The sequence below is a fragment of the Tasmannia lanceolata genome, unplaced genomic scaffold (genome assembly GCF_043159265.1).
Source record: "Tasmannia lanceolata isolate RefF3 unplaced genomic scaffold, GAP_Taslan_0.1 ptg000013l, whole genome shotgun sequence".
NCBI lineage: Eukaryota > Viridiplantae > Streptophyta > Magnoliopsida > Canellales > Winteraceae > Tasmannia > Tasmannia lanceolata.
The window spans coordinates 1,889,629-1,961,717 of NW_027518690.1; the positions used below are offsets into that span (position 1 = coordinate 1,889,629).

The 72,089-nt window shown below is 37.9% G+C and overlaps 4 protein-coding genes and 1 pseudogene across 4 annotated transcripts; all 5 read left to right on the forward strand.

The window, feature by feature from the left end:
• The first annotated feature begins 793 nt into the window (after window positions 1-793).
• Window positions 794-3,949, forward strand: LOC143890678 (Tetratricopeptide repeat (TPR)-like superfamily protein). Its single transcript, XM_077395359.1, has one exon. It carries the CDS (start codon window positions 928-930, stop codon window positions 2,926-2,928), a length of 2,001 nt encoding a protein of 666 aa, XP_077251474.1. The 5' UTR covers window positions 794-927; the 3' UTR covers window positions 2,929-3,949.
• Window positions 3,950-7,688: 3,739 nt separating this feature from the next.
• On the forward strand, window positions 7,689-26,686 carry LOC143889468 (TOM1-like protein 3). Its single transcript, XM_077393686.1, has 10 exons — window positions 7,689-8,041; window positions 8,995-9,127; window positions 10,991-11,069; window positions 11,433-11,531; window positions 11,650-11,763; window positions 13,642-13,790; window positions 18,129-18,210; window positions 20,130-20,215; window positions 20,296-20,496; window positions 25,763-26,686. Exons 2-10 carry the CDS (start codon window positions 9,018-9,020, stop codon window positions 26,382-26,384), a joined length of 1,542 nt encoding a protein of 513 aa, XP_077249801.1. The 5' UTR covers window positions 7,689-8,041; window positions 8,995-9,017; the 3' UTR covers window positions 26,385-26,686.
• A 5,830-nt stretch (window positions 26,687-32,516) lies between these two features.
• On the forward strand, window positions 32,517-52,724 carry LOC143889469 (zinc finger CCCH domain-containing protein 55-like). Its single transcript, XM_077393687.1, has 4 exons — window positions 32,517-32,663; window positions 48,331-48,882; window positions 50,173-52,378; window positions 52,506-52,724. The coding sequence occupies exons 2-4, from the start codon at window positions 48,422-48,424 to the stop codon at window positions 52,533-52,535; spliced, it is 2,697 nt and encodes an 898-aa protein (XP_077249802.1). The 5' UTR covers window positions 32,517-32,663; window positions 48,331-48,421; the 3' UTR covers window positions 52,536-52,724.
• Window positions 40,555-41,526, forward strand: LOC143890566 (uncharacterized). The gene is made up of 3 exons (XM_077395288.1): window positions 40,555-40,578; window positions 40,728-40,779; window positions 40,976-41,526. Exons 1-3 carry the CDS (start codon window positions 40,555-40,557, stop codon window positions 41,524-41,526), a joined length of 627 nt encoding a protein of 208 aa, XP_077251403.1.
• A 13,585-nt stretch (window positions 52,725-66,309) lies between the features above and the next one.
• On the forward strand, window positions 66,310-66,921 carry LOC143890567 (transcription factor HEC2 pseudogene; annotated as a pseudogene).
• The last annotated feature ends 5,168 nt before the right edge of the window (window positions 66,922-72,089 follow it).

The following is a 72,089-nucleotide window of genomic DNA, read 5'->3' on the forward strand; positions in this document are numbered from 1 at the left end:
GGCAAAAAATGGACTAATTTGTGAAGGTTTAAAGACATCCATTTTACCTCCACAAATCGTAGGGTTGGGATGATCCTATAGATCTGATTTTTTGTAGACATCCTATCTATGTGAGGGCCTTTAAAATGGATGGCTTGGATCACCCAAACAATATGGGCCCCCACTGTATTTTAAGCTAGTGTGTAGAGAACTCTCTACACATATGTGTAGGAACCGTATAAAGTACAAGAGCCCCAAGTGCATTTTGTGTCCTGACCAAGACGTAGGCACAAAATTGGATGGATCGTCCATGTTTACCCCTATTCATTGAGAAATTATATGGTGCCCGAGCGTGAAGTCCAGTGTGGCGGTAGCAAACTTGATATTTGATCCAACACCAAACCATTCTTTACAGGCGATTCCTAGACTTCACGGCCGGGCATTATATAAAATCTTCTATTCACGAGGGGTGTTTTCATGCATGGTTTTAAATTTTCAGTTTCGGTAAAATTTCGGTCTTTGCTGAAACCGAAATTTTGGCTGAAATCCCGAAATTTTGGTTTGTTGGGCTGAAATTACCGAAATTAAATTTCTGCCAAAATTCTGTAAAGAGATAAAAAAAAAGGGCAATTTTTTAAAATTTCGGTTTCGGTGCGTTTCGGTTTCGGACTTGAGCCGAAATTTAAAACCATGTTTTCATTTACTTTTCAAAGGAAATCTTTTCTTCAGGCTGACAAGTGGGCCCATACTCCTACTCAATTGTAATTGGCCGTCACATGATGGCGTACTACGAGTGCGTTCCTAAATCCTTTTCCATATTTAAAAACCGAAAGCGAAGACTTCTGAGAGAGAGCAAGAGTTTTTCGTCAAATCCAAAGAAATTTTTTGAAAATCAAATGTAGGGATGGAAGAAAAAGAAGAGAATCATCACATGATGTCCCCCCTACTATGATCATTTGCACCAAAAACACCATAGGAAGAAAATTCTCTCCATACCTGACCTTTGCACAGAACTTGCATTTATCCTTTGCTCAAACCAACTATCACACCTCACAAAACAGCATATCTCTCTACTCCAATCTAATAACACATTGCCTCTCCTTAAACTCTTTAATATCAGCTCAATCCATCCATGCCCAATTGATAAAAGTTGGATTTAACCACCATACCTTTCTGGGTAATCGACTAGTCGAGCTCTACTCCAAAGTTGGCACCATAAAAGATGCTTTCCAAGCATTTGATGAAATACCCAACAAAAATGTCATTTCATGGAACATTTTAGTCATGGGGTTTTTTAAAATAGGCAGTTTTGTTAATGCCCGCCAGTTGTTCGATGAAATGCCTGAACGAGATGTAGTCAGTTGGAATTCGATGATTTCTGGCTATGCTTTGAATGGGTTTTCCGAATGCGCATTGGAAGTTTTTTCGGAGATGAATGAGGTTGGAATGAGAGCTAATGGATTCACATTCTCGATTATTGTTTCTTGTGTTTCCTCTGCTTATCATGGTAAGCAAATTCATGGAAACATTCTTCGAAATGCTATGAATAGTTCAAATCTTGTGGTTGGAAATTCTCTCATTGACATGTATGGAAAGCTAATGCTAATAGATTATGCTTTTGGAGTCTTTCTTACCATGGAGGAATTAGATGTTGTTTCTTGGAACTCCATGATTTGGGCTTGCAATAAATGTAGCTATCGGAAGTGGGCATTGGATCATTTTTGGTCAATGAGAAATGCTGGATTCTCCCCCGATGATTTCACTGTATCGACGGTCATTACTGTTTGTGCTAACTTGCGGGATTTGGAAAAGGGTAAGCACGTTTTTGCTCAGTGCATTAGGATGGGATTTCTTTCTAATTCAATAGTTTCGGGTGCAATTATTGACATGTTTTCCAAATGCAACAGATTAGAGGATTCTATTCAGCTCTTTGAAGAAATGCCCATATGGGATTTGGTTCTATGCAATTGCATGATTGCGGGTTATGCAAGACATGGATTTCCAGCGGAAGCTCTACAACTCTTTGTACTGACTTTGAGGGAGAACTTTAGGCCAACAGAGTTTACTCTTGCTACTGTTCTGAGCTCCACTTCTTTCCTTCTTCTCGCAGAGTTGGGTACTCAAATCCACTCTTTAGTTCTTAAATTGGGTTCAGATTTAGATCATATCGTCGCCAGTTCACTTGTGGACATGTATGCGAAATCCGGGTTAATCGACTATGCTTCGGAAATTTTCTCTAAAATGGGTATCAGAGACTTGGTATCTTGGAACACCATGATCATGGGCTTTGCCCAAAATGGGCGAGGACTTGAAGCTCTACGAGTATTTGAAGAACTATGTAAGAGTGGTCCACCACCGGATCGAATAACTTTAGGTGGTGTGCTATTGGCTTGCGGTCAGGGAGGCTTGATTAATGAAGCGTGGAGCGTATTTTCGTCAATGGAGGAGAAATATGGTGTTACCCGTGGAATTGAACATTATACTTATATGGTGGACATGTTGGGTCGAGCGGGGAAGCTTACAGAGGCGATGGAGATGATAGAAACCATGCCCCATGAGCCGAGTCCTCTTATTTGGGAGGTGCTTCTTGGAGCTTGTAGGATTCATGGAAGTGTAAAGTTTGCTCAAATGGTTGCGGAGAGGTTGATGGAGTTGGAGCCGCGATCATCTCTTGCATACTTGGTGTTGGCTCAGATATATGCAACAAAAGGGAGGTGGGAGAGTGTGGCTAGAGTAAGGAAGGACATGAAAGAGAGAGGCGTTAATAAGGCAATTGGATGTAGTTGGATTGGAATCAAGAACCATATATTCGATTTTAAGGCTAACCAGATACTGCATTGTGGAGGAGAGGCTATGTTCTCATTGCTGAGATTGATGGTTTGGGAGATGCGGAATGAGGGATATGTTTCTCAACAGTACACGGTCGATGGTGATGGAGGAGAAGAGTGAAGAAGAAAAATCAATACCATAAATTTTTTGTATTGGGGATAAATGTCCTCACACGTGGATTCTTGTATTGGAAGTCCTACTTATGTACTGCATTTTATATTAGTGTTTCAAAATTCAGATGTGGGTCAGAACGCGGCCAAAGCAAATCCTAGTGGACTTAGTGTGACATGGTTAAGTTGTCGGTTGACATGGGTGAGTACTCATTTGAAGCGGTCATAACTCGAGAGAGTCGAAGGAGTTTCGATTGACTTTGTAGGGCAAAACACGGACCTGGACAAGAATGCGGTCAAGGTAAAAAGGAGTCTACTCATGGGAGTTCACGATGACTCGGGGGAGTTTTGAAACTATGATTTATATAGGATTCTACCTGCGGGCCATCCATTGATTCAAATGCTCTTTCGTAACATCGGAGAACATGATTATTGGTACTGACACAATCCATGTATTTCTCAATTATTTCCAATTCTCTCTCAACACAGTTATGGTAACAGAAAGGTCAATACTCTCTGGCCAGATTCATCATTATGGGTTGGGACCCTTGTTTGAAGCCTTGTTCCAAATATAATTATCTCATGTAGATCATTTGGTCCCCAAATTGGATACTTTTGATGATTTTTAATGGAAGATCCCTTCAGGAGGAAAAACAGAGGCACTTTCATTGAAGATAAATTGGAACAGTCTCAATATAGAGGGTTTTTTTTTTTTGTTTTTTTTTTTTTTTGGAACAGTAGAAAGAAATATGTATAGAACAAAAAAAGACAGATTAAAGTGGGGCAGAGATTACCTTGCATAAATAAGTCGCTCTACTCACTATGGCGGATATGAGACAAGGAGAAAGAATTAGATATACAGGATTCAGAAATTTCATTTATGATATCCTCTAGATTTGAGGATTTTTAATTAAGCTATCAAAGACCAAATCAAATTTGAGGATGTAATTTTAATTGGCGCCTTTTTTCCTTCTCTTTGTACTACCATTTGTTTAATACAAATTGTATCTTAACAAGAACAAAAATGAAAAATCAACGGTAGAAGAAAATTTTCAGTTTATGTGCTATGTGATGAACAGAGAATGAACATGATATAATTTCAACATACCTAATTAAAATTGTTGCTTCCCATCCTAATTTGCACCCTTCACTCAATTTTTAAACTCTTAAGTGCATCCTTCTCTCATTGTAGGAGAAAATAAAAGTTATTTCTCTCTTTCTATTTCTTATATGGTATTTACCGGGAGAAAGAGGCTAGTGGGAAACTAAAAGTTTAATCCCACATTGGAATGTAAGAAAATTGGCTATTGCTCGTGTTCGATTTGAAGCATAGGACCATGTCGTCTCGAATGGGTGTAATTTGGATCTTTGGATCGCCGTCTGTCGTGTACCAACAATTAAAGGCCGATCGGGTGCTATCTAAGCTACATATTGGCTGTCTTGGGTGTTGCGCTGCATTTCCCGATATGAGATTCCAATGGATTTTGCTCAAAATCCTACCCTCGGGAGAGGATTTTGAGCTAGGGATTTTACCCTCCATCTCAACTAGTTGGAAATCCATGTCATTTTCCATCCAACCTGAAGTGTAGCGACTGGACACCGTGATTTTGCTTTATGGGTGGACTTTTGGCAAACTTGAGTTCTTGAGAAAAGTAATGAAAAGAAATTAACATTTTTCCTTGGAAACCCAATTTCCAGATGTTCACTTGCTTTCTCGAGAAACTGTATTTTAACATGTGGAATTTACAAAAAAAATGATGTGGAAAGTCCACTTTCTATCATAACAGAGAAACCCATTTATGTCTAAAACTAGTTCGTCTTCTCTAAACTCCTCCTACTCTCTGATATGCCACTCCTCCTTATCTTCTTCCTCTCTCTCCGTTAGAATTAATTTTCCTAATTTAGGTTCGTCATCAGAAGAACAATCATTGGAAGCAAAGTTGGAAGTGAAGTTGGATGCAAAGATTGATTTGAGATTTCAAGCTTTCGAAGAGAAAATAATGAAGATGTTTATAGAATTGGTCTCGCAGAATCCCAATCCTCCACCAATGATGGCCACCCGAGAGAGACTTGATCTTATGTCAGAATCTACCATTGTGCACAAGGATCAATTTGAACAAGGCATTACAAACTTCCGTGATCATCGAATCAATGGACGTGATAATCAAGGCGGCGAAACGTATATTGATAGGGACTAAAATTTTCCTCGCATTAAAATCGAGTTTCCATGGTGGGATGGTAGTGATTTGATTGGCTGGGTGTCCCGAGCGGAGCGTTATTTTTGATTCCACCAGACAACGGAGGATCTTAGGGTCGCAATCGCTTTTATCAATCTCGAGGGAGTTGCTACTCAATGGTATGATTAGTTTGAAGCAACTTGTTATAGAATTCCTACTTGAAATGAATTCGTAGAGGGTCTATTAGTTCGTTTTGGACCATCTGGGTATGAGGATGTCCATGGCGAGCTAGCAAACAACAACTGTCTTGGAGTGTCAAGGTCACTTCGAACGACTCTCAAACCTAGCCAGAGACTGGTTGGAACCACAGTTGGTTGGGATGTTTGTCCAAGGACTTCGTCCAGACATTAGGCGGGAAGTCAAGATGTATCGTCCTCGCACGATGACAACGGCTATTTCTTATGTGTGATTGCAAGAGGAAAGACTCAACAAAGATAGTCGATGTTCGTATGAAGGCTTTAATGGCCGACCTCCTGATCTTCTTCAAGAAGGTCCTATTGAATCCACGGGTCGTAACATGCAAGTGAAGCGATTGACGGAAGAGGAACTCAAGGATTGAATGGCTAAGGGTCTATGTTGGCACTATGATGACTGATGCGAAGTGGCATAAGGGTCATCATTGCGGCCAAAAACAGTTGTTAATGATCGAGCCGACTAGCTATTACGACGACGGTGATGAGGATAATCAACCTTGAGGACAAGGTTGAAATTAAGGGTGGGGGAATGTTAGAATTACTTTTTCTAATTTAGGTTGTCTTCTCTATTGAAGTTATTTCCATATTAGAGTAGGAATTCCTTACGGGAGATGATATTTTCACTCCCCCTGCATTACGCATGCGCTCCCCTTACAACGTGATTTGACGTGAAAAGTGGGCAACTTTAACGCTTTTTGACGTCAAATCACATTATAAGGGGGGCGCATGCATAATGCAGGGGGAGTGAAAATATCATCGTCCATTCCTTATTTTCTTTTTTTTATTCTGTTGATTTCTATTTTCATATTTTACTTTCCCTAATTTCTATATTTTGCTTTTGAGGAAGGAATAATCAAATTTAGTGCAGTTTGCATGTTGGAGGTCGAGTTTCCTCGAATTAACTCATTGGAGGCGTAAGTTTTCTCGAAATAACTCATTCTTTCCCTTTTTCTATCATCTTCTTCCCTATTTTCTTTTCTGATATAACGATGTTCTATCACTCTCTCTCCGTCATCTTCTTTGAATCTATCTCCTTTTTCATTTTTTTTTAGTTTTGCTATTTTAGTATTCGAATTCCATCCCTTTCTCTGATTATGTTTTTTTTTATCGGTTTTCATCTCTTTTTTAGGGTTTAGGGTATGAATTTCCTAAAAAATCCTAGCCATGGATTGGGGTTTAAGGTTCAGATTTCATCTCTCTCTGGTTATGTTTTTTTTTTTTTTTCGGATTTCATCTCTTTTTTAGGGTTTAGGGTTCGGATTTCCTCAAAAACCCTAGCTGTGGATTAGCGTTTAGGGTTCAGATTTCATCTCTCTCTCTCTCTCTCTCTCTCTCTCTCTCGTTTGGAATTCATCCCGGGAAAGGATTTTTTTTATTGTAAATTTGTAATAATGTTTGCTGATTTTTTTGGGGGTAAGGGTTCTCTCTCTTTTTTTGGGTTAGGGGTTTTCTTTTGTTCAAATTCATCCTGGCAATGAGAAAATCCTATGTATGCTTGCTAATTTTTTGGGGGTTAGGGTTCTTTCTCTTTCTGCTTTGTATGCTTGCTGATTTTGTTTTTGGAGATTAGAAATTCTGTTTTATGTATGCTTTTATTTGTCATGGCCATGTGTTTTTTCTATGTATTTTGAATTTAATGTGTCTTCAATGGTTGCTTTGTATTGGTTCTTTCTATATATGCTAATTTATGAAGTATCTGTTTAGTTTCTCAGGGTTTCTGTGCAACTGAACAACATAGTTTTTTTCTTTTTGCATAGTTTCTCTAGATTTCTGGGCAACTGAATAACCGTAGAACATATTTTCATCACAATTTCTTTTCCTTTCTTTTCCAATTTGCCACGTCAATTTCTTTTCCTTAACGCGGAAAACAATTGAATGGATAAGGGAATGAGAGTATTTTCCACGCCTTTCGGTTGTCCCTTTCTTAGAGATGAAGTCATTTTTAGGAAAAGACAATGAAAAGGGATGGAAATATCACTTCCCTTAAAATTTATAGAGAAATGATCTCACCACAACCTGTTTTGTTATTTTTGGTGACCCATCTCTTTTGTGTTTAAAAGGCTCTCAAAAGGTTATTACATTTCCCAAAAGCTCTCACGACCCAATTAAAGAAGACATCTGGGTTTGTGCAAATATCAAAATAAAGGTTGTGCTGATAACATTTCCCAGTTTATACGTAGCTTCCCCAATACGTGTGGGTGGGAATACGTGGGAAAGTCTTTGGTCATCGAATACGCGTGTCTGGTAGAAGATGCAATGAAATTTCCCTTTGACAGTACAGAATACATCAAGGGGAGTGATATTTCCACCCCCTTGATGGATATTCTCCCCCCCCCCCCCCGCCGGTAACAGAAATCGTTAACTTTTATGCTTTTGGAGTTAACGGTTTCTTCTCCACGCCTTCATAAAAGTTAACGAAAACTGTTATAGGGGGGTGGGAGAAAAATATCACTGCCCAATCTATCTCTCTCTCGTTAACATAGGAGGAATTTAGAAAGAGATGTGAGAATGACAAGCACAGAAAAATGAAAAACACAAGTCAAAAGCCTCACAATGTTACTTCCTTGAATGGTCGAGAGAATTCTATATTAAAGTCGTCTAACTAACTTTTCTCATCAACAAAACCCTTTACAACAAAACCCATAAACCAAAACCAAAACCATCTCTCTATCCCTCTCCCTTTGTTCTATAGGTAAGCTCCCTTAAACCATCTCTCTAAAACCCTATGTTTTATCATGTTCCTTTGATAAGTACTGTTCTTTTAATTTCTATTCACTTGGGTTTGTTCTTTATGAAAATCTATAATATTTATCTTTGTGTAGAGGCTGGGTATCATAATTAGGACAATTAGAGATATGGGTTCTCCTTTTTTCATGTTGTTTTGTTAGTTTTCTTATCTATTTGTTTGTGGGAGGTAATTTGATTGCTTTGGGTTTTGAATCTGATAAATTCCAATTGATGGGTTTCATGAGTGAAAGTCAAAACCAGGATATGGGTTGTTTTTCTTTTTTGATGCCTTTTCTTGTCCAGTTGCTTATGCGAGTGATTCTTGATGCTGTGATGAACTGTGAATATCTTAAGTCCCCTTTAGGCCTTGTTTGGATTGCAAGAAAAACTTTTCTGGTGGAATTTTTTTTCTTGGAAATTTTTTTCTTTCAATGATTTAGATGGGGATGATATAATAATGGTTAATTTAGAGGGATACCATCATAAATTGAAGGTTTCTCTAAATAAAAATTGAATGGGGTTAGGTCATATTATCTCTTTTCATGTGTAAAAACAGTAAGAGATTTTAGAATTTTTTTCCTTTCCAAGCTTTTCCAAAATAATTCTTGCAATCCAAACAGCGCCTTAATGGAATGGTTTAGTTTTTCCTTTTTATTGGAGAAAGAATTGGATTTGTTTCTCATTCAGAAAATTGCCATATTAGACCTCTATTCAGTCATTGATGTATGATCTTTTATTTAGATGTACTCTTGAGCTAATATCAAACTCATGATCTAACGACTAACCATGATTATGATTTCTTCTTCTTGGACTAATGTTGTCAAACATCTTTTGTTTTTTTACATAATATTGCGAGTAGAGAGAAAATTGATTTTGGAATGAAACTTGAAATATTTGTTTTTCTTTTGTATTGTCTAGAGGTAACTAGTTGAGGGAGTAGTATGGCGGCCAATGCAGCATCATGTGTCGAAAGGGCAACCAGTGACATGCTGATCAGTCCCGACTGGGCAATGAATATTGAGATCTGCGACATTATCAACATGGATCCAGGGTATGATTCTTGTAATCAGTTGTTTTTTTTTTTTTTTCTTTTGGTGCATATTATATAGCTGATGGCTTGGACACTTTTCTATATTTTGTTTCGACGTTCAGTATTGCATGGGGTGGAACTGTTGCCCACGGAAAATGAAATCTGTTTTTAGAAATGTGGATGTCTATTCCAGCCAAGTTAACTGTTATATTACTGTTATATAATAATAAGTTTATTTTGAACAGATAAATTTTTTTAGAAAAGCAAAGAATACAAGAAAAGCAGCCCATAGCAAGGAGCCAAGCTGAACAGAGAAAAAAAGAAGAAAGAATCCTAAAAATCTACAAGTCAAGAATAAGTTGGCTATAAATTATCTTTTTACATGATACCCCAAAATCTGCTCACTTATCTGCCAGAAGATTTCCTTCGCGATGGGTGTGGGATCATAGAAACTTAGGAAATAGATCTAAATGCATCCTCCATCTCTCTAAATGTATTGGGAAAATCCCAAGAACAACCCACGACCTTTTTAATCAAATTAAAATCCTACAAAAAGTCGGTTTCAATCCAAACATTGAAGCTTTCTGTTCTGCCACGGCTTTTTTCTCCCTCCAAAGCACCTACGCCCCATGCATAGACCACGATAACATTACCATTGGAGTCTGAAATTACACTCCCAAAACTGGCTTTACTAATCCCATTAACCATTATATTATCATTGGATGTATAGTGTAGAGAGGAGACTTTTGCCTGGGACCATCCTAATGGCCAATTAACCCATAGGCTACTATATCATAGAAATCAGATTGGTTAGAATGGCCTCTGCATGGATGCCTAGGTTTGTTTAGTGAAGAGGGGATGGAATTTTCATATTTGTAAGTTGATGAAGTGAATTTGGAGCATGTGAATATGCCCAATGGAGTAGTAGGAGATAGGTTGTTATAGTCCAAGCAATCATATCAAGTGTTTTTCTTGAGGTCTCTCTATGCTTCATGTGGTTACAATTGGAATTAGAGAGATAAGCATGTTTAGGATGATTCAGCAGGCAAATGAAGCACTCACAATTTGCTCTTTTGGATGGTTGTCAACTCTTATTTGATTCTTCCATGGGTTCATTAGAGAGGAGAGAGTCGGACCAAGATTTCCTAAAATTGAACCATCGAAGTTCAACTTAAAGAAGCCCGAGTTGGGCAGATCCCATCTAGGGACAGGGCACTAAACCCTAATATGACTTGGTCTAACAGATTCAGCTATCTGTCTAAACAAAGACAGAGATGAACTGGAGTAAAATATTATTATAAGTGAAGATCGATATGATCGCTTGGGCAAAAAGCAAGATGTCTTCCACCTACAATGTGGGAGAAATCGTAAGGAATTATAAATCTATTACCAGTGATCCGATAAAGGGAACCTTTGATCCGATAAAGGGAACCTTGGGCAAGCAGGAATAGGCACCATCATCCGAGATCATAGTGGAAAGTTATTATTGTCGTTTTCAGGGCCGGTCAAAAAATCAGGGATCTTACTCGAAAAATCAGGCCTCAAATTCATCAAAGGCTGCGGTCTGCAAATGACAGAGAGGACAAGTTAGCAAAAAAAGGAAGTCGAATTAGTAAATCAAATCATAGGGGGGGGGGGGGGGGAGATGGGGGAGAGATTATAAAACAAGTATCTTGTACTCGGATTTCAATCAAACGATATGTCTATGCCAGTAAACTACATTTTTGCAGAATATGTTTGCTTTGAGAGGATAGCTTGGAATTTATTTTTGACGTATCATCTCAAACAAGTCTTATTCCTTTATCTTGCTTTGGTTTGTTAGAACTTAGAACAAATTGCCTATATGTTTGCTTTGCATCATTGCTTTTATTTTGTTGAGTGCAGGCAAGCTAAGGATGCCATGAAGATACTTAAGAAGCGCTTAGCAATTAAAAATCCCAAAATACAACTTCTGGCTCTCTTTGTGAGTATTTCACTTCATTCTGCTGCAATAGTAAAGGCGGGTTTTGCATGCTCATTTATATTGTAAATAAATCTGTTTCCAGTTCCAGAAATATAACTGCGTTCTTTGTAATCTTTCTTTTCTTTCCTCTAATGTTAGTTACCTTTTTATAAATAAAAAAAAAAAAAAAAAAAAAAAAAAACTATTTTCATGTTCAAAGTGTCGGTGTGGTGCAGAGTGAATCTGTTACAGTAGGATGATGGTATTAGTTCTGATCTCTATTCATCCTTTATTGTGATAAGTGTAAGAGTTATCTTTAAATGTAAGCATTGTTCTAAGGAGTTCTTTTGCTATAGATATTTGATGTTGGAAATGCTGATCCAGGTGTTAGAGACTCTCAGCAAAAATTGTGGGGACAACGTGCATCTCCAGATCGTTGAACGAGATGTTTTACATGAAATGGTGAAGATAGTGAAGAAAAAGGTCATCTAATCTCTCCTTGCCTTTGTTAATAATTATGTACGATGTAATATCCATTGGCTTTTGGTTTACTGATCCCAGTTTTTCTATACTGATTTCTTCAAATTTTCTCTCTTTTCAGCCAGACTTAAATGTAAGGGAAAAAATATTGATTCTCATAGATACATGGCAAGATGCTTTTGGGGGACCTGGAGGGAAGTATCCCCAGTACTATGCTGCATATCATGACCTGAAGGTGCGCACTTGTAACTTTTATTTGTTCCCACTGGATTGTTTATTTTTTCCTTGGGACTCGCTATCTTGGGACTCACTTTTTCTATACCTGTGTTACCATCTATGTCACAAATATCTCCATATTTTCCAAATATAGCGATTTGATCACAATATTTTGATAAAACGACAAAATCGTGATATAATCCCAAGAATTTAAAAAATATAGTGATATTTTCATTTATTGCGATAATATCACAATATTTTATGATGTTCTTTATTTTATTTTTTTCTTAATTTATATGCTTTTATATGTTTTTAAATAATTTTATTTTATCATTTTTCTCCGATATAAACCCAAAAAAATATAAAAAATTTAATATATCCCGAGACTTTCCCTTCCCGATAAATTCTTGAGAACTATATTTGTGACATAGGTTACCATTGATACTCTTTCTTGCTCATGGTGATTATTCATTAGGCACTGTATTGGTAGTATCGTATATTTAGGAAGGAATTTGGCTTGTTATTAATTTTTCTTTCTTGGACTTAGTGGTTTTTTAATAACATACTTTAGTACTGATCTCTATTCAGATATTTTAATGTAAATGCTTGTTAAATGATGATTTTCATCCCCAATTGTTTTAGCTCTTAGTTGTTGTATATATTTTGGTGTATTTAGTCCACATGGGCAGAAGACTAATTTTCACTTCTATGTCCTTTATACGTAAATGATTATTAGGCTTAGGTAAGGTCGTTGAGTTGAGTACCATTAGTAACCATCAACGTGTGGGGTTATGTATTCAAATTCTCGTCCTTCATCTAGTCAAGTTGCATTTATTATATTTCCTCTTTTCATTAATCTGCTCTAATTACAAAATTGAGCTGGGGATAAACTTTCAGAAAAAATAAAGAATAATTCATGAAATTTCAGCAACAATAAAAACTCCAAATCTCCAATTGAATAGAAAATATTTTTTCTCTAGAATTCCAGCACAAACCAAGAAATCATTTAGTTATAATGCAATCAACCTTTCAGAATTTTAGTGATCAAACCAGGCAATTAACAGAAATCCATCCTAAGCTGTTTGGGAGTTGGGGACATAGGTAATTGGTAAACAAGATTACAATATTAATGTTTGAATGAGGGCAAGAACAATATCACACCATTTATGAAGCCTATTCTTCTTACTATAGGGTAAAGAGAAAATCAAGAATGCTAATCTTATGAGTGGTAGTATGGAATTCAGATCCTTCTTGTGTTGAAATATTCTTGTATGTTCACCAATCTTCTAATAAAATGATCTCCTAGATTCACTGTCTTGCATTAACAACTAAATTTGAGCTCGAGCTCAGATAAGTTTATCTAAGCTTGAGCTCAAAAACACATGTGGCCCCACATTTTTGGGGGCATCCAAAGGATTCATTTGGAAGGCCCTTCCATGGATAGGGTGTGTACCAAAAATCAGATCAATAGGATCATCCTAACCCTGCCATTTGTGGAAGGGAAAATGGACAGACACTGTGTTTCCAAGTTTCTGCCCATTTTTTCACTCCACAAATGGCAGGGTTAGGATGATCCTAAAGGGCTGATTTTTGGTACACACCCTGTCCATGGAAGGGCCTTCCAAATGAATGCTTTGGATGCCCCCAAAACTGTGGGGCCACATGTGTTTTTAAGAGGATTTAGTTTTCTTTCTCTAGATTTTCTGTGATGTGCATGTATTACCTTTTACTTCATGTTCTTGTTGGGTTTTTTTCTCCAGTGATATTATGTTATAAGTCTTCCATGCAAACCTAATTATGCATCGCTTGTTCAATGTTTAACAAGTTGGTTATTTATTTTTTCAAGATCGTCAATCCCTAACTTTAATGGGATCTGTTCTCATTGATAATTTGTCAGTCTTATGGAGTAGAATTCCCTCCCCGCACGGATAACACTGCACCATTGTTTACTCCCCCCCAAACCCAGCCCATAGTACCTCACCATGATTCTTCAGTGTATGAGGATGCTTATCACGCTTCTCTCCAATCCGATTCTCCGCCTCTTAGGTACATTTTTCATCTTTTTCTTTATTCCATTTTATTAATTATAACTTTTTTTCTTCATATTTTTCCTTGCTGTTTTCAAATTTCATTTCAAATTGAGTAGTAGTTATGGTTTGTTGAATCTAATCTGATGAAATTTTTTTTATATGGTTCCGTAACAAGATTATTTGTTTTTGAACTGGATTATTTTTCTCTTTCCTCTCTTTCTCTTACACATTATGCATTTTTTCCGTTATTAATGTTGCCGTGATAGCATATTAGCATCTGCTTTATATTTCGATAACTGATCATCTTAGCAATCTATTACTTTTGAGTGGGTACATTATTTGGTAGATAAATATAATAGCAATGATACATGTTTTAGTTGGGGGTAGGACACTTCAGCTTGGGCTTTTAGTTATGACATTCTTTATCTCACCCACAATCTTCTTTCTCTAATGAAAACCTAGGGTTCACAGTTTTTCTTAGGTAACTTTTTTTTTTTGGAGCAAAAATGACTAATATTCAAATAAAGAGACTGTTCTCAATTCCAAATCAGATTAAATATTCAGAATAATCTCAAGCTTACTAGCGTCGTCACATGCAACATTAGCCTTAAAGATAACACCACGTGGATTAATCCATTCCCATGCAAGACATGCAAATAATTAGTTCCATCACACAGAAAGCAATTTATTGCAGTAGGGCAACGAGTTTGAAAATCTGTCTAAGATCTGAAAATGAAAGAAACACTATACTACTAGGGTCCAAAAGTCACCAAACTGTAGTAAATTGTCTCAAGGAGAAAGCTGGGTAGGTAGAGACTGGTCTAAAAGTACGGAAGCAAAGAAAATCAGATCTGTATGGTCAAGTGAATGTAATAAAATGGATCCCACCCAGTGATGCATATATTGACCTCAAATGTCACTATAAAGGAGGCCAAAGCGGGGGTGAAGTGGCAGAAACCCGATCTGTCCAAGGGTTGTAACAGTCACTGGCGTCGCATACTAAGGAGAAAATTTATGGGAAGCGTCGTTGAAAGTCAACATGAAGCAGGTAAGAAGTCTCACCGGAAGCGAACAAGTACATAAAAAAGTAGGATTGTCGTAGGTTAGAGAGGAAGGTTTAGTATAAGGAAGGATTACAAGTGAAAAGAAGACTTCATAATTAATTAGAATTACAAGTTTTAGGAATTTATATTTTTACATGTTTTATTCATGCATATTTATTGTTAAGTGTAACGACCCGGATCTGGGGCAAATTTTTAGACATAATTTTTTTTTTTTTTCAAAATCCCAAAATCTGAATCGCTACCCCAAAGAGGGAAACAACAACTAAACAATTTTATTACATTAACCGAATGTCTATTACATAATTTATTTTAACTGCTAATATCAAACTATGAACCAAAATAAAATAATAACTGAATCCATGACTAAAACTCAATTCCTAAAATGAATAAAAACAACTAAACTTTCATCAGGCATAATAACAAGTCACCCCAAAAGAAATCCTATGAGTGCTTTCTCTCCCATCCTAAGTGCCACCCAAGGTTTTAAATCTCGGTTTCGGTTTCGGTACGAAATCTTGTAAAAATTTCACCAAAATTTCACCGAAACGAAACGTTTCGGCCGAAATTTAAAACCATGGTGCCACCTAAGACCCATTCATCTGCAAAGGCTCATTCACTTTCCTCACCTATAAAGTTTGGAAAATAATCTAAGTCAAACAGCAAGCTCATATGACTGTCTTGGATAATAAAAGTGACAAGAATGAAAATCTGCGTTATAAAGGTGTTTCTCATGGCATTCACATGTGATAAGGAAAAGCAATTAGAATTATAAGATTTATTGCCAAGGATAAAAAAATATCAATATGCATGTGAGAATGTCAAGGGGATATACTAAAGGTGGCAAATCATGGAATCATATAAGAGAGGCTCAATCATACAAAGTACATATAGAGACAGGTAAACTACGAGAAGTATCATGTCATCTCGACGAGGTATATGGGTCATATCTATCTCCTCATAAGTATATATACGATGAAAATCCTCACAAACCCGTCGGTAAGTGGCCACACGTAGCTCTATAGCTTTCTCGTACTATAGTACTAGGCGTAAACGAAAACACCATGTATATAGAATCATAGATTATGGCCTAAAAATAAAAAGTCCTAACAAAGGAAATTCTACGGGGATAATCAGTTAATTCAATGACATAGGTGCAAAAAGAATGCGAATAATCATAAGAAACAGAAATATGATCACAGAAATCATAATTGTAACTAATATTATAAAAGTCAGTCATCACTTGCCTTTATATTGAAGCCTAGGTGATCGTATGAAATCCTGACACTGATATGAAGATGAGGATTCTGAGGTCCAAATTTAATAATTAGCTTGGTGTCAGTTTCTTCTTTCAATCTTATGTTAAAAGTTATTTAACCTATGCCTATTATTGTCCTATGATATGTCTTTATTTATTTGTTCAACTACTCTCTATGTGGTCCCAAAAATCATATTTTTCATATATATATATATATATATATCTTCATCATAGTACTCTAAAAATCTGCAACTAAATCAACCATAATAACTATAAAAATCTGTGACTAATCACGAAATAAAACTACGAAAATCAGCACTTAATCATGCATTAAAACTATGAAACTCTGCGCTTATTATGCCCTAAAGACTGTTGCAAAATCAACACTATTTGTGTGCTTAGATACTCAAAATCAGTACCTATTTAGGGATATAAAACTGCCAAAATCAGCACTAATTAGGGACATAAAAGAGTCAAAAGGAATGATAAATGTCCATTATATTTAGGTCTCTTTAAATTCTGCAGCACATGTGGCCTACTTACTATTTATAGTTAAGACGGAATTTATTATTTATAGTAAAAACAGAATTTACTATTTATAGTAAAAACATACTACTATTTATAGTAAGTGCAAATCCGATGGTCCGAAAGGCTCCAATCAAAGATCTAAACCATTGATCTTCGAACGGGAGATCTACGGCCAAGTGCAAATCCGATGGTCCGAAAGGCTCCAATCGAAGATCTAAACCATTGATCTTCGATCGGGGGATCTACGGCCAAGATTTAGATAAAATCATTAACTTTCCCGACCCTTGGTGGGGCCGGGTGTTACATTAAGTTTTTGGAAAAGGATCCACATAATTTTCACTTCAAACATAGGATGAGTTTGCAAGTTTTAAATGCACTCTTTTAAATATACTCCTTTAGCATTATCGAAAGGAGAAAATATTCTTTAAAGAAGAAATAATCACTGAAGTAGGCAGTGTACTCTCAATTAAGAGGAAACGCATAGGAAGCTATTGGGAAGCCATTTCCATAAATTTTGGAAGTGAGAAGAACTTAGCTTTCAAAGCGAGTTAATGGGGAAGCGATCCTATTTAACTAGGAAGTTTCCGGTAACTATGGACAACGGTACAAAAATAAAGAGACAACAGCTTATTGCAGGGAGAAGTAAGCTGCTGTTGTGAAAAAAATAATTACGAAGAAGAAGGGGGCTGCCGGACTGGTTCCGCCATAGATGATAGGGAAGGGAGGCGCCGCGCGGGGGGGGGGGGGGGGGGGGGGGGGGGGGGGGGGTGGTGGGTGACTGCAACCGGCCTACTGAATTGGGAAGGGTGGACTCGAGAGTGGGCAGAAGAAAAGATAGAGTGGAAAAGGAGAAGGAAAGAGGGGGATAGGAAAAGAGAGGAGAGGGGAAGAAAGATGAGGAGTGGGAGGAAGGAGAAGAAAGAAGAATGGTGGGGGGGAGAAGGAGAAGAGAAGAAGAATAGAGAGGGGGACTGCCTACCTCCAAGTGAGGACTGCCAGAGGGAAGGGGTTGAGTACTCGACGAAAATTTGATATTCCCTCCTAGGGCTCTTCTTATATAACATTTTAAATTTGGTGATGTATCTTGCTAGTCTATCTTATTCTTTAAGGCCGTGATGAAAGCCACACAATTTTGCATCTAGTTGACATAACTTTTTTTTTTGTTGTTTTTTTGAAGATGTTTACATAACTTATCTTGTTTTTTCTTAATATTAAAGAAGTGAAAACTTGCAGTTCATTTTCCAATCTCATTTTTCAATTACTTTGGGCCCTCATAAGTGCATAGGATAACTTGTTTCCTACATATATTCACTTGTGGAAGAGGTATTGTTCTTGACTCAAGAGATGTGTGACTACTCTTAAATCCGTTGATAGTGGTTAGTTTTAAAGCTATTCCCCTACATGGTGCTTTAATCCATTTTTATTCTAATTGGGCATGTAAGGTTGCCTTTAAGGAAATAATCATGTTTATGTTTTGGTCATCTTGCTAACTTTGTTTGCAATGCAGCTTGGCGGAGATTCAAAATGCTCGAGGAATCGCAGATGTGTTGACAGAAATGCTTAGTGCCTTGGACCCACGAAATTCTGAGGTACTTTCGTCTCTTTGGCAGCTTTGAAGCACTATAATAACTCTAGCCAATTTAGCCATTCTTTAGGGTGAATTTTGAGCAAGAGTCGCACATTCATTCATTTGCTATAACTTCTGTTTTTTGAACAAGGAGATGCAAATTGTATACTTGTGCAAGAATATTTTACGCATTAGATCCATGGCTATATGATTTAGTGCCCTGATTGTGCTGTAAATGGAAATGGGGATTAAATTAAGTTTATTTAAATTGATTTTAAGATGATGTTGTGGTTGTGTTGGGCAATTGGTAGCAGGGTTTTTGTCTGATGAGTATAACTTTAATAATTGATTACTGAACTCAACTCTTAGGTTGGCATTCAACGTTAATGTGTTGAGAAACATTCTTTCATGGTTCGCAAACACATTTATCTGCTGCTCTTTAATTACAAAAGAAGGCATATCGTAGAGCTAAATGATGGTAGAAGTTTATTTGATGGGATTTTGTGCTTTGTTAGTGGTGGCATAGTTAGATATCTAAAGGTTGTAATAATAATAATAATAAGGGCTGGTTTTGCTATGGAAGATAGATCTTCACAACAAATTTTATGCACGAAATAAAACTCACATACATAAAACACGTCGAGAACAATATTTCCTTTTACAAGAAGAGGCTTGATTAAATTGATGGGTATGTGCACTTCTGGCTCTAACGACCGTTAATCATATTTCTCAAAGAAAGAAGACACCTTTGACTATTTATTAATAAGTTTCCTGACTAAATATAAACAAGAAATTGATAAGCTGTTAAGTAAATGTCTCTCTGATGGATGCATTTTTGGAAAATGGTCCACTTAGGAGAGGAGTCCCTAAAAGTTTTGTAGAAAATCTTAACTTATTTTTCAACTCTTTTTGTAAGAGAATTCCCACGGAGGAAAATCTTTTTTGATTCATATTAACTAACTTTTGATTTTGTAAATGAGTCTTCCCAGAATCCATTTCCCAAAAAAAAAAAAAACGAATCTTCCCAGAAGAACTCGAGCTATTTTGATGACTTGTCTCATTTTAGGTCCTTGTGGGAATGGATCTCCAGGGTGGATTTACTTCTCACATATTGGTAGGGATTTTCGGCCATGCTTATATACTGGTGAATACTATGGTTTGACAAAGCAGGCAAATCTTCTTTGCAATTTGCAGCATAGTTTGTTACTGACTTATAGATGTATTTGGCGTTTCTGGAAGTTTTTTTTTTTGGTTAATTGTTTCTGATCATTGTTATCGTGCAATGATTACTATGGTTCTCTACGTTTTTTTCATCATAGTGTGTATAGAAAATGTTGCATTTTTTGAATAAATATCTTCTTTTTTAGAGAGTCTATTCATCTTTGTTAGTTGAGCCTATTATAGGTGCACTCATGTTTGCACGGAGACTAATGACATTAGGTGGCTGAATTCTTACAGTTTGTGTGTTTTTTGGATGATGGTAATACTAATAAAGAAAATGTAAGAAAGAATAAGTAATATAAGTAAATTCATGCCAGTGTTAAAAATCTATGTCACAAATATTATTTTTGGGAATTTCTCAGCTAGGGAAAATCTCGGGATATATTAAATTTTTTTATTTTTTTCGGCTTTATATTGGGAAAAAATGATAAAAATAAAATTATTTAAAAAATATATAAATATATAAAAATTAAGAAAAATATAAAAAAATATGAGGATAATATCGTGATATTATTGCAATATTTTATGATAAAAATGAAAATATCATTATATTTTTAAAATATCATGGTTATTTCGGGATTTTGTCATTTTATCAAAATGTCGCGATAAAAACGCAATATATTGAAAATATCGGAGATATTTGTGACATAGCTAAAAACGTGTCTGAAACTCAAGTTTGCTAGCTTCTATCTGTTACCTAATTATGCTTTTCATGGGCAGGACTTAAAGCAAGAAGTAATCATTGACCTTGTTGACCAGTGCCATACTTATCAGAAACGTGTCATGCTCCTTGTGAACAATACAGCGTATGGAAATTATCCAACTTTTTTTATAGATTCTTATCATTTAGAATTGTCGACCCTGACAGTGTTAATTTACCATACAGAGATGAGGAACTTCTCAATCAGGGTCTGGTACTGAATGATGAATTGCAGCGTGTTGTTTGCCAATATGATAACTTGGTGAAAAGAACTAAAGAAACTCCCACCATAGGAGTAGTATCAAAAGAAATGTCAGTTGCGGCTCTTGTTAATCTCAACCAGGAGGATGATGAGTCAGATGATAATTTGTCCCAGTTGGCTCGCAGGTAACATAGTTACTGAACTTTGTGGTATTCTTTCCCTCTAATCTGGTAGATAAGCCCGTTATGAATATCACTTCCTTATACTTTTCTCCAAATAAATTTTTGGTAAACTCTAAAAAAAATTATGTAATGTACTATGAATAGCAGGCCTTTTTGCACTTGATATATTGAAGCTTAAGGGTTAAGGCTATTTCAGTTGACACTTTTTCACTTCTATTTCCTATCTTTGTCTTCCGGTATGTTCATCAAGGAATGACTACAAGTTTTTGTTAATAAAAAAGTGAAGGATATTTCATGCAACACTCCTTAGAGTATGCCAGAAATTATGATTCATCCTGGTCCTATGTATATGTTAGCTAACAAGGTTATAAATGTTAATGTCTCACCATTGAGAAACTAATTTTGGTTGGATGCAGGAGCTATATCGCATGTGAATGAATGCAAAGAATTGTTTTTTAAAGTACTGTGTAGTTGTTAGTTAACATGCTTCGTAATGGAAATATGTACTATCTTTAGATGCAAGAGCTTTTTCTTGTAGACACATGACACAGAGTTGTTTCTTAGTCTCTTGGTTATCTCCATTTTAGAGGTCTTTTGCTTTCTGTTAGTTACTGCTAATGATTTAGGAGTAATGGGTTTTGGGTTTATTGAGTTCTAGAGTTTGGGTGTATTGAGTTTAGAGGGTTTGGATTAGAGATTTTTTACTAATAAAACAAGTTTGATTTTATTTTATTTTGCATTTTGCAAAATAATGGTAGTTTAGGTAACTTTCTATAATTGTTTTAAGGCATCAATAAGAGGTTATGTTGGATTTGGGGATGTTTTTCTTGATGAACATGAAGTGTTTCTATTAGAAAGCAAGAAGAGCTACAAAAGACTCATGACTGATTTGGTCTTGGGTAAGAGAGAAAACAGCAAACCAAAATAACCACTTCACAATGCAATATCAAATGATAGAAATTTCCAACGACTAAGGAGGCTCTAGGAACTTCATTAGGAGCAAACGAATGTGAGTTTGCCCCATTATCAAACATATTAGTGTGGATATCTTCTTCTTTTTTAATGCAATGGTCGTGTTGATATCAGTAGCCTAAGAAAAAGAAAAGAGAGACTGAATTTTGAATAATCTGGTAATCACTACAAACTAAAGATCATGAGCTCCCGCACACAACATTTCCATCTTTTATTCACTTGAGTAAAAAGTTTAGGGTTATCCAAAGAAAACTCATATCTCGCAATTCCCAGAAAGAAGAGCTCAGTATAAGTGAACCATTGTAATCATTAGTTTGATAGGATAAAAGCCTTACTCATTGGTGAGAGTTAGAAGGAAACTCCGTTTCTTGATTAGAGGGTTTAGAGAAGTCAAATGCCACATCCAAAGGTGAGTCACTGTGTGTGGCGCAGCCCAAACACCAAGATCAACAATCCACAATTCAAGAACAAGAACACAAAAGACAAGAAAGGTATAACAAAATAAACTCATGAATGCTCCCCTTGCAAACCGTGAGGCCAACCTTTTATTCAACTGTTCTAACACAAGATTACTTTTCCAAATATATCTCTACATTTCCTGAAAGATATTTCCCTAAAAGATAGCCAACATTCCCTAAAGATATTGCCTAACGATAGCCAAAAGCATAAAAATAGCTACGAAATCAAAAAATAAAACAAAGCCTGCGAAAGTGGAAAGCAACTACATAAAAAGAGGACGAATTATAATCTTGCTCAATCTTCTTTTGGGTAGGCAATCAGCTCCAAATCTGTCCTGCCAGCCAATGGCTTGCTATTATCACAGACCATATGTATAGCAAGTTTCCACTCTTCAAAAACAAATCATGCACGTCCGTGCCGGTTTGGTTTCCGGACTTGTCTTTTCTGCCTTTTGTGATACTTATCTTCAAAATCTTGAGAGATTTCCTGGATTACATCAGTCACCCCCCGTTGAGCAGAATTCGTCCACGAATTCGCCACATCATCTTCTGATGAATTTCCATGGTATGGTATTAAATGCTTGACATTGAACACATCTAAGATGCGAAGATGGCTGGGTAATTTGAGGCGATAATCATTATCATTGACATGACAACGATCTCATACGGTCCTATCTTCTCAGGGTGGTGTTTGTCATAGTCACATGGAGGAAAGTGATCATTGGTAATCATGACCCACACGAAATCACCCCCTTCAAAAGTAACTTGTTGTCCATATTTGACCAATTTTGGAACTTGCCCATGTACATGCCCCACTTGATCGAGAGTAGATGTACCCCCTGGATCTTCCTCCCAAAAATACATGACTTCTGACGCTTTTATCTCATTGGCGAACTGATGACTTGAGAGGAGATTAGAACTCCCTTCTGACGTAGGTTTAGGGTTAACTTCACTCGATGGAATAAGCACAATCTTTAAATTGTCCTTCCAAAGAGTGTAAGTATTTTTGCGTCCATCGTGCACGACGCTACGATCATATTGCCATGGACAACCCAATAGAATATGACATACATCCATACGCTCCACGTCACACCATATGCTATCAATAACGTTTACCAATCGAAAAATTCACAAGGCAAGGCACCGTTTTGGAACATTTACCTCGCTCCCCCGTTTCAACCATAAAAGCTTGTAGGGTTTTGGGTGGTCTGTGAGGTCGATCTGTAACTTGAGTGCAGCAGACTCCGATAGGATGTTCTCGCAACTCCCACTATCGATCACCAATGAGCAAATTTTTCCAGCCGCCGTACACGTAGTATGGAAAATATTATTTCTGAGCCAGTCGTCAGAATTGTCTCGGGGCGAAATCATCGCCGTTCGAATAACTAACGCCTCTCCAACGCCACCTTGTAGTTCCACCACTTCCTCCTCATCTTCGTACTCATCATAGATGGGTTCGTCGATAAGCAACTGCTTACCCTCTCGATTTCCTTTTCAACAATCTGCTGCCTTATGGCCAGATTCTCCACACTTAAAACACCGGATTGCAGTAGTACTAGGACGTGTGTTGGGAGTGGTCTTCGTAATGTCTACCCTCTCGATTTCCTTTTCAACAATCTGCTGCCTTATGGCCAGATTCTCCACACTTAAAACATCGGATTGCAGTAGTACTAGGACGTGTGTTGGGAGTGGTCTTCGTAATGTCTCGTTCTTGTTGCTGCTCGAGAACCAAAGCCTTCTGGTGTACTTCAAATACCAACCAAAAGTTATGTAGATTCAGAACATCTCGCATTTGGGGTTTCAATCCTCCAATATATTTTGCCACCATTTGCTCTTCACTTTCTGCCCATTCATTACGAGCTACAAGCTCATGGAATTCATTAGTGTATTCGTTTATTGATCTATAGCCTTGCCTCAGATCTTGTAGCCATTGGTAAAAATCTTGGAGGTAGTTAAAAGGAAGGAAAGCCTCCCGCATTTTCTTCTTCATCTTCTCCCATGTATTAATTTTGGACTTTCCACGACGAGATCGTTTTAGTTCCAGTTGTGTTCACCATGCCGAGGCTCGTCCCCTCAGCTTCAAAGCCACAAGTTGGACTTGCTTGTGGTTTGGAACCCCTTTGAACTCGAATAGTCTTTCCACCGTGCATAACCAATCCAAGAACTCTTCCGTGAACAATCCACCATGGAACTCGGGCATCTCTATTTTCAATCCGCATTCCCAACTGCGGTTGTCTCTTCCACGCGGGTTCGCTGGAACCTCCATTCGCACCTTGTCATGGAAAGGGTTCAGGCGGGTTTCATCTTCCTCTTCAGTTTCTTCATCTTGGCCAGAAGTTTCCAAGTGAAGAATCCGGGCCGTCAAGTCTTCGACTTGTCTTCGAAGCGTGGCTAGTTCGTCTCGTGTCTCAATCTCCGCCATCGGAACTGTACGAGCGCCTCTTCTCTTCGGTGGCATGATCAATCCGTCGCCAACCGCAGGAGCGAGATAGCTCTGATACCAATCTGGCGCAGCCCAAACACCAAGATCAGCAATCCACAATTCAAGAACAAGAACACAAAAGACAAGAAAGGTATAACAAAATAAACTCACGAATGCTCCCCTTGCAAACCGTGAGGCCAACTTTTATTCAACCGTTCTAACACAAGATTACTTTTCCAAATATATCTCTACATTTCCTAAAAGATATTTCCCTAAAAGATAGCCAACATTCCCTAAAGATATTGCCTAACGATAGCCAAAAGCATAAAAATAGCTACGAAATCAAAAAACAAAACAAAGCCTGCGAAAGTGGAAAGCAACTACATAAAAAGAGGACGAATTAGAATCTTGCTCAATCTTCTTTTGGGTAGGCAATCAGCTCCAAATCTGTCCTGCCAGCCAATGGCTTGCTATTATCTCAGCACACCATATGTATAGCAAGTTTCCACTCTTCAAAAACAAATCATGCACGTCCGTGCCGGTTTGGTTTCCGGATTTCTCTTTTCTGCCTTTTGTGATACTTATCTTCAAAATCTTGAGAGATTTCCTGGATTACATCAGTTTGCCTCTATTTTCCTAGAGGTTTTTCGTTAGGTTCCTTGAACTATATGGTAACAGATCCAAGGAAAAGCAAGTTGTATGAGCTCCCAGGTAGTGCTTTCCTAAACTCATATAGGAAAACTTAAAAAAAAACCCATAAATTTACAGTTAAGTCCCTATATAATTAACCCAATGTTCAAATATCGAACTTAGGGCTGTGCCATTACGAAAGATATCAAAGATATTTTGTTATTTTTAGAGAATTACTCAAGCAAGCCCAAAAGCAGTCTTACAAAAGTCCAAAATAATAATGATGCATAAGGCCACATGAAGTTATTAAATTTTCCTCACCAAGGCGTAGTGACCAGCATTTAAACAAATCTAAACATTCTTCCATGAAATCGAATCAGTAAATAGCACACTGATATGTGATGAGAAATGACACTTATTAGCACATGTGCCCATTCACTACACAACACACTGGCCCTCTAGTCCTGATTTGTTAAATGTTATCAATTTTTTTTGGGAAATGATATCAGCACAGCCATATTTTAATAATTGCACATACCCAGCTTGTCTTTCCTTTTTTAATTGGCTTGTGAGAGTTTTTTGGGAACCGTAATAACCTTTTGATAGCTCTTTAAATACTAAGAGACAAGATGCATTAGTGAAAATATCAAAACATAGTTGTGCTGATATCATTTCCCATTTTTTTTTCTGGAATGTCTTTTTCTTTTCAAACTGAACTGTTCTTACAGAATCCATCTTCCGTGCTGATTTAGTTTAATCTAAATTCTTCTGATATCGCGTATTTCAGGTCTACGAGAGACAATACACATGTGCAAGGTAAAAGGCTTGGCAGCGCCAAGGACAAACAGACTTGTGTTAGTCCAATCCTGCCTCCGCCACCATCATCAAAAAAGACGGGCACAGATTCTGTTACAGTTGATTATCTCAGTGGTGGCATTTACCAATCCGAAAGACCCTCTGAACCTTCAAATACAGCACCTCGTTCAGTTCCAGTTCATCCCAATTCTCACGTCGGCCCACCACCAATGCCAACATTAACTCTCTCATCCCCTCCTTGGCAGCCCAATCATGTTGAACCTTCGCAAACATCAAAATCCTCTCCATGGGAGGTTCAGCCCTCTGTCTCCATACCACCCCCTCCATCAAAATACAATCAGAGACAACAGTTTTTCGAGCAACACAACCAAACTTTATCCAGCGGTACTTCCTATGGTTCTGGGTCAGGGTTCTCATATGATGGATTAGTAGGACAGACCCAGAACCTCTCTATTCATCCTTCTGAGTCTTTGGATTCATCACCACCTACCAGACAAACCAAACCCGAGGACAATCTTTTCAAGGATCTGGTTGATTTTGCAAAGGCCAAATCGTCACCTTCAGCCAAACCGAGCAGTCAAAGAACACTCTGAGATTAGTATGGATCATTCATTGTCATGTTTTTACTTCATCAAACTTGAATGTAATTGAATAAGTTGAGACTTGTATTAGGGTGTGCATGTTAATCTACTAGTTGGGTTTAAGTTTGTAGGACATGGGCTGCCTTCCACCATTTGGTAGTGTTTGCTCTCAGAGGGATTCTTCATTTGATATTCTATGGATGTATTATACTGTTTGTTTTCATAGTTGTTAATGGTTTACGAATTTTGAAAACTAAACTATCAGATTGTACTTTGATAGTTGTTCTGAATGGCAGATATCTGAATCTTCTAAACTCTTGTAAATGCCCTTTGGAAAGTTGGAAAATCTCCACTTGGATTTGTATATGGTATTTTGCGTAACTTCCTTTTCTGTTAGTGAAAGGATGGGTCCCATCTCCACGGTGGAACAACTTGAACAAAGAATTGGAAATTTGCAAGGGGAAAGGGATAGAGACTCAGTTGCCATCAGGGCTAAATGGTGAGACCTTTTTTGTGAACCGATGGATATATATTTGAATGGGTCCCATCAGGCACATGTATGGCGGAGATTGGTTCATAGTCCCAAATATGTCTCAGGAATTTCTCTAGAAGTGTATTTCTCAAGAGATTTTAAAAATTTTCTTACATTTGGTTGAAAAATTGTAAAAAACAAAATGTTTAATTAAAGAAAAATAAAAATATCGTAAAATTATCATGACATTTTTCTCATAAATGATAAAAAGAAAATATTGTGATATTTTTTATAATCTCGGCGACTTCGGTAATTCATTATAAGAATTGTCTCATTGAAGAATCGTTTGAACTCCAGTAGATTGGTTTTTGTATTGTGGGTTTATTTACATATCTAAATGATGTTTTAAGTGAAATTTTGAACTTTTGATCATGGTTCATTTATTTAGTGAGCGATTTAGCTCACCCTTATTATCATGAAAGAAATAGAGCCTCTAGAAAAATAGTAGGAAAAGTACAAACAGAAACGAACCATTTGTTACTTGATCCAAATCATTATCTTCTTTGCCTAAGCCGTGGATGAGACATGCACCAAAATCAACCCATATATGATGATTCTAAACTTTCAATTATAGACTCATTCTCAGTGTCTAATTTGGAAAACCGAAAATCAATGAACTGCCCAGTTTGATAAGGGACTTATGCTGGGGTGCAACTTAGTTTGGGCTCAACCCGACAGGTTCAACTCGATTTCAGCTCGGGTTGGGTTGGAATAGGTTTGGGAAAAATCAACCCAAATTAATTCTGGGTTGGGTTACAGTCATGGTTTAAAATTTCGACCGAAATCCGAAATTTCGGATACCGGTGGGGACCGAAATTCATTTTTTCGCCATTTACGAAATTTCGGACCGAAATTTTGGTTTTTGGTGGGGTTCGAAACGGTTACCGAAACCGAAATTTTAAACCTTGGTTACAGTTGAGGCTTTGGGCAACCCGACCCAACCAAAACTCGACCTCGTCCTCTAATGTCATTGAGGTTTTCAAAATCATAGGTTATGTTTTCTTTTAGTAATTTTCTGTTTTATCCCTAGAGTAACCTGAACCCAACCAAACTTAACCTGCTCAATTTTGAAAAAAACAAATTGGTTGTGTTAGGATTGATAGATTTAAAGGCAGGTTGGGTTAAGGTTTTTTAACCCGGAATTTGTCTAGGAACCCAGGGTTAATAAAGAACCCACCAAGGAATGCTACCCAACCAAACTTACCTTGAGTGATATTGATAAGGATCTCACTGTCTAATTCAATCCAAAGTCCCTGAATTCCCACAGCTTTACAGTATCTTAGATCATCTAATAAAGTTCTACATTCTGCCTACATATTAGTGCCTTCTCCATTGAAGTGAGAATAAGAGAATCATTTAACTTGACTAGTCTGAATGATCTCATCTCTTGATTCACCATGATTGCCCTCAGATGCACCATCAATATTCAACTTAAGGGATGCTTCTGAGGGTCTTATGCAAGTCAATCGCATTCCTTTGGAGATGTAGCATTCATTAGATCTATACCCAATTGCCTAAGAGTCAAGGCCTCAATGCAAGAACATTCATTTTACGACAATAGACTGCAACCATTCAAGAATAAACCTGAAAATAATAGGAATAGGTCTAATGTTACCTTAGATTTTCCTTCTGCATCTCTCCTTCCAAAGCCCCCAAGAAATAATGGAGGGGACAATCCTGATAATATTTCTATATTGCAAGTAATTCCTTCTTTTCAAGATATGATACCCGTATACCAATCTGCCATGGATGCTTTGATATTGCATCATAGGGATATCAAGCATACCAGAAGAATTTCCACACTGACACTGCCATTCTACTGTTAATGAATAGATAGTACAAGTCTTCCACTTGATTGGTATCCCAACAGTTGCATTTAGATGCTAAGTGGATAGTCTTCCTCTGAATTCGGCTATCAACAGACAAAGCTTTGGTGAGAATCAGCTGATTTATTTATGGGATCTTCTTCCATATGAAACTAGCTCAGTTCTTTCACCACTGGGATTTGATCAAGTTCCACGCAGAGTTAGTAGGAAAAAATCCCAGCTTTTTTCTGCGTCCACACCAATTGATCATCTAGGCTAGACTGGACCATATTAGAATTAATGAAAGAATTTTCAATAACATGAAGCAGAACATTAGCAAATTCAGTTGTATCCCATTGATCGTGTCTTTAATCTTCATCTCTGTCAATAGCCTGAGTATTTTCAACTTGACATTATAGTAGCAGGCTACCAATCTACCTGTTAGTTCAAAACTTGATGTTACCTTTTTCGATGATTTACTTTGCTTTAGAAAACCATAGTTCCTTCATAAGAAGAATATCCCTCCAAAGCTTAGAGACACCGATCTTAAGAAGAGACAACCAGAAACAATTTCTTCTCATGTATTATGTTTTCATAAAGTCACTCTGTGATTAGCTTTGAGCCTAAACGCAATGCCTATCTCCTTCGTCAATTTAGTATCAATCCCCTACTTATTTCTTTTTTACAAATTTCCATGATTTAGACTTTATAAATAATGGATTTCCTAGTTCAGATTTCTAAACATTTCTGGCCTTGCAGTCTAAGTAACCTTTCATTAAATAAGTCAATCTCTTGAATTTGGAAACATTTTGGAAGGCAAGTTGGCTCAAATAACACTTGCCAATTTGTGGCTGAAGGATCCAAACGAATTTGCACTCAAATTAGAGGCTTTATGAGAGCAGACTCTTGGTCCCTCTTCCAACCATCACAAACAAATTAAGAGAGAGAGAGAGAGAGAGAGAGAGAGAGAGAGAGAGAGAGAGGTTTCCAATTAACCTAGTAGTGCGTTTGTTGACTTTTTCTTTAGTTTAAAAATAAAGTCATTTAGAAATTCAAAATTTGCGTATTTATTTTATACAAAAGGTTACATTTATTTTAGAAGGGAAGAGAATGTCTCTCCAATTTTTATTCACATATGCTTTTAAAAAGGAAGAGAAGTGTCTCTTCATGTGTCTCTTCAAAATCCCTCTCCAATTCCTATAAATAGATATACATGTGTTCGTAGGAATGAAGCTTTTCATTCTTCCCAATTTGTTCCTCTCCTTCTCTCTGATCAAAGGCTGCATAAATCGTGTTCGCTAGGCATCCTGATAGCGTGAGTGCACACCTCCTAGAGCGAAGTTCTTGTATCCTGGAGACATACGCTGTAGTTGCCGTGTTGCACCACGATTCGTCGTATGTAGGGGCAATACTTGTCTCAAGGACAACAGATTTAGATCCGTGCCTCGACTCAAAAGATAAGTTCCTTCCTCATTTCTTTTTACAGGTTGATTCCCTTTGTAGATTGGATTTCATTTACTTGCGGCAATTCAACTGGTATGATCTTTTTGCTTGCAATTTCTATATTCACTATTGTTACTTGAATCATTTTATACTAACAGCGTTAAGGGAGAGAAGTTCCAAGGGGTGTTTCCATGCCTACGCCGTGCCTGGGAAGGACTAAAGTGTCATCGGATTACGCTCGGAGGAGAAACGGCCATGGCTAACCTGTCTCAATTAATTTGAATTATTCTTTGATTTTCATTGCCCGAGATCCAAAAGGATGATTAATTTAATATTTTGAAGAGCACAATTACCATTTTTCACTCCACGGGAAGAACATGATATTATCACTATTTTATTTTATTTTAAACTTTTCTTAACTACTCATCTCCTCTCAACAAATGATATCACTTTTATTTCCTAATGGCCACGAAGAAATGTTAGAAAATGCCATCTTTTTCTAGAGATACAAGAGCCCTGAGTAGACACATCTCTTTCTTTTAAGTCAAAAACAAAATTAGTTTTTCATGATATTTGTATTATTATTAATTTTTATTTTACACCTTTTCCAAATTAGACATTGTTTTCAATCGTGAAAGTTCTTAAGAAGTTCCTACTGTGACTGATTTTGCGTTCACACAAAATAATATAGCAGACAACTCTACATATCGACCAACTACTTATAGATTGGTTCCCATCTTGATGAAATTCAAAGTCAATTTGATCTGGTTAGTCACCATTTGATTAAGCATGATGATCCTCGCTTTGCACTCGATTATATCCACCATATGGAGAAGGATAAAAGCCTTTGAATTGTTTAGACAAAATTAGTTTGATATAGAATCAAACTATGGAGATGATAACAATCAAAGTAGTAAACACACTATTAATATGGAAATAGGAATTGACTGTCACAACGATTCAATTTCTTGAACTCAATATTAAGAAGCTTCACACCACTTAAGTAGATTCTTCCACAATGGGATGTTATCCGCAAAATAAAATTCTAGTGGCTCATGGAATCTTTACTCCTAGGATACAATGCCCGACACACTCTTGTAAAGTCAAGCACCTAAGAGGGACGAGGAACATGTTTCATGATGTTTCTAAAGTGATTGATCAATGGTCTCGATTACACATACATATGTCTTCACGTGGGGCCTAGTAAATTTTGATCTCTAGGGCCATGTTTAGCAACCCTGAAATTATTTTCAGGTTAGTTTGCCAAAGTGGTGAGAAAGATGTAGAGAGAGTTAGAGAGGGAGAGTGAGGAGATGGTGCCAAGTGACTGAAAAATAGGAAAAATAAAACTTTATTTTGAGTATAGTTTTTCTTTTCCTTGTTTTCATTACCTCGTCTCTCCCTCTCTCTCTCTCTCTCTCTCTCTCTCTCTCTTCTCACTCTCCCTATTTACACCTCTCCAACTATTGGATAAACTTATATTCCATGGAAAATAATTTCATGATGCCTAACATAGCATATGGGATTTTTTTTCAAGAAATTTCTATAGAGGAGGTTATTTTTGGATTTTAGGAAAACAATTGCTTGTTCACCAATAGATTAATCTCGGCGTGGTGACCCATCATCTCAAATGGCCCTTAGCCCTACCACACTGAAGAAAGAAAAAATGGCTAATGATATTGGTCCTACAGTAGTTTAATAATTGCACAAACTTAGATTGTCTTTTATTTTTATTTGGCTTCTTAGAACATTTTTTTTTTTTTTTTTTGATCGGTAATTTGGAGTTAGGCAGACCCCCACCAGCTATATTAAAAAGAAAAAAGAAAATTTACAATCTAGGATAGATCATTCCCGATACATCATTAGAAATAATTTTTACAAGTTCCTGTGGAACCAATTCAAGAGAAATTGAGTCTCCTTTACAGATACAGTTGGGTTTGGATAAGAAGTCAGCTGCTCTATTGCCTTCACGCCAAATGTGGGTCAGCTTCTAGCTCTCAAAAGAGATGAGCATGGATCTAATTGATTCGAGCGTTGGGATTTTCCGCCATGGGCACGGCTATTCTTAGAACATTTTTGGGAGTCGTAATAACCTTTGACAGGTCAATGAAAAAAAGACAACAGAAGTTAGTTTAATTATTAAAACTTGGTAGTGCCAATATCAGACACCAAAAGGTCAAAAAAAAATAGAGAAGGGAAATAAAAGGACTAAAGGAGAAAAGAAGAGGGAGGTGATAAATTCGCACCCCCAATAGGATAATTCGCACCCCTGATATGGTGAATTGTGGAAGACTTTAAAGCTTTTTTATGTCAAATCACCTCACCAGGGGTGCGAATTTATCTAATCATCCAAACCTTCTCTATAAATATCGACCCATTAAAGGGAAAAAGCATCTCTCTCTCTCTCTCTCTCGTGTTCTGTGTTCTCAAAACCCTAATGGAAGAAACTCCAAATTTACCTCCGTACGACTCCATGATTTGGTCCTCGAAACTGGGTTTTCTTGATTCAAGGTGAGACTCTTTTTATTTAAGTTATTCCTTTTTATTTTTGCATTGTCTGCAATCCTTATACCTTTTTAGGGTTTTATTGTTTCTGGCCTGTCTTTACTTCTATTATCTGAATCTCAGTGCGAATATAGTTTAGTTGTCTTGTGGTTTTGTTTAGGGTTTGGTGAATAATCTCTTTGTTTTTTCATTTTATTTTGATTTTGTGCATATGGGTTGTACTTGTTAGGGCTTCTTTCTCTGACCCTTGTTTTGGGTACAGGACTAAAACCCCTAAAATATGTTATACCAGCAAAGAATTTCTGAAGAGCTATTGTTTTAATCTTCACTCCCATATGAGTTTTATTCAATAGATTTGTGAATAAAAAAAATGTTTTGGTTTCCCTGTAATATGCACATTATGATTTTGTTTTCTCTTATATTGCTTTGACAAGTTTGGGTCTTGTGGTCCCTAAGGCCCTGTTTGGATTGTAAGAAAAAACATTTCTCCCAGAAAACATTTTCCCAAGAAAATTTTCTATTTCCGCGCTTTAGGGACAAATGTCTTGGTTATGGCTTATAGAGGGATATCATTATAAATTGAAGATCCATATCAATAAAACTTTAATTAGAGTTGTTAGGGTTAACTTTTTTCATGTTTAATCAAACAATGGAAAAAACAGGAAATTCTAGAAGAGTTTTTTGTTTCCGAACTTTTCCAAAAAATTGTTGCAATCCAAACAGGGCCTATACGACTTATGGGGCTTCTATATATTGGACCCTTTTCTTAGCAATGTGATTTTTGAGATGCGGTTCTACTGTACTGGTTTGTGGTTCATCAATGTGGTTTGTAGTTGTTTTCTGCGTCACTTTTGTTTTTTTTTTTGAATAGTTCTCAATGCTTGAGATGGAATTTGTTTGACCATTTCTTAGTGTTTATATTATCAAAATTCTGGGGTTTCATATAGACTTAAATAATCCTAAGAATCGGTTTGAAGAACCTTATTGCCTGAGACATCAGTGCAACAGAATTAAATCATAGGGTAAACTTGGTGATGAGGATGGTTCAAGCTTTAACAGATGAGTCTTTGGTCCTCTAGTCGATTAATTAGTTAGATTTCGTGCAAATTTTGGTTTTTGTTGCTATTCATCTGGTTTGCAGACCATCTTGGATCACCGCCCCCTCCCCCCCCCCTCTGAAAGCATGATGATTCTTCATGAGAGTTTGGTCTGCACAGAGTTTTGTTGTTTGGAATTTTCCACTAGCCCTGTGTTCATAGTTTCATGTGGATGTTCTTGAAAGATTGCCCTGCTGAAGTTATTTTTTTTTTAAAATGGCCTAATGTTGCATTTCAGAAAAAGAAAAGAAAATGGCATTCTGTTGCATAAAGGCCTTTATCTTTTTACTGATGAGTATGATGTCTGGTCATGGGGTAAGCTACTAGGCCTTTATCTTTTCCTGAAAGTATGAAAACTCGGGAAAGTTACTAGGCACTTTTAATATGCCCATGTAATGTGATTTAGATACATACCTTGCATGAAACTCGAGGCCTACTCTCTCTCTCTGCCAGTACCCTACCTTCAACATCCATCCTTTCTCTACATCTCTTCCTTCCATCTCTGTGAACCCTTTCTGTTTGCTTTGAATGATGTTCCTTGAGTCATGGCAAGAGTTCTTGTTGTTTTCTAATTTCTTTCTTTCTTCTTTCCTGCAATTTATCCGTTATGTTGATTCTTCGTAAAGTGTTCTTTGTGGGCTGTGAAATTTTTTCATCATTTTGTGCTAAATTGCAATGCTAATAAGTTTTGGATTTTTTTTAAAATTTCTTTAAGGTCTGAATAATTTCCTTTTCTTGTAGGTTTTAGTTGATATCTGAATTGCATTTGTGTGGATTTCTTTTTCTTCCTAAGCCTTGGTTTCTCTTTGGTGCAAGACTGTAACTAAAGAGAAATTGTGGTTTTGTTCTTGAGATTAACTGTTACACTTGCAATGAATTTCTGAACTGTTACTTTTGAATGGTCGGGCTTTCTATGACCTATAAGCATTTCTGTTTCTATTTTTACTTCCTATTTTATCTCATGAACCACTATATGTGAATAAGGGCGGCCCAATGCACGAGGCTCCCGCCATTGCAGGGTCTGGGGTGGGCTAAGATGTATGCAGCCTTACCCCTGCTTTGCAGAGAGGCTGTTTCCGTGACTCGGTGACCACAAGGTCACAATGGAGCAACCACTATATGTGAATGGTGTATCAAAATTCTTTTGGTTTCATTGTTGTAAATGTGCCTAACCGTCAATGCTTGGATATACTTATATATGTTGATGGAGACATTCTTTCCACTTCGCTTGAATTCTTGAAATTCTGGGTTTTATTATAGACTTTTTTAACCCAAAGATTCTTTTTAAACTCATTCTTGGTTTCTTCTCAACTCAACTAAGCCTTTGTCCCAAACTAGTTGGGGTCTGCAAAAATGTTATTGATTAAGGACACCACTTAGGTCCTGATTTGGAAGTGCCCCCAAATTAAAGTATGAAGATATGTTGACTAAAAATAGATACGAGTATCGTTCCCAAGCTTAAACAATGAATCTCTGATTCTCTGATGGTTTAAATCAATGTTTTGAAAATCGGAATTGAATCGTAAATCGTAATAGAGTTGAATCGTACCGGATTGTAAAACGTATCGTAAATCGTAAGATTCATTCAGATATATATATATATATATAGAGAGAGAGAGAGAGAGAGAGAGAGAGAGAGAGAGAGAGAGAGAGAGAGGGAGTGTTCCCGAGCTAGAGCTCAGATAAGCTTATCTGAGCTCTAGCTCAAAAACACATGTTCCTGAGAAAAGGAACACTTTTCTCATATATATATATATATATATATATATATATATATATATATATATAGAGAGAGAGAGAGAGAGAGAGAGAGAGAGAGAGAGAGTAAAGGGTTTCTGCGCTCGAGTGCCCACATTGTTGGGGGGATCCAAAGCATTCATGTGGAAGGCCCTTTCATGGATAGGGTGTCCACCAAAAATCAGCTCCATTGGATCATCTTAGGGTGTCCATTTGTGAGGTGAAAAAATGGGCAGATTAGTGGACAAACAATATCTGTCCATTTTCACCCCCACAAATGGACACCCTATGATGATCCAAAGAAGCTGGTTTTTGGTACACACCCCATCCATGATGGGGCCTTTCAAATGAATGCTTAGGATCACCCCAACAATGTGGCCCCACGCTTGTTTCCTGCACTCGAGCACAGATAAGCTATTTGCGCTCGAGCGCAGGAACCCTTTCCTCATATAATAATAATAATAAAAAATATATATAAAAAAAATATATATATATATATATATATATATATATATATATATATATATATATAAACAAATTAAAGAATAAAAAACAATTATTCATTTTTTATCCAAATTCATTAATTCAATTAGAAACTCCCATGATTAGCCATTCAATATCGAATTGTTGGCTAACAAATTTGACACGCACTAACCATCTATTTCTCATCCAAACCCATGCATATTGGACAATAATCTTAAAAATAAAGAAAGACAAGTTCATATCAATTTTCATAGTCTCAAACACCAAATGACAAATATCAATCGTAAAAGATTGGGATCGGTGTTGTCCTCATTGTAGTCGTCTCCCACCTCGATGTTCGTAGTATAGTCTCAAACACCAACTGACAAATATCAATTGTAAAAGATTGGGAGCGGTATTGTCCTCATTGTAGTCGTCTCCCACCTCGATGTTAGTAGTGCCATCAAGCACATGCACTGTGCTTGACTGGTTCAATTCATTTGAACTCCTACTCCTCATCAGTCTTCTTCCTTCTAATGAGAGTGATTTCGAAGGCTTCTTGTAACTTAGAAAGGAAATGAGGTTTTTCGATAGAAAGCCCTATTTTCTTTTATACCAAATTTATTTTGGAGAAATCGCATGAATCGTATGAGTTGTACGATTTACGATCAAATTGTAAGATTCAATCGAAAATCATAAGTTTCATGCAAATTAAGATTCAATCATGGGATTCAAATCGTTGCGCATAAGATTTGATTTGAATTGTAAAATTGAATCGTAAATCGTAAGATTTACAAAACAGTGGTTTGAATATCTTTAAATCGACTGTTTTCTTTGTGCTCTTTTAGTTAGTTTAAAAACCTGCTTCTTTTTGTGGTTTAAAAACCAGATTATGTTTGAACCCTTTCACTGGGTTTAGAAACCAGATTATTTTTTCTCATTAGGCCTGAGTTTATTGTGAGGTGTTCTGGTATATGTGTGATTGGATTTGGAAGCAATGTTCATTTTGGAACTGAACCTTTCACCAAAGTGAATTTTCTACTTAATGGGCTATCATTTTTTGTGATGAGATCCATACTTGTTTATTTGTTAATTTCTTTCACTGCAAAAAGCTGAGTTCTGATGCTAGCAATATATTTTGATCTCTCAACAAAAAGTGAATAAATAAAATCTTATGGGGATCTTACCTTCCACGTCATTAATTTCCAATTATTCCTAGAAGTAGAATTGTTGAGTGGCTTGCAAGATTAGTAGCTGTTGTGGTTCTTAATTGTACCTGCTGCCATTGTTTTGATTATCTCAGTTGTTTAAAAAGGAAATACCAGATTAAGATTTCTTGATGACATGGCTATGGATGAAGAATGCCAACTTACTGGCTATATTTGGAGTTGTTTCAGTTGGCTTGTTGTGTTGGAAATCATCTGGTTCACTATAACTGAGGATTGGATTTGATCATGCTTAATTCATGGAAGAATTTCAGGAGGTGATGAGTTCGCATAACATTAAAATAGCAGGCCAATAGCTAACTACATTTCTTGTTGAGTTGTTGGGGAGAATATGGTTGTATGTGTGTTCAACTTCAACCTGTGAACATAAAGTAGAACTATAGAAGGTTGACTATTGTCCATTTTAGGAGGCTTCACCACAGAATGTTTCAAATCCTTTCTCATGATGTCCTTTCTCTCAATAAGGACAATTTAGGTGTTCTTTGGCAAGGTTATGGTAGTCATGAAGGTAGTGCTCTAAAGGAGTATCATTATTCATTTATATTTAAGAAGAGTTGCACTAAAGGAGAAAAGAAAGTGATGCCATGCCATTATTCATTTATATTTAAGCAGAGGTAGGTGCGCTAAAGGAGAAAAGAAAATGATGCATGAAAGGATTAGAAACCCAAAGTTGAGTCAATCTATTTATGGATCCTCGATTCCTTGGTTTAACACACAATCTTTTGATTGTGTTTGGATTAATTTTGAGTTTCTGTAGAGCTTTGGATCAATCCTCGTAGATGTATAAAGTTATTTATCTTGACGACATTTGATCAAGTTTTGGGATGCTTTTCACATAGGTGATGTCTCAGTAGCCTCAAGTTAAAGTTGAATATGTTCATTAACTGCAAAAATTGAAATCTTGTAATTAGAAATTCATCATTTTGTAGATTTAATCAATGCCAACCTTTGATTGGAGATGATTTACAAAGAGAACCACCTAGTTGGCGGCAATTGTTTTGATGAGATCTATGATGTCTTGACTTCGAAGAATTTTTGCAATAGAATAGCTCATTTAGAGGATTTGCTAGTCCTTGGGATCCTATTGCCACAACCAACTTTAATATTCATTACATCCTTTTTTGTGCCTTCATTTCTGTATGTGCATGAATTCATGCATCGATATATCCTTTAATATTCATTTATCCTCTTATCATCATTTATGATGGCCAGCTATACGTATTGCGCCAACCTGTTGTGTCCAAGACAATAGGATACCAATACTCTTACCTAATACTGCATAGGTACTTCTATTGGTCGAATTAACTATGTTCCAAATATATGGAACTCTCATTAAGTTAACTATGGTGCTTTGTGTTTGTTAATTTTGCACATCTCTAATTTAATTTTAGGTTTGTATTTAAGATTCTTTGCTCAATTCAACTATTCAAGCAATCCTAAGCTGCTTACGGATTCAGTTGCAGGTATCTAGGAAGCTTAGGGCAAGAGGAACGAATCAACCCCTTTCTTGAGGAGTATATGAGGCACTTTGTGAGTGCTAATTGAAGCAATTGGTTCTCTTGATCGTGCTCAATTTTGTTATGACTTACGGACGAGCCTCTATTGGAGTAATGTTCAGATTGGAGCCATTTTGAGTTGATAATCGGTCGACAACAAACACCATAACGTGCTTGCTACCTCTTTGCCAACAACCCTTCACACCCCATACCTTTATGGATGGATACACTTGAAATTGTCTAGTTGTCTATTTCTAGCTAAGAAATTGCAGGCTTCAATTGCAAGATCCAACCTTGAAAAAGCCTCCAAAAGGGTGAAGATATGGCTTATGCTTAAAGCAGAAAACAAAGACATGTAAATCTGAAAGTCATTGTCTTTTTGTTGATGATGCTTCAACTGGCCAACTCAAGTTTATCAAGGAGGAGCACGGAGCACAAAGGTCTACTTAGAAAGTATGGAGGCCCACTTTCTATTATTAGCAAAGTTGGAAAAATATCAAAGTCCAGATCCTGCCGTCGCTAAAGATTCATCTCATCTTCCGCCCAAGTTGCTTGAAGAGGTTCTACACCAACCCAAAATTCATCTTCTCTTCCACGCAAGTTGCCTGAAGAGGTTCTACACCAACCCAAATGATCAAGCAAGGAACACCATGACCTTGAGCATCAAGTTTAAAACTTTTCATTAAAAGCTGTGAACTTCAAGAAACCATTTTTGACCCCTTTATGTAATAGGGCTTTTGAGACCCGCTATATTTGTAAATCGTACCTCAAAATCAATAAAGTTACTTTCCTTTCCTCCCAAGTGCTCACTACCTCTTTGCTTTTGTTCCTGTGCTTGTGGACTTTGCTTTTGTGTTGCTTTGTAGGCTAAAATACCTTGAATTATGCTTGACTAACTCAGTGAGTATAACACGAACGTGTCAAAAGTCTCCAACTTCCTCACATCTTGCTTTGATACCATAATTCAGTTGAATCGAGTGATGCTCTTGCCCTTTTTTTTTCAAACATGTATATATTACGAAGAAGAAAGATGCCAAATCCGTACAACTCGCAAAAAGAACAAGAAAAAATAAAGGCCTTGCTCTTTGCCAAAAGCCCATTCTTCGCGTTCACAAAGATCATCTCTGCACTCGGAATGATTAAGACGGTTCTTGTAGGGGGATCTAATGATAAGCACGGCATTCCTTTAGTGAAGTGGCAAGAAGTTTGTTAACCTATAAAGAGTGGAGGCCTTGGCATAAGAAGGATAAGGGAGATGAATATTTCCTTTCTTGAGAAATGGCTATGGAGATTTGGTAAGGAGGATTTTACCAGATGTCTGTTTTCAAATGCCATATGAGTGTTGTAAACCGAATTGAGCAGATCCAAAGGAGGTGGTTCCTTTGGGTTTTTTTTTTTTTTGTTGGGGGGGTGTGTGGGTGGGATGATGAAAAAAGAGGTATATCCCTTGTAAAATGTAAGGAGGTGGTTCCTTTGGGTTTTTTCTTGGGGTTACTGTTTGGCGTGATATATTGTTGTTTTTCTCATTTGTTTCTCCAGGAATCAGATTTAGAGTTTACTATGGGGAGAGGATTAAATTTTGGGGAGATAAGTGGTGTTCTGATTGGTCTTTGAAAGAGATCTTCCCTGACTTGTTCCTCATTGCAGTTGATAGAGATAGTTTTGTGAATAACAACTTTTCATTGAATCACAGAGTTGTAGTATATTAGTATGGTCTCCTCGATTTAGAAGGAATTTCTTTGATCGGGAACTCACATATGTTGGCCTGTTGATGGAGATTTTGGAGAAGAGGTACATCAAATAAGTTGGAATCGATAAACCAGTTTGGATCCAGAATTCATCTGGGATATTCACGGTCAAGTCTTTCTATTAGCCACTCATGGCTACTCCTCTATCTCCCAAGGTAGCTAGAGTGTGGTCAATCAAGGCTCCCCCTAGGGTTTGTACTTTTGGTTGCGCGGCTATTCAAGATAGGATCCAGACGGTCGACTTCCTTAGAAAAAGAAAGATGGCCATCATATTGATCATTGCACCATGTGTTATACATTGCAGAGTAGCCGGGGAGATTTGGAGCCTTCTACTATGCAGGTTCGGTATTTCTTGGGTATTTCCTGAAAAATTGATTAATCTTTTTGCGAGTTGGGTGAAGGTTCCTTGGAAGAAAAAAGGCAAAATTTTGTGAAATGTTGCCTTGCTAGCTACTATTTGGGTTATTTGGAAGGAGAGAAATGCATGAGTCTTTGACGAGATCTCAAAGGGTTCTTCATACTTATTCATCAAAGTGATTGCATTGACGATAGGTTGGGTTGAAGTTATCCCATGCTTCAAATTTGTATCCGCGTATGAATTATGGGAAGGATGGCTGGTAGTGTGCTTCAATGAGGAGAAGAAGCAAAAAATTGTCCATGAGTGGGCACCTCTCGACACAGGATTTCTGAAACTTAATTTCGATTGGTCTAGCTTGGGAAACCCTGGTCCAGCAGGCATTGGGGGTGTTTTGAGAAATGACCGTGGTGAGCTCATTTGGGCCTTTGCCGGGCCAATTGGGGTGACAGACTCTACGGAGGCGGAAGTGAGAGCTGCTCATCAAGGTATCAAGCTCTTTGTTAATGAGCGATTGTCTAATGTAGTGATTGAAGGAGATTCGCCCAATGTTATTAGGTGGCTCAATGGAGCCGGTTCTCACCCTTGGAGATTCGACTATCATTTCGACGAAATGCTTGATTGGATGAGATCCTCAACGTTCCTATTTAGGCATGTTCGTAGATCTGCCAATTCGATGGCAGATGCCCTGGCCAGAGATGGTGTGACTTTGAAGGATTTGGCCCATTACGATTCCCTTCCTCCTTAAAGCTCTTTTTCTTAGAGTCTCTTGTATTTCTCATTTTTCTTGTTCTTGATTTGAGCTTGCTTTCTGTGTTTTCACCATCTCAGTCTTTTGTTAATGAAATTGGCTACCATTCAAAAAAAAAAAAAGATTTTGTAAGGAGGAGAATCGGTTGTGGGTCGAAGTAATTGAAGGTAAATATGGTGCTTCCCTAGGTTATTGGGTATCAGAGGACCGATTCAGATGTTTGGGCTTGACATTATTGAGGGATATTCTTAGGCTTAGGCATTTTTTGAGGCTGGCATCCGGTTCAGAGTGTATGAAGCAACACAATCCCTTTTTGGATTGATAAATGATGTTCAAATCAGTCTTATCAAGGATATGCAATCTCAGAGCACAAGGAGGGATTTGTAAAGGAATGTGGTATGGAACCTGGTATTCAGAATGAATTTCTTTGACTGGGAGATTACATCTATTACTAGGCTTATGGAAGTGTTGGATGAGGGGTATACAAAGCAAGATGCGGATGATAAAATGGTTTGGATCTAGAATTCATCGGGGACTTCACCGTAAGGTCTTTCTATCATCTTCTAGTAGTATGCCCTGCAAAAATAGCTAAAGTGTGGACAATCCAAGCTCCGCCTAGGGTTTGAACTTTTGGCTGGGCTGCTTGTTGCGGGAGGATTCAAACAATGGATTTCTTATGGAAGAGGAAAATGCTTATTATTGACCATTGTGCTTTATGCACAGAGGCAGGAGAAACCACATGCCATCTTCTTCTTCATTGCGAAGTGGCTAGGGAGGTTGGGGCAAGCTTCTTAGTCGGTTTGGTATTCATTGAGTTTTCCATGAAAATCTTATTGATCTCATTCATGGGTAGTCGGCTGCCCCATGGAAGAAAAATGGAAATTTTTTGTGGAAAGTATCCCTACCGGCTGCAATTTGGGTTCTACGGAAGGAAAGAAATACGAGAATATTCAAAGGGTATTCTAGAGGTCTTGCATTCTTATTCATCCAAGCGGTTGCCCTCACGATTGCATGGGTGAGATCCCTTCCGTCATTTACTTTTGTATCTGCTTATGACTTATGGGAAGGATGGAGAGAAGTTTGTTGTAGAGTAGAAATAAAGCAAAAAGTATCCCAAAATTGGGAACAACTGCCTCCCAATTTCCTAAAGTTAAACTTTGATGGTTCGAGCTTGGATAATCCGTGTTCGGCTGGCATTGGGGGTGTGTTAAGAAATGAACAATGGGAAGTAGTTTAGGCCTTCGCTGGCTCCATTGGGGAGGCGGACACTGTGGAGGGCGAGTTTCGTGCAGCTCACCAGTGCTTAAAACTATTAGTCGTGAATAGACTAGATAATGTGATTGTAGAAGAGGACTCTTTAAATGTTATCAAATGGCTAAATGGGACAAAATCACGCACGGAGATTTAATAGGTTTTGATGAAATGTTCAGTTGGATGAAGCCTTTATCTCTAGAGTTTCAAGCATGTTTGTTTGTTTGCTAATGAGGTGGCCGATAAGCTTGCTAGAGAAGGAGTGTTGAAAGAGGCATTGCCATTGTTGATGCCTTCCCTCTGTGAATTTCTTTTGTAATATTTTGTATCTATCTTTATCTTCTCGTTCCCTTTCCCTTTATCTTGACCATTTTGGTCTTTTTTTGAAATACAGTTGCCGATCATTCAAAAAAAAATAAAATCATCTCTGCATTTTTGGGCTAAGTTTCTCCCTTGTATTAGGTTCATCTTTGGCTTAGATCTTTGGCATTGTTGGAGAGAGATCTATACCAGTGGGAGCCGAGGGATCCTCCTTGGCCTAGATGGATCTCTCCTGACCCTAGGATGTATAGACTAAACTCTGATGGTTCCATCTTTGGGTAATCCAGGCCCGGCTAGAGTTTGAGGTCTTCTTAGGGACAAGAGGCGCAGCTTAAAGTGGGGTTTTGGTGGTCTGATCGGGTGAACCAGTTCTAATGAAGCGGAGCTAAGAGCGGTCCTTGAGGGCATCATGCTTGTCGATAATAGGGTTAAGGGCATTAGGCTTGCTGATAATACTATTTTGTCAGCCTTGGTGGTGGAGGGGGACTCAATGTAATCAGATGGATGCTTGGGAGTCACCCTCATCTTTGAAGGTTTGCGCATCTCGTGGACGAGAGTCAAGACCCTGTGGGGGCCTTTCCCCCGTCTCCTTCCGGCATGTCAGAAGGGCGGCCAACATCGAAGCGGGTGGTCTTGCTCAGGCGGGGGTGGTCTTGCATTTCTATAAAGAAGCAACATTGTTTCTTAGGAGACGGGCTAGCAATAGCGTTCTTGAGGAATCTAATAACATTGAGTGTTGCCTTCAATCCACAACTTATGGACATTCAATATCTTTAGACCATTCCATATTTGGTTCCGCTGCATGACTCTCACCACAAGCAATTGCCAAGGATTGGAGCCTTCTTGCCCTAGGCCACCTAAAGCTTAACTTCTATGGCTTTAGTTTGGGGAATCCATGGCCTTCTAGTATAGGGGGAATCCTTATAGAGAGCAGTGAGATGACTTTGTGGTCCTTCTCAGGCCCCATCTGTATTGCAAATTCTCATGAGGCTGAGTTAAGAGCAATTTTTCAAGGGATAAGCGTATTGGAGCATGCTCTTATGAACCAAGTAACATTGGAAGGTGATTCTCTCAACGTAATTCGATGGTTGTTGGGAAGTCTCTCCCCTCCCCTGGCATTTTGTGCACTGGATGGATGAGATCATGGACTGTGTAGCAGGATCAACTATTTCATTTCACCATGTCAGAAGATCGGCAAATAGTGAGGCCGATATGCTTGGCAGGGATGGGGTCGCCACAGAGAGTTTGGAGATCTTTGATTTTCTTCCTCCATGAGGGTTTATGTCTGTAACTTGTAGCATTTTCTATTATTCTGTATTGTATTGACCACCTCGGTTGTGGGCTGTCCTCTCCTTTTCCTTTAATATAATTCTTTGCCATTAAAAACCAAAAACATTAAGTTGCTCATTACAATTTTAAAACTCTACATGCAGACATATTTGTTGCTTATTATACATTAGTTAAATTGCTTCACACATTTTATATACACTTATTTATGTATAATTTTTGTTACCTTTTATCCTAGTAGCTACGGCCCCGCCTTCTCCACCTTCCGCCCTGCGTAGAAGCCGAGCCTCCCTAGAATGTGATTTCTACGGAGGTAATAAGGGTCTTGTATATCTTATTGTTATTCGTCAAGATATTGCTTATGCAGTTCATGTAGTGAGTCAATTTGTGTCTGCTTCTCCCGGTCCTTGTCGCGGCGTTACGAGACATTCATTGGTGATTCCGCAGAAGACCCCACAGGCCATACAGTAACGGCTCTTATGGCTTGCCAGCATAAATCAATCAACCCGGAGACCGTCTTCCCTATTGCCCACCCAATGCTTACTATCTAGATTGGTTCGTCAGGAGGGAAGAGTTCGGTGATATGCAAGAGTGACTTTCCTCGGAAAAGAACACCGCCGAGCGGACCCTGTTCCCTTTAAAGGGATGGCATAAAGATGCTGCCCGAGACAACTTGCTGCTTCATTGGCTGACCGAACTTCATGTTTTCGATCTCCTGCTGCTAAGTTCAGCCTCCCCTAGCGTTTTGCGCATCGGATGGATGAGATCATGGACTGTGTAGCAGGATCAACTATTTTATTTCACCATGTTAGAAGATCGGCAAATAGTGAGGACGATATGGGAGGACGATATGGGGTCGCCATGGAGAGTTTGGAGATCTTTGATTTTCTTCCCCCATGAGGGTTTTTGTTTTAGTCTTTTCTATTATTCTGTATTGTATTGACCACCTCGATTTTGGGGTGTCCTCCCCTTTTCCTTTAATATAATTCTTTGCCATTAAAAACCAAAAACATTAAGTTGCTGACTACAATTTTGAAACTCTACTCGCAGATATATTTGTTGGTTATTATTCATTAGTTAAATTGCTTCACACATTTTAAATTCACTCCTTTATGTATAATTTTTGTTTGCTTTTATCCTAGTAGCTATGGCCTAGCCTTCTCCACCTTCCGCCCTGGGTAGGAGCCGAGCCTCCCCAGAATGTGACTTCTAAGGGTCCGGTATATCTTACTGTTATTCGTCCAGATATTGCTTATGCAGTTCATGTAGTGAGTCAATTTGTGTCTGCTTCTCCATGTCCTCGTCGCGACGTTAGGAGACATTCATTGGTGATTCCGCAGAAGACCCCACAGGCCATACGGTAAGGGCTCTTATAGCTTGCCACCATAATTCAATCAACCCAGAGACCGTCTTCCCTATCGCCCGCCCAATGCTTACTATCTTAGATTGGTTCGTGAGGAGCGAAGAGTTCGGTGATATGCAAGAGTAACTTTCCTCGGAAAAGAACACCACCGAGCGGACCCTGTTCCCTTTGAAGGGATGGCATGAAGATGCTGCCCAAGACAACTTGCTGTTTCATTGGTTGATCGAACCTCATGTTTTCGATCTCCTCCTGCTAAGCTCAGCCTCCCCTGGCGTTTTGCGCATTGGATGGATGAGATCATAGATTGTGTAGTAGGATCAACTATTTCATTTCACCATGTTAGAAGATTGGCAAATAGTGAGGCCGATATGCATGGTAGGGATTGGGTCGCCACGGAGAGTTTGGAGATCTTTGATTTTCTTCCCCCATGAGGGTTTATGTTTGTAACTTGTAGTCTTCTCTATTATTCTGTATTGTGTTGACCACCTCGGTTGTGGGGTGTCCTCCCCTTTTCCCTTAATATAATTCTTTGCCATTAAAAACCAAAAACATTAAGTTGCTGGCTACAATTTTGAAACTCTACATGCAGACATATTTGTTGCTTATTATTCATTAGTTAAATTGCTTCACACATTTTATATTCACTTCTTTTTGTATAACTTTTGTTTAAAATACCAAAATATCCACTATGGAACAGTAGTTCATAATTCTCAGGCACGAGTTAGGCTTTGTATTCCGTGACCGTGGAACAGTTAGTTCATAATTCTCAGGCATGAGTTAGACTTCCGATTCCATGGAACAGTAGTTCATAATTGTCAGGCATGAGTTAGACTTTGTATTACTATTACCCTAAGGTTGGTTATCATGCCCATCCATTTCAAAAAAAAATCATGCCGTCTCTCTCTCTCTCTCATGATTCTGGCATTCTATACATTCTTTTACCGCAAAATAGTTAAATTGCATGTTGATAGTCATAAACTAGGATTTATCAACACTTTGAATTTTCTGCTGACATGCGCGTCGACGCTCCTTTCTACACTTCTAAACATACGGCTAAAAGTGTCACACTTAATGTTGGCATGTCAAGTGTGACATACTTCTTTATTATTGAATGTTGTGTTTACCTCCTCGTTTTTGTTATTTTCTTTTTAAATAATATTTGTTGTTATCCCTCTCCCCTGAACCTAAAACCCTAAACAAATTCTTCTTCCTATATTTTATTCATTGTATTCTATTAGTCTCTCTTTCTTGTTGCATGCTGAAGACTAAAGAGAACTTGATTAGATTGGTGAATGTTTTTGTGCAAACGTGCTGCATGTTGGAGACTAAAGAGAACTAGATTAGATTGGTGAATGTTATTGTGCAGATATCTTGTATTATGGTAGTGATACATCACCTTGACGGACTAATGTGCGCGAATCACACGCGGGTAGAGGTGTGCGGTCAGCTCGTTGGGGGTGCAGTGGGTTGTGTGCCCCTGCCAAGGTTTATGGGGAAGCACCTCTAAAGGAAAAAATATTTTTGGTTTTAAACAAAGGGTATTCCTATTTCGGTAATTTTCTTGAAGCAGAGACATTGATATATAAGCCCCACATTAGGGTTATGGGTTGTGGTCAGCTCGTTGGGGTTGCAATGGGCTGTGTGCCCCTGCCGAGGTTTATGGGGAAGCACCTCGAAAAGAAATATTAGTTTTTGGTTTTAAACAAAGGGTATTTTGGTAATTTTCTTGAAGTAGTGACATGGATATATAAGCCAGACATTAGGGTTATGGGTTGTGATGTTTTATTTAAGTTTCTTGGCCAAGGATAGTTGGTAACCCTAAACCGAAATAGTGAAACTCTTCTCCCGTGGACATAGGCACACTGCTGAAATTTGTGTTCTTGTTTTTGTGCGATTGTGTTTCTTGCCTTTGTTCTTGACATTTTGATGTACATCGTGTTTGATCCTATTGTGAGGGATTTAAAATCTCTGTCTTTTCAACAAATGCACTTATCTCATGAATTTTAGGCTTATAGTTGCTTAATCCTAAGAATTTTTAGTTTGTTAAATGGATATCATGTTTATCTTGTTACAAATTATCATTAGTGGTCACTAATTTTAAATGTATGTAAGCGTACGGGCATGTCCCTGTTTCTAGATTTTTAGGGGTTGCCGTTTCAGGCACCTCGGTAGTATCAGTGTTGACGCTCGGCACACAAATCCATGTTCACAGATCATGTCATAAGGTAGATTATTTCTCCATCAGTTATCTAGATGACTTCTGATTGGAATACATAAAGTAGTACTCTTTTCATCATTTAGTTGTTATTGCTTTTTTTTTTTCTACTCGTTTTTCTTTTCTTCAACTGATTGGGTCAGGTAATAGATGGCATTGATGTTTGGGATATTATACATATTTTCAGTCTTTATGCATTGGTCTTGGTCCCTCCGTTAATGACAACAACTGTTTTGTAGATAATGTAGCTGATTAGGGTTCTTTTTTTGGAGAATATTTTCTAATTAACAGTTCATTGAACTAGTTTACATCTTGATTTTGAGCCCTAAACCTCATTCACTAATTCTGTGCTTAATTTCTGCAGATAGTTCCAGAAAAGTTTCATATGCAATAGACTCATCTATAGATTCTCTCTTTCCGATTTGTTCTCTTTCGTATGATGGAAGCTTAATTTCATGGACACTGCTTCATTAAGAGAAAATGCAATGACTGAAAATGTTAGAAAACGTACTTCTAAATGGGATTTGGTAGCAGAAAATCATTTTTCAACTGAAATTGGACAAGAGAATTCTCAGCCTGTGAAGGTTGATTCCTCATACCGCGATAAAGAATCAAATTTAGGAGGGAGTTCTTTAAAAAGTCCTGGTAGCCATGTCCCAAAACTGTCTGACATGGATGTACACAGTACACTGATATCCAAAGATGGTTCAGAAAAGTCATACTGTGAACCCATGACTGGAGACAAGAGTGAACAGAAAGATGTCAATGTCAACAGAGATGCATGGGAGATTTCACCAACAAAGAGTACATGTGTTGGAGATAAGAGTTACAGTACAAGTATGTCTCCGGGTCTTGATGCATGGAGGCAACCTAGTCGTAGTCACTCTCCACGGAGGGGCTGGAGCCGGTCCCGCAGGTTTGTGCTTCCCAGCTCCCACTCATATGTTAACTGCTTATACAATTTTGTGAATGCTTGCCATTGAAAAAAAAAAACAATTTTATGAATGCCTTGCATGTTATTCTAGTCCACTGTCTAGAAACAGTGTCACAAATATCTCCGATATTCTCAAAATATCGCGTTTTTATTGCGGCATTTTGATAAAACAACAAAACGACAAAATCCCGAAATAATCCTGAGATTTTAAAAATACCGGGATTTTAAAAATACCGGGATTTTTTCAGTTTTATCAGAAAATAACATGATAATATCACGATATTATCTCGAGATATTTGTGATATCACGATATTGTCTCTATACTTTTACGATATTTTTATTATATATATATATATATATATATATATATATATATGTATTTTAAATTATATATATATATATATATATGTATTTAAATAATTTTATTTTATCTTTTTTTTGTCCTGATATAAACCTGAAAAAATAAAAAAATATAATATATTCCGAGATTTTTCCTTGCGGAGAAATTCCCGATAATGATATTTGTGACACAGTGAACACAAAAAATACCTTGCTTGTTCTATTCATTATTCAAATATAGGGGTTACTCTGATTGGTTTCTATATCTTTTCCTTGCAAATGTCTTTTTTATATCTTTTCTAGTCCACTGTCTTGAAACACAAAAAATACTATAATTGTTCTATTCATTATTCAAATATGAGTTTTTATATTGTGTAAGCCCCTGTAGTCCAGTATTTTTCAAAAAGTACTCAACGACTTACACCATAGGATGATCCAAACTGTCCATTTGATGGGCCACAATGTAAATAAGCTGCGCCCCAAAAATCATTTCCATAGGATGATCCCAATCCTTGTATCTATAGACGTTTCCATAATATGCAGTTCCTCAATAGATCATAGGGCTAGGATCATCCTATGGAAATGTTTTTTGGTCATAACCTATATGACCCATCAAATGGACGGTTTGGATCATCCATTGGTGTGGGCCGTACAATACTGTTTGAAAAATACTGGACTATACGGGCTTACACCATATAAAAGTTGAATAAGGGCTTACACCATATAAAATCTCAATATGAGCTTTTATACGGTGTAAGCCCCTATAGTCTAGTATTTTTCAAAAAGTACTCTATGACTTACATCATAGGATGATCCAAACCGTCCTATTTTATACGGTGTAAGCCCCTATACAGTGTATTCTTCAAATATAGGAGTTATTCTGATTGGTTTCTATATCTTTTCCTTGCAAATGTCTTTGGATATAATACGCAGGAGTCGAAGCAGGAGCCCTTCCCATGGTTCTAGGCGTGAACCAGAGGGCTGGAGTGATAGAAATAGAAGTGAAATTCATGGATCAACCGTATTATGTAATGATTTTGCCGCGGGGAGGTGTAGGAGAGGTAGTCAGTGCAGGTTTCTTCATCAGGAAAACCGTGATTATGATACTAGGAGGCACTATGATGGTGGGCATTCCTATGGGCAGGAGAGTTCACGGGATAGGCATTCCTACGGGCAGGAGAGTTACAATGGAGTCCAAGAGAATCGTGAGCCTCAAAGGAATAGCAGATCTTCCAATCGTTGTTATGATTTTACAAAAGGCAGGTGCCACAGAGGCTCTGAATGCAGATATGTCCATCACAGTGTTTCTACTGACGGTTATGGTGAATGGACCTCGAAAGAACCAAGAGAAAGGGCCCACGACAGAAGAGATGCCGACATGTCTTCTGGGTATGATCAGAGGCGTGGACCACGGAGGGTTGGTGATACTCCTTGCAAATTTTTTGCACAAGGCAAGTGTCGTAATGGGGAAAATTGTAGGTTCTCTCATCTGGGTCCACTCCATGGTGGTCATGAAGAGAGGTCTCAGGATGATAGTAGGGATCATAATTTGGGTAATGAAAATAAATTATGGGAAGGTCCGAAATGGGGTGATAAAGATGCTGACAAAAGTGCACCTAATTCTAATCAATGGGGGAGTGACAATAATGGCGTAAATGTGGTTGCTCCTGCGCCTATATGGGATGCTCCAAAATGGGATGATGAAGTGCCTAGTTCCTCTAAATGGGGGAGTGACAACGATGGGACTCCTAATATTAGGTCATGGGAGGGCCCCAAATGGAGTGGTAAAGCTAATGACCAAAATGCATCTGATTTCCCTAGATGGACGAGCAACAATGGTGCCAGCGTAGGTGGTCCTGATGGACCTGAATCAAGGGTTACTGAGAAATTTCCTGGTGGGACCGACGACATGCTTACTACAGGGGAACAAGGTAAAGAATCTGAACAAAATCCTCAAGATTTGCAATCTCGGAATCCCGAAGAAGATATCAAATATCAGATTTTACCGAAGGAAATCTACCAACAGAATACTATTCAAGAAGTTCCCGGCCAACCGCAACATGTTTCGACAGTTTTAATGCCGCCAATGGTATCAGAAAATGCTTATATAAACCAGAATATGTGGAGTCAACAGATAGCCCCTCTGCCTCCATCAGTTACACTAAGCTTTAACACAAATGGACAGAGTCAACCGATAGTAATTCCTCCAAATGTACAGAGCTTCACTTCATATGGGCAGAGCCAACAAATACTACCTCAGCCTCCAAATGCACATTTGCAAACCCTAGTGCCTCAAGAGGAATCAAATAAGAAACCTAATTTACCGGACTCAAATGTGTCACAGATAACTTCTGAAGCTTCAGCCTCTCAAAATGTAGTGACAAGTGAGCAGGTTGCTCAATTGACAAATCTTTCAGCATCCCTGGCTCAGATACTTGAAAATGGGAAGAACCTTCCACAATTATATGCCTCTCATAATCCTATAAATGCTACTGGATTGGGGCCATCTCACACCTATTCAGACCCTAACTCTCTAAGGCCTCTTGCACCAGTGACTGCTCCACTCATTCAGCCTAATCAAGGGTCTTGGTCCCAAAGGCACGACCCTAGATTGAATAGCATGGAACCTGTTAAGCCAGAGGTTGATAATCAACCCCCCGGGTTTTCCTCACATTTTCCTGAACATAAAGATACTACTATTGTAGAGTCACAACCACCCTCTGTCACTCATGGGCCTAGCGATGATTATCCTCGCCAGAGTATTGGTTCAGAGGAAAAAACACAGAATGAAGATAAGGATACTAAGGATAAAGAGGCAACTGGTCAAAGTGATAAAGAACAACAAACCGGGCATCCAAATGAGATGGATACAGATGTGCCGATTGATGAAGAGAGTAAGAGAGGCAAGGATGCAAAGTCTATGCGGATGTTCAAATTCGCACTCGTGGAATTCACTAAGGAGCTTCTAAAGCCCACCTGGAAGGAAGGTCATATGAGCAAAGAAGCTCACAAAACCATAGTGAAGAAAGTAGTTGATAAAGTGACTGGTGCTATGCAGGGTCCTCATATTCCTCAGACACAAGAGAAAATTGATCAGTATTTGACACATTCCAAACCCAAGCTTACTAAACTTGTACAGGTGAGTGTCATTTTTTCTTATGCAACCATTCAACAAAAAATCATTTTTTCTTACACTTGAATAGAACTATTTCCGCATTTATCCTCATTTTCCTGGTGATGATATTTCTCTCTTTTCATCCGTGCAGGCATACGCAGAGAAGTATTTGAAGACTTAAAACATGCTTAAAATCTGCTTGGTTTTTTATCTGTTATAAACCTTTGTTTCCTGATGTAAATTTTGAGCATATCCATGCAAGTAGTACTTTCGCTTACTTGAGATATCATATCTTACTGATTACTGGTCAGGATTGTCTTTATTATCTATTTAATGTGTAGATAGAATTCAGTGTGGTATTTATGGTGAATTAGGCTGCATGGTGTTCATCTCTTTTGAATAGTCCTACTTATTTTTTAGCTGATAATAGCCTGTTCTAGTAGTAGCCTTTCTTGCTTCCAAATTGGGATACATCCATAAATGGGAGCTTAAAACTCTACGCGGTTCAATTATCTACAATAGAATTTAATTGGTGAGTACTCAGTACTCATCTTTTTTTTCTTTTTTTTTGAGTTTTACCATTGTTGACTCTATTGGTTGATGCTTGCCTTATTATGTTCGATTGTTATGCGTTATGTTCTCCTAGCTGCATATAGCATCTCAAATTAGTTCCTGGCCCACACAATGCATTTTACGCAGTAACAATTCTCTTGACCACCAATCATACCGGTGCTAATTTACCCGATCACATCAGACCTCTCAGTTAAATGTGCATGAGCAAAGAGTAGTACCGGGATGGGTGACCTGTTCCGGGAAGTTCTCATTTGGCATCTATTGTTTTATCAATATTTTTTTTTCCTGTTTTTGTAACTGATCAATGCTATAAACTCTGCTGCGACACTGAAATTATTGGGCATATCCTACTACTACCCCCACCTTCTGGCAATTACAAGAATTTTATTCCCCTTCTTGTAGCAACTTTCGTTATTTTTGCCAATTCACTTACAATGCCCTTTCATTTGGACAGAGTGATTTCTCACTCTAAATCAGGTTAGCTTCAGTTCGTTTTGTCTGTGATTTGGGTTTGCTCAGATTGCGAACCTTTCCATCCTTCAGAACTTGGAGTGAGCAGCCTTCTTTCGTCTGATGTTTCTGCTCTAGGGGATATTTCCTTTTATGAATCTTTTGCCATATGCTAATGGGATTTGGGTCCTGATGGAGGTCCTGGATAAAGGAGAGCCTGGCGACGACTTCTTTTTCCATCTGGGTCAACTGGTCGCTGGCAGGTTTCTTTAGTAGCTTATGGGTTCTCAGACAGGGAGACCCGATTTCCTCTTGTTTATTATGTCAGCAGAGGCCCTTAGTCTGCTTATTTCAAAAGCTGAAGAGAAGGGCTTCAGGACTGGTTCCGAGCTCCAACACCCCCCACCCCACCCCAATTACTCACCTACAGTTCGCTGATGATACATTAGTTTTCTTGTAGTATAATCAGGAGCACACAAGAAAATTTTAAGAGAATTTTAAGGTGGTTTGAGATGCATCTGGCCTTAAAATCAATTTTTGCGAAAAGTGTGTTAGTGGGCTTGAATATGGAGAAGGAAAAAGTAGATGAGGATGCCTTCATTCTCGGCTGTCGTTATCAAAATCTGCCTATCACATATCTTGGACTTCCACTGGGTGTCGAGATGCCCACACAGCTCACAAATGGGACCCTGTGATTGAAAGAATCGAAGGGACGCTAGCTACGTGGAAAAGGCAACACTTGTCTCCTGGAGGGAGGATTACATTAATCAAGGCCGCTTTGACAAATATACTTGCTTATTACTTTATTTCATGTCCCTTTATAAAATCATAGTCATGGTGGCAAAATTAATTGGGAAGTTTCAGCGGGACTTCTTATGGGAACGCAAGGAGGCCAAGAACCTGTTAAAATGTCTAATCCATTGGGAACAGTTATGCAGTCTCAAACATTTGGAAGGTCTCGGCATTGGAAGAATGAAGATGCTAAGTATAATATCACTTTTGGAAAAGTGTCATCGGAGATATGACGAGGAGTAGGCCCTTTGGCATATCATCGCCGACAATAAATACGGGAGGGGATGTGTGTGCCGCAGTGGTGGTGGTGGTGGGTGGATGGGGGGGACTGGGGTGGCTGAGAGTGGCGGGGATCTGCCTGCTGGTAAAGGTTCAGGATTAACTGCCTTGCGGAAGGGGAGGAATTAGTGGAAGAGATTGATCATTCGAAGAGCATGACTAGGGAATATTTCGCAATGCTTTACTCAAGAGACTATATATGGAGGCCCAAGTTGGAGGGTCTAGAATTCAAGCCGATCAGGTAGGAACGAACTGAGTGGTTTGTGTAGTGAAGCTTAGGAGGAACCTTGAGAATAGGGAAATAGAGTGTCCATGCTTCTTGGTCTTCTAGGTTCCCAGTATTGCTCCCAGTCTTGTCTCAACCATAGGATGGGGATGTTGGAGAGGATGGATGGGGCAGTCGCAAACTATAAAAGAATGACTTAGGTGGTGACTCCACTCGTAGTAACGTTCACATGGACGGTGGCAAGAAAATCATTACTTAGACTCAAAAGTAGAGCTTTTAATCTAGCCACTTAGAGCCCGTTTGGATACCCCTTGGATTTGGATTTGGATTTGGATTTGGAGGTGAATTTGGATTTTCAAAATCAATGGATTTGAAATCAAGAATTTTAAAATTCACAAAGTTATAAATAATGCCGTTTGAATGACCACGTATAGATTTGGATTTCAAATCTAGATTATTATTATTTTTGTTTGGATGCTTTTTGGAATTGAATTTGAAATCTTACAAAACCAAAAAGCCCTAAAATACTTGATATAGTGGCATTTCAGCCATTTTTCATGATCCAGGGGTATTTTAGTCATTTTACCCTATATGGGGGTATTTTAATCATTTTTTATGTCACAAGGGTGTTTTAGTCATTTTCCATGACTAAGGGTATTTGGTCATTTTCACCTGGTATAGGTGTATTCTGGTCATTTTGCATGATCCGGGGGTATTCTAGTCATTTTACCTAATATGGCGTATTTTTATCTCATGAGGGTATTTTTAGTCATTTTAGTCATTTTTCATGAGCCATATGTCATTTTTACTTGATATAGGGGTATTTCGATAATTTTCCATGATCTTGGGGTATTTTAGTCATTTTATCCTATATGAGGTTATTTTGATCATTTTATGTCATAAGGGTATTTTAGTCATTTTGAACGACTCGGGGGTATTTCTAGTCATTTTACCTAATATGGCGTATTTTTATCATTTTTATCTCATGATGGTATTTTTAGTCATTTTAGTCATTTTTAATGAGTTATGGGTCATTTTTACTTGATCTAGGGGTATTTTAGTAATTTTTCATAATATTGGGGTATTCTAGTCATTTAACCCTTTATGAGGTTATTTTGATCATTTTTATGTCATAAGGGTATTTTAGTAATTTTACACGACTTGGGGTGTTTTGTCATTTTTACCTGGTATAGGGGTATTTCGGTCATTTTGCCTGACTCGAGGTTTTCTAGTCATTTTATCTAATAAGATTTATTTTGATCAGTTTTTAATGTCATGTGGGTACTAAAGTCATTTAACACTTTTTTGATATATTTTGGTCATTTTAACCTCTTATGTGTCATATTTAGATTTATATTACCTCTCGCAGAAAGGATTTATAAATCCAAAAAATTACACTGACATAAGGAATTTGTAAATCTTATGGATTTCACTCAAATCCAATTCCAGATGTCATAAAGGCTTGCCAAACACCGAATTTGGATTTAAAAATCCAAATTCACCTCCAAATCCAAGGGGTATCCAAATGGGCCCTTAATGTATTGTATGCAAGAAGTATCTAGACCATGCCATTTTGCGTTGTTATTTCACCCATTGAATTTGGCAAGCCAAGTTTCAGAATTCTGTGGGGGTGTTTCATGGTTCTATTGAAGAGACAAAAATCTTGCATTTGAGTAGTGGACCTTTTGCTACAGCTGGCCGGACCCTTTGGAGGCTAGTCCCCTTCGCCATGGTTGGGCATTTGTGGAAAGATAGGAATAATCATATTTTCGAGCTTGGATTATAAGAATAGTAAATGATATTAAGGTTGATCTTATCTCTTAGGAAAAAAAATGCAAATGTGTTGTTGTCATACAACACGGGAGAGATCTATAGGAAATGTAAAAGTGTCATCTTTGAGAACAGGGCAAGAAATAAAATTACCCCCCTAATGGGTGGCAATGGGGCAGGTCGGGGCAGGATGTTGGGGTCCCCTTCCCCTTCTCCTCTGCGGCGAATTTTTCCCCTCCCCTTCCCCTTCCCCTCTGCGGGGATGGTGGGGAATCCCCCTCCCCTCCCCGCGGGGAATATCTAATCCCCTTCCCCTTCCCCTCCCCGCATCCTTCGGGGACAAAATCCCCGCCCCACCCCCTCTTTGGAACCCAACCAAACCAGCAAACAGAGCTTCTTTCTTCTACGTCCATTACAGACAATATTGTGATGAATGCTATGATTCTATTCATGTGATCAACAAACAAATGGACAAAATCAGAAATGCATGGATGAGACAACAAACATAAATAACAACAGGACCTCATCTTTCAGCAATTTTCTGCATAAATTATGGAATGATAAATAGGAAATGAGCACCAGGATTACCTTCATTAACAGGCAGCCAATGTGCAAAAAGTAATTATTTCAGTAGTCACAATGAACTTTAAAAGTCCATAAGTGGGCGCTCACACACGCAAAATAATGTTCATTAGTTCATTCTGTATAGCATGTTAACCCCCAGATGAGCATGAGAAATGAGAATGGAGAAGAGAACAAAATCAATAAATGACTTATTTCTTTAACTGCAATTCGGTCTAGTGCTGACATGAAACAAATTTCTAGTAGCTAAATTTTTCTTGTTGAAAATTAAAACCTGCAATCCAACCCTAAAATTCTGTTGGCACTACGATTTTTTGATAATTGCATACACTCAGCGTCTCAGGCTCTCAGCTTGTCTTTATTATTTCAACATCTGTGAAAAGGTTATTATAGTTCCCAAAATGCTCTCAGAAGCTAATTAAAAGGAAAAGACAAGCTAAGTTTATGTTTGGGGAAATCTTGTAGCCGATCCACAGAGTTTCTAGTAGTTTTCCTTAAAAAAAACACTTAAAAATTTACAAAAAAATTGCATTGATTAGCGGGGCGGGGCGGGGACAACCCTTCCCCTCCCCACACCGGGGAATTTTTATATTCCCCTTCCCCTTCCCCTTTCAAATCGGGGAATCCCTTCCCCAAACGGGGCGGGGCGGGGCGGATCCCCGCTTTTTCGGGTGAAATTGCCAGCCCTACTAATGCCCTGTTTAATATATATATATATATATATATATATATATATATATATATATATATATATATATATATATATATATATATATATAGTGAAGTTACGTGTAGCTAACTTAGCTACACCGACAGCTTAAAATACAGTGGGCCCACATTGTTTGGGTGATCCAAACCATTCATTTGATAGGCCCTCACATTGATAGAGTGTGCCCAAAAAATCAGCTCCATTGGATGATCCCAACCCTACAAACTGTGGAGGCAAAAATGGACAGATTTGTGAAGGTTTTTACACGTCCATTTTTGCCTCCACAGATCGTAGGGTTGGGATGATCCTGTGGAGCTGATTTTTTGGGCACACCCTATCTATGTGAGGGCCCATCAAATGAATGTTTTGCATCACCGAAATAATGTGGGGCCCACTGTATTTTAAGGCGTCGGTGTAGCTAAGTTAGCTACACGTATGTGTAGCTACGCTTTTCTCTCTCTCTCTCTCTCTCTCTCTCTCTCTCTTTATATATATATATATATATATATATATATATATATATATATATATATATATATTATTATTTTTTTGAAAATGTTTGGAAAGGAAAACTATTTCTAAAATATCCTACGTTTTCTGACACATGAAAAAGGTTAGGGGAACAATCCCATTCAATTTTTTTTAATTTTTAGGGACCTTCAATTTATGATGATATACATGTCTAAATTAACTATAATCATATCATTTCCCTCTAAATCGTGGAAATTTTTTTTTAAAAAAAGTACCTAAGAAATTTGTTTTGTCAAAATGATTATCTTGCAATCCAAAGTAGGCCTAAATGGATATCCCCTTGATTTGCAAAGCATATGCAGGGGGCCTTTAATAATGGAAGGAATGGTTTGGATGGGAAGTAAGGGTGTCAATTTTGGCTCGGGCTCGGAGGCTCGCTCGAGCTCGGCTCGAATCCTTAACGAGCCGAGCCGAGCCGAGCCGGCTCACCAGGCTCGTTAAGCTTAACGAGCCGAGCCTAATTTAGGCCAGGCTCGGCTCGGCTCGGCTCGTTAAGAATTTAATATATTTAAATATATATATTATATATTAATTTATACATTAAAAGGGTTGTCCAGGGAGTGAAAGGGGGGGCAAAATATGTCACTTCATTTTTGGAACCCCATTTGTTACTAGGACCACCCCCCATAGTGTAAAAAAAGTAGTCAAATTACACTAGTAGGGCTGTCCAGGGAAGATGAGGGGTGTGAACATAATATAACCCGAGCTCGGTAAGACTCGCGAGCCTGGCCGAGCCGAGCCGAGCCCGAGCCTGGTTTGAGCCCGAGCTGAGCCGAGCCGAGCAGAGCTTTTGAGCTTAACGAGCCGAGCCGAGCCTGGCCAAGCTCGGCTCGGCTCGTTTACACCCCTAATGGGAAGCAACAAGGTTACGGGCCATGGAGTTGAGGGGACATTATTATAGAAGTTACATTGTTATTTTAGTTAAAGATCTTTGTTCGGTCGTTTGCCTTGAATTTGTGCACACCAAATGATGGGCTCATTACCAAGCCAACAAGTTAGCTAAAGATTGAGCTTTTGATTGAGTCTCTTTCTATGTTTGTCTATAATTGCTTTATATAAGCTCGGTTACTTTTAATGGAAATCAATGAAGAAATTATCCTAGAAGTTATCTTTAGGTGCACACAGTCACTATTCGATGTTAGGATTGCATGATTGATGAGATCTTAGCAAGCCCTACCAAATGGATGGTCCTGATCAATCAAAAGGTGGGACCCCTATTTTGTGTACCATTTGTCTGCCACAAAATTGAGAATAGTTAATCCTACTTAATATGAATTGATTAATCCTGCTTTCATATCATTATGAAATTAGGGAATGATTGTGCTAACAATCAATTTCCAGTAACATTAAGACGCTTTATGGATCGAGGGCTTGGGATTAATCATCATGATTTTCTACAAGATCAACCATCACGATTTCGCGTTGCCTTTTACCATTGATCATAAAAGTGACTTTCTGCGTAATCATTCGTAAAAAGAAGAAGAAGAAAGTAGTGGATCAATTATACTGGTATCCTATTGATCAGATACCATTCAAAGCGATCTTGAGCCATGAACAAACCGTGGAAAGTCCTTACTAGATGGGTGGTTCAGATCAATGATTACCCATGATGTTCTACAAGATCAGCGGTCTCGATTTCGATCAATCTGACCCAATAGGCGATCTAATGTAGGGCCCACTAGGTGGACGGTTCGGATCAATGATCGGGCTGTTTCTTATGATTGGGAAGATCATCAAAGAAAAAGAAACACACCCTTTGATTGGCATGATCTTTGAAGTCTTTAAAGTCTCTAACAACCAAAGTACCCTTTGTCTTCCCAAGGACAAACTCTTCCATTTGGGGAAAGCCCTTATGTCACCCATGAGTTAACCCATATGCTTCTCTAAACCCCATTGAAGGAAATTTGAGCTTTTTCATCTCTATCTTGGAATAGAAAGTTGATAGCTCCACCCACATGAGCTTTCTTGAAGTTGGGGCACTCAGTGCATGTGTTTTTCTTTCCCGAGCATCATCAAATCCACATCGGATTTGTGACCCTTCTGCTTTCATGAGGTGGGAATGAATGAGGTGAGATTTGATTCAATCCATCTCATAACATGTTCGACCCGACAAGGTAAATACTGATAGAGACTCAAATCAACACCTTTTGTCAATATGGAATGCTTAGTATGTGAAAGAATAGCTTACAATTTCTAACATTTCTAACATAATCTTCTACTGTATATATAGACTAAAGAATACAAACACTGGCCCTGTTTGGATTTCAAGAAAAACATTTCTGATGGAAAATATTTTCTTGGGAAAACATTTTCTTTCCATGGTTTTGATGGAAATGATGTGATAGTTAATTTAGAGTGACATAAATAAAAATTGAAGGTCCCTCTAAATAAAAATTGAATAGGTTTGGTTCCGATTACATTTTTTCTAGGTGCGTAAACAAAAGTAGGACATTTTAGAAATATTTTTCTTTCGCAAACTTTTCCACAAAATTCTTGCAATCCCAACGGGCCTGGATTGCCATAATCAAGCTGCCCATTTTCGACATTTAGTACCGAAAAAGACTAAAATAAAGGGGGTGGAAATGACATTTGGGCAGAATTCCGGAATCTGTTTCCTGCCTCAAGAGGTGATAGTCTAATTCCGCCTCGCGAAATGAAGTTTTTATTAGATATTTTAAAATCTTGTGTGCAAACTGCTTCCATTTGCATATAATCTTAGGTGCAAATGGTTTTGAAGTTAACTATGATGTTTGCACATAACAATTAGTTTTAGAAATGGTATCTCTTATATAAATACCCTAGGGGCTGTTTGCATGCATGAAAATTTTATTTTGAATTTTTTATGGAAAGTGAATTTTCCGGGTAACCTTATTCTCAGTGGAACTTTATTCCAAAATTGAAAATTTGTTCGTGCTTGCAAGGAAAATTACAGACCTACTAGACCCTGGAATTTTTTTCCATGGAATATTAATTGTTTATGCAAATAATACCCAGCTTTGTTGGTATCGAAAGAGGTCCTTATAAAGTTTGCAAAACAGCCTCTATTCTCTATACTAGTTCAGGTTCATACGTAATCAATAGATTCTTATCTCTGCCACACTTCTTCTGCAATAAGGATTCTCTCTCTCTCTCTCTCTGCCACACTTCTTCTGCAATAAGGATACTCTCTCTCTCTCTCTCTCTCTCTCTCTCTCTCTCGTCAATTTATCATTCTACGTATAAGTTTGTGTGTGACAGTTCAGTATTCCAACATTATGTCCTCTAGCCATGAAATGAACAGCACATATATTATTGAACACTTATCATTTCGAAATAATATAGTAGTATTAGTGGTAGTGGTCCTAACAGTAGTACTAATAAATTAAGATTCAATGGTTACTATAAACTCTGCAATTCCCAAAAACAAGGTATGATGATAGATTGAACCCTCTTCCATATTTTAGGGAGCTTAGAAAATTCAAAGAAAACAATGAAATGACCGAAAATGAAATTTTATTATGAACATTTTTTGAAGAAATATGAGATCACCACATCAATATTGTTAGATTGACTAGGTACAAGATAAAGAAACTTAGCTAGATAAGGTAACTAGGCTAGACTAATATCCTTTTCTATTTTTCGCTTTCCATCTTTATCTTCATCTCTTTCTATGTTTTTTTTTCCGCGAGTGCTCTACATAAACACCCATTAGGGTTCATTATTATAATCAAGCATTAGTAAATCAATTCTATTTCATTACTTTCTTCAAGTTCTATTAATCTCCAATGGACCACCAATTCCATGTTTACAAATCAGTCATTATTTTTCAATAAACAATTATCCAAGGGGAAATGATATATTCCCCCTTTTTCCTCCCCTGCCACACCCTCTTATAGTGTAAAAAGAGTAGCCATAAATACACAAGGTAGGTGGGCTGGGGAAGAAATGGGGCGAATATATCACTTCCCATAATCATAAAAACATTAGAATGGGGTGGCCAGGGAAGAAAAAGGGGAGAATCTATCACTTCCCTTAGCACCGAAGTTCTATAATGGGATTGGCATCATCTTTATTAAAGATTCCTTCGTTCCGCCCATAGAAGATCACCTTGATCATACTACCGAAGACTAATTTTCTAGCAAGGAGTCGCAATGCTTGCCCATTTCAAAGGAAATGAATATATTTAGAATAATCGAGCTTTTCTTTCAATCATGTAACATGCCATGTACGTCTATGAGATGAGAGCAATTACATGTTGCATTTATCATTCAACAATTTTGATTAAGTCAATTAATTTGGTGTTTTTAGGCTAATTCTCATCCTTTAGAAAGATGTTGCCAAGTTTTTACAAAGGGATGTTATCATACAGAAATACCAATTAAGCTTCACACCACCCAAAAGAAAAGGAAACCCTATATTTTTTGAAAACAATGAAAAGGCATTTTCTATTTTGGATTATATTAAAGGTATCTTAAAATACTCTTCTTTTTGAGAAATGAGAATGCACAATAAAGTACTGTTAATATTTTCAATTGAGAATGATATTGACATTCCCTTGTTTTTTAAATTGCCACTCCTCACTTTATTGAGTCCGGTAATAAGTTTTGTACTCACAATCGGTTCTCAAAATCCAAAACAAACAGGGCCTTAGGGCCTTGGTCTAATGGAGAGAGAGTGATGCAGTCCCAAACCTGGAGATTCTTCGTTGCCCAACAGTGGAAGTAAAAATAGATAACAAGAAGAATAAAATAGTTTGACAAAGGGGATAAAATTTACTTCGTTCCCGTCGAAGTTGAGTTTCTCTAAGTGAAACTAGAAAATACCTATGATACCAAAATGAAGCCAAATGGACTCGTTAGAGAGTAAATGTAGTCGTTAGAGGATCAAATCTTGGCCTCGTTAGATAGGTAATTGAAAAACCTTTTTAATGATACCAAAATGAAGCCAAATGGACAAGATTTGATCCCTCAAAAATAGGGTACAAATAGAATGATGAAAATACAAAAGGGGGTGATAAATTGACTCCTTTTAATTAATAGAAAACGTTAGGGCGTGTGAGTTGTACACTTGTACGGTGTTTAACGGCAGATGAAAACTTTAAATATAGAAATTGACGAATATGAGAGTTGTTCCACGCCTACCTTCTTGGTAGTTTAGGTCTACATCATTCTCCTCTTGCTTAAAAAAAAAAATCGTCCTCAAGTTTTGAAGTGTCAAAGAACGTTCATCAACTTAAACTCTCGAGGATCAAACCAAACTTTACAATCTTCGTGACGAAGAAATAATATGTCTAGATCTTAAACATGCTTGAATTCATAAACATGTGCTCCAAGCTAAACTATAGGATAGAATAAAAATGGATTAATGTAAATTTATGAAAAAGAAGTAGTAATTTTCCATTGACCTGTTTGTCCAATCTCAATTAGACCCCCTAATGTGCTTTCTGATCTAATTTCGTTTCCTTCTTCGTTCGTGATTCCGCAACACACATCAACCATCTCTTCTCGTGAATCATCGATCACTTAGTCACCATCAAAAGTCAATGATTCATCATCTGAGCTTCTAGCAAAGATTAGATATCAATCTTCTGAATATTCATCTTATATTGGCGGTGACTCCCAATTTATGATTTCCTGCTCTAAATATCCATCTTTTGAAAATTCATCTTATTTTGGTGGTGACTCCCAATTTATGATATTCTGCTCTAAGTAAAAATAAAATGATTTCAAGTGTGATATTACCTCCCAATCTTGGGACTCGACAACTCTCCTTTGAAGTGATCGAAGATACTCTATAGCCATCGCGACTTCATGAAAACTTTGTTACCAAATTTTTTTCTTCAACCCAAGGAAAGAATGTGCTCTGATACCAACCTAAAGTAGCGAAGAAATAATCGAATATCAAACCGTGACAATAAGAACAAAATCGAAGAGAAACTTGAGACACCTAGCTTCATTGTATCTATGACTGCAAAGCCGGGTTGATGTACTTCACATTTAAGGAATGAAGTGACCTGATTGCCAATGCAGCTGGGTGTCCCAAGTGATGAAAAGGGCCGCATTTATCATTTCCCAATAGACCGTTTCACGTTCCCTTTCTCCTCTTTATATATGAGACCCAACAAATAAAGAATCCTAATCACTAACAACTACCAAAACACATTAAATAACAAACTCTTCTAAAAACCCTCCTTAAACTAACTCATGCTAAATTAGATAGCTAACAAAGATAAGTATATCTCCTCTTAAGCTGAACCTTGGGCACACTCTTCTCGACAATTGATGAGTTTGCATGAGAGAGACGATGATGCCAACTTGAAGTATGCTTTCTAAAATGAGATGACCAATCAAAGTCCACACATCCCAAAACAAAAGGAAACCCTAAATTGATTGAAACCATGAAACTGCATTACATATTATGTGAGTCCACAAGGACGGCTATGAGTATTGGTAATTTTAGTAGGTAAAAGAGAAAAAATATCCTAGGGAATTGATTTCATGCAGTCGTCACCAAAGGAAGTCTAGGGATGTGTAAAAGGCTGCAACCCTTCACGAGGGGAACAGCTGGACCTTTGATCCTTTGTGGGTCTCTTATTTCTTTCCCTCATTTCCACTCCAATATTTGTTTATATCTTTGACACTATGGCCAATTCCGTAAACAAATAGAACATGACCTCAACAAGTTCATAATAGCTTCTCTCTGCAATTTCTCAGCAATCATGCTCATAATGCACGGGCAGTAAATTCCCAAGGAACTAAAATATTAAATATACACTGTAACTCGGTGTATGTTCCGGATTGCTGTCTAGGTTACACCACCATTGATTTGCATTATCAAATGGGTATCGACATTAGATGTTAAAACCCATTTTCAGTTGGCTATGATCAATTTATTGATGCGGTCATTGAGCTATGATCAAAGATAGAGACAGTTAAAGTATGTATTATGGTGTAATTTTTATGCACCTAGTGTTTGGACTAGGCAGAACTCACCCTTATAAGCTAGCCATCAAGGGGAGGGTGCCCAAGTCCTTATAATCCCATCTACATCCATTCACTTTTACAATGTGGGATCTTTGCTTTTGGGTGGAACCCCAAACAATCTCCCCTTCCATGCGGAAGCAATGTGGACAATCACGCCCCCTCAACGCAAGAACAATGTGGGACTACCAGATCTTTCCGAGGGATTTTCTCCGTCCTCGAGGGTAAATTAGGGTTCCCGAGATCTTCCCCGAGGGATATTCTCCATCCTTGAAGGTACACCGTAGTTACTCTGATACCACATGTTGGCACCTGGGTAGAACTCACCCTTAAAAGCTAGTTGTTAAGGGAGGCCATGCCCAAGTCGTTATAATCCCATCATTCACTTTTCTGACATGGGGTCTTTATTTTTGTGTCAGACACCGAACACATACTTATTCCTTGTTAGGTAAGAATATTTCTGGTTTTTCTTACGTTCTAGAGTAAAATCCAGTAATCCCACCTCTAAATTAAATGATGCCTGCAAATCAACTATACACTGAAACTCAGTGTATACCCGTCTTGTCAGTCTAGTTTACACGACCATTGATCTGCGTTGTCGAATTATATGTTAAAACCCATGTTATCAGATGGTTATGATCGCTTTATCGATGTGGTTCATTGAGCAGTGATCAACGATATATAGAGACAGTTAGGACTAAGTTATGGTGTAATTTTTTACATGCACATTGTTTTCCTTGTTATGGTGTAAGAATATTTCTGGTTCTTCTTACTTTCCCGTGTAAAATTATTAGCAACCAAAATTCAAAGTAAGCCAAGGAAAAGAAAACTTGCTCCTCGTGATTTCTCTTTTTCTCTTATGTCATCAATATTCCTAAAAGTCCCAAAGCGATAAAGTTAATTTTTCACCATCACTGTATCACTTTACCTTATCTCTCACAAAATGACTATTAATTTGATGTCATTTTTATTTATTTAAGGCCCCTCTCTCCATGCCTAAATGAAACATAACCAACCCTGTATTGTATAAAAAAAAACCCATGCTCACTTATTTACGGATATCACCACAAGTAACACTAGAGAAATGGGCTCAGGGAATCAGTTTCCTTTTGATCAACTTCCCTATGAGTTTGTCTCCTACACTGAAAATCCACCCCAAACACATCACATACCTCCTAACCATGAACCCAATTCAAGCTTCTACATGGAAGGTAGGAAAAATGAAATAGAAGGAGATGGAGGAGAAGGAGGAGGAGAAGAAGGGCTTGGAGCCATGAAGGAGATGATCTATAAAATTGCAGCCATGCAACCTGTGGACATCGACCCGGCCACAATTCGAAAGCCCAAGAGGCGGAACGTTCGAATAAGCGATGATCCACAGAGCGTGGCCGCTCGGCATAGGAGAGAAAGGATAAGTGAGAGGATACGTATCCTTCAAAGGCTTGTCCCCGGAGGGACGAAGATGGACACTGCGTCTATGCTCGACGAAGCCATTAGATATGTGAAATTCTTGAAGAGGCAGGTGCAAGAGTTACAATCAAATCAACCCTCGCTTCCTATTGGAGACTTCGGACACTTGGCGAATAGCAATTGGCTAGTACCAAATGGCCCTCTGGGCTCCACCTCCTCCATGGAACCTCAGGCCGGAGTTGGATTTGGATTCGCCGGAGATGGCCCGCCTGACCAGATTCTTTAAGCGGGGAGGTAATTTACTAGTGATAGATGGCTAGTTATTATTGAAGATGATTATTAGGTATATTGTGTGGGATTAGTAAGGTGGACACTTTGCGAGTAGCAATTGGCCCGTTCGACTTGGAGCTCTGGGTTCCACCTCCTCCATGGAACCTCGCCGGAGTCCGGTTTCGCTTCACCGGAGATGGCCCGCATGAAGAGGTACTTAACTAGTGATAGATGATTAGTTATTATTGAAGATGATTAATATGTATGTTGTGTGGGATTAGTATGGTGGAGTATTAATGGTAGAAGTGTAAATAGTGACGAAAAACAAATTGAACATGTGACCAAGGTTGTTAAGATTTGGTTGACTAAGTGGCCCTAGAATAATGATAACCGTTATCTTGTTACGTGTGTTTATATATTTATACTACAATTTGCATGCTACAGCTTGCGGAATTTCAATACGGTTTGAAGTTTGTTCAAGACACCCCCTCTCTAGAAGCAAGGCTGACGTTATAGTTCAATGAAAAAAATGATCTCTCTCTCTCTCTCTCTCTCTCTCTCTCTCTCTCTCTCTCTCTCCCCCCTCCCTCCCCCCCGCCCCCACCCTCTTTAAGTCTATGTAGAAATAACTGAAGTTTATGGTATGTATTCTACTGTATTCATCCATACATGCATGTATGGAGACAATATATACAATAGTGGTGTATTCATGTCATATACGTTGTGAAGCTTCATGGTGAAGGGAACAGATAAAATAATGATGAGTCTGTTACTCTTTTCTTTGTCTCTATCTCTAAGAAATGCCTGTAAATACATGCATATATACATACATATTTTTGTGTATACACTTAAAACGACCTTCTCTAAACCTGCAACCCACCTTGGTAGCTGATAAAACCAGTATGATATTATCTGTTAAAGAAGTTGAGTTAAAAAAAAACCATGTATAGATATGAGAATGCTGGCACATATCCGTACAGTATAAGATAATTTACAGGGTCTATTCAAACTTCTGTTGAAGTGTAAATGATTAAATAACACCAGCTCTAACAGATTTAGCTTTGGGAGTAATTGGTTGAGCTTTTATTAGAACTAAAAGGAAAAGGTTCTCTTGTTTTCTTGGCTAAATGATACACTTAACAAGCAAATCTATTATTTAAAAAAAAAAGGAAGTTTGTGATAACTCCTTCAAACATTTGTAGGGACTAATGATGGTCGTTCAATGACTGGCCGTTAAAGATAAAGGATAAGCAGATATTTTAGGAGGTATCTTATCTCCATTTAATCATAATCTCGTAGTAGGTAGTTTTGATTTTTATCCATTTGAGTTGGTGATAACTCCAGATTTGTTGTAACCCAATGAATATATTTACCCTATCATGCCAAAAGACATCAGGGAAATTTACAACGACTTAGTGTTTTTACATGGTATCAGAGACCTAGGTCTCTTGGCTAGTTTTTTCTCATTTCTTTTACTTTCGCATGATCTCTTTCCTTTAACCAGCACCTCTATTCCACCCACCCAATAGCTATCTCTGTGGCCGTCACAGTTTATTCCTGTACTTCGCTCCCATGAAGTATAGGAATAATCTCTTCACTTGCAGAGAGACCTCTTGCTTATGTACTGTTGGCCTTACAACGTCCATGGCTGTCTGGACGGCCATGGAGTCCTCCGCATCTCGTGCTTGGATTTTGCAACTCCATATGCAATTGCAGACCTTGAAGAAAGGATCCATGTCCATCTCCGACTATCTCCAGAAGGCAAAGACCCTTGCCAATGCTCTTACTGTGGCCGGCCAACCTATTCTGGATTCGGATCTCGATTTACTCATCCTTGTTGGCCTTGGCCTTGATAATGACAACATCGAAACCACAATCACAAATCGGGTTGATGATATCTTGCTAGAATATCTCCATGGCCTCCTCTACAGCCATGTAGTCCACGGAGAGTTCCAATCTCATTCCTTGGCTTACCACATTCCCGTGAGGCCAACATTGCTTCCAAGCAAGCTTCCACACCACCATCAATTCGCCGCTCTAGTCTGTGAAACTACCCGTTACTCCAAAAGCTTAAGTTGTTGGAGAAGACGTTATTATTCTTTTATACTTTAACACTCCCCGTCATGTCTGGCCTCTCTTTCTTTGGGTTCACCTACACGTGGCACATGTGGCCCCACTTTTGGCTGGCCATTGCATGTGGATTTTTGACATCAAGGAAGTTTGAACTCTGAACCTAGCTCTGATACCATGTTAAACTACAAGTTACTCCAAAAGCTTAAGCTGTTGGAGAAGGTGTTATTTATTCTTTTGTACTTAACATGATCGCCCCTTGAGTTTTTTATCAGGCCGTAGAGGTGGATGTCATCAACAACCTCTACCTACCAAATTAGAAATCAAACTTCAAATAGAAATCCCGTAATAGACCTACACCATATATATCAATAATATGCATATAACTTCACCAAATCAAGTCCAAATCGAATGAACTTGGGCTTGTTAGATAGGTAATTGAAAACCTTCCTAAATATACCAAAATCAAGCCAAACAGACAAGATTTGACACCTAAAAATATGCTACAGATAAAATAACGAAATAGAAAATAAAGATTAAAAGGCTTATTCAACGCCAAGCGTTCTCCATCACATGGGGATCCACCAAATCAATGGTGTCGTCACAGACATTTATTCCACATGAGACCCAGGGTTGTTCATCAAGGCCCTGTTTGTTTTGGATTTTGAAAATTAAATGTGAGTCATAAACTGATTGTTGGACTCAAGATTATATTTAATTTCGATTGTTTCTTAACCTTTACTAAAATGTTTATTAACTCTCAAATTAGAATTTTTTTTTTTTTTTTGAAATGATGAGAGATGAATTAAATAAAAAGGGGCAAAAAACCCAGGCAACCGAGAAGATCAATACTCGCGGGAAAAATAATAATAGAAGAAAGATAGAATGAACAAAAACGAGAGCCCTCATGGCGGAAGATAGTAAAAAATCTCAAGACTTTCCCTGAAAACTCTAGCTCTGGCTAGCTTATCTGCCTGAGAATTTGCATATCTTATAATGTGATGATAAGAGATGAATGCTCCTGCTACCCGATCTTGGATCTCATCGATCTAGTGTGAAAATATCCAAGGGTAAGGGACACTTCCCTTCATCCATTTGGCCACATTAAGGGAATCCCCTTCAACTATCAAATTGTTTAAAGAACCACTGTCAATAATCCTCAACCCCTGCAAGACCGCTCTGACCTCTGGCTCCTTTGAGTCTGCTGCTGACCGATGGGACCAGAGGATGCTAGGGATGTCATTCATGCATTGTCTCTAATGAGACCCTCCACTCCAGCAGAGGGTCTCATCAGAGTGTGGCTCCTTTCAACTTTAGCTTGTCCGGCTCTGACGGATCAGCTCACTATGAGAAAACTCAACCCGCCCGCTACTATTGTAGATTTCTCTCCATCTGTGCCATAGATCATGGCTGAGACAAACTTGAAAGATAGCAGAGATTTTACCCAGGCTATGGTTCAAGCAATCACCTTGGCCAAAATGAATTGAAGAATTTTCACTAAGCTCGCAAACACCCGAGGCCCGAGCATTCCTTTCCTTCCAAAGAACCCAAATTAGAATTATTAAATCCATTGGAAATATCACAAATAAGATGAATGTGCATACTCAAATTAGAATGTTTCTTAACTCACTAAAATATTAAATTAAATGGCAAATGAGAGTTGTTCAACTAAATAATTTTTATGGCCTTCTAAAGTCATTGGAGAGGAGTTTTGTTCATAAGGGCTGGGTTGTGGCTAAAATTACATTACTCGCCTTAATGATTAATTTAATTTATCTAATTCCTTTACGGATAGGGGCGTGCATGACTAGTGGGAGTACCTTCGAACAGAAATGTTTATCTTTACAACACATGCATGTTCTTGAGATGACGAGTCGCGATTAATCAAGTGAACATCTGAAAAAAAGGTGTTAAACATAGATTACTTGTTGCTCGAGCTTATGTTGGAGGTCATAAATGATTAACTATAAAAAGATGGATATTATCTATCCTCCCTATCAAGGCTAGAAGAGTAGATGCCAAAACAATACCACTGGATTTGCAGGATAGGGACTCCTATTCTCATTAGATACATCTGCCCATAGCTCTTAATTCTATGGATGGAGGGTTACATAGAATCTGATCAAAATTGATGAGCATGTCATTGTAGATTAAAATCTCAAATCTAATGGTTAATATCATGACTGATTCATTGTCTGTCAATGACTATATGCTTATTGCTTCCACTTACATATATATGTGTAGATTCAACATGACCAACTTCATTTTGGTGCAAATTTATGGACTTAAAAAAGAAAGTTGACTACAATAATAACCATCTATATGACTGCCTATGTTCTTCCTATTGATGCATTAGATCTCTCAAACCCCGATGCTACTGGATAAAAAATTATAGCGTATAAAAGGTGGTATCAAGATGATAAGATGGCTATGTGTTTTATGTTAGGATCTATGACCAATACGCTTCAGAAACATAAACAAGAGTTAACGAAAACCAGGGATATGATGGACAATATCAGAGTGATGTTTAGGGAAGAGAGTTGTGTGGCAAAAAAGCTTGTTATGGAAGTCCTTAAGTCCACAAAGATGGTGAGTGGGACACCGGCCGGTTTAGGACCACGTCCTAGAGTTTATTACCTTCATCAATGAATTTGAAGAGATTAAGCCCAAACAGCACGCACTCCAGTTTCTTCAAGAAAAGGTTAAGCCCAACCACATGCACATCTGCCATCAAAGAGAACTCTGTAAGGATTTAATACTAAAGATTGCATTATGAAAATAAATGAAAGGATCAATTCTTTAAGATGAGAGTTTGTCATGCTTATAAACTTAACAAGATTAAAGTTTGCTTTTATGACAAAATGTTATTGAGTTTATTAAACGTTGGAAAAGTGACTTTAAATTAAAGAAGGGAAATTAAGAGACAAGGATGGAGAGAGAAGCGAAATGGAGTCTCTCATCCCTCTCCCCAAGTTCGGAGATGATTTTTTGTGCACACCCTATCCATGTTAGGGCCCATCAAATGAATGGTTTGCATCATCCAAACAACATGGGCCCACTCTACTTCAGGTCGACAGACCTGATTATTTATCCAGTCCGAACGACCAGAAACCA

Coding starts and splice junctions, on each gene's coding strand:
- LOC143890566 (XM_077395288.1), top strand. CDS start 40,555: ATGGCTACTCCTCTATCTCCCAAG. Junction 40,579..40,727: donor CTACTCCTCTATCTCCCAAG/GTAGCTAGAGTG, acceptor TATACATTGCAG/AGTAGCCGGGGAGATTTGGA. Junction 40,780..40,975: donor GCAGGTTCGGTATTTCTTGG/GTATTTCCTGAA, acceptor CATTGACGATAG/GTTGGGTTGAAGTTATCCCA.
- LOC143889469 (XM_077393687.1), top strand. CDS start 48,422: ATGGACACTGCTTCATTAAGAGAAAATGCAATGACTGAAAATGTTAGA. Junction 48,883..50,172: donor GGCTGGAGCCGGTCCCGCAG/GTTTGTGCTTCC, acceptor TATAATACGCAG/GAGTCGAAGCAGGAGCCCTT. Junction 52,379..52,505: donor AGCTTACTAAACTTGTACAG/GTGAGTGTCATT, acceptor TCATCCGTGCAG/GCATACGCAGAGAAGTATTT.
- LOC143890678 (XM_077395359.1), top strand. CDS start 928: ATGATCATTTGCACCAAAAACACCATAGGAAGAAAATTCTCTCCATAC.
- LOC143889468 (XM_077393686.1), top strand. CDS start 9,018: ATGGCGGCCAATGCAGCATCATGTGTCGAAAGGGCAACCAGTGACATG. Junction 18,211..20,129: donor TGGACCCACGAAATTCTGAG/GTACTTTCGTCT, acceptor TTTCATGGGCAG/GACTTAAAGCAAGAAGTAAT. Junction 20,497..25,762: donor TTGTCCCAGTTGGCTCGCAG/GTAACATAGTTA, acceptor CGCGTATTTCAG/GTCTACGAGAGACAATACAC.